A 72,089-nucleotide genomic window follows, 5' to 3' on the forward strand; every position below is an offset into this window, starting at 1 on the left:
TGAAACCCTGCATTTCTTAAGAGCTTAGAAGTTCAAGTTGAGATTTGTTTAACATTCTGAAGTAAACAGCATTTTACATGGATTCATAGTAAATAGCTTTTTAGATGTTTTGAGGTTATTTTTTAAATTACTTTCTTATAATTGACAATGTTACAAATAAACAAAAGTAATTTTCTGAATTTTGCATTATGGTAAAAATGTAATGCACTATGCAGAAAATTCTGACTTGGAACCAACTTGTCTGGCCATTCCCCCCCCCCCCCCCCCACGACAAGGGGCACAATTTTTTGCGGCATGCAGAATCAGCCGTGCAAGAAATTTTATCACTTACATATCCTTCTTTTATAGTCTAAATAATAATTATTTATTTCTGAATGAGGCGATTTTTTGGATTTGGATTATGAATTTATTGGCACATTAGCAGCCAAATGCAATGTCATAACCATAGCTGCAATGTTTAAGAGCCCAAGATTGTGTGCCACTGAATCAAAGGCAAAAGATGCTGAGGAGTTGTTAGCCCTGAGGCTGTTTCAAGACTTTTTGAAGCTGCATAATGATGAAAATTGGAAACATAGCTCTATCAGTTGAGAAATTTGTAACAAGGAAGTCCCAGTCCTCCAGATACCTTTTCACCAGTTCTTCAAAAAGCTGCACAAAACAGTGCAATTTTTCAGAGACTAATCCTTGTTTTCACCCAAAGAAACTCCTTGTTTCTGCTTGCTAAATAAGATTGAAGAAATTTCAATATTTGGATTTTGTTCTCCAATGTTGCTAATTAAAAGAAGACCAACTGTCATATTACTGAAAAGTTAATTTTTTATAGCTAAGATATTTTAACTTATGGTAAAATAAACAGGTATGTTACTTGTACCTTAGTATTTTTTAAAAACCATTGCATGATTACATAAACGTGGTGCTCAAAATGAAAGTTTTTTCCATTTGAAGTTCACATAAATTTTTTTTCCCCCCTTTAAATAGGCATCTTCCTTGATTTTGAATGGTTTTGGCCTTCTTATGGCCACAAATTTCATTTCATTTCATTTTCAATTAGTTGTATGTTACTTCAATTTATAATATTACATCTACATGGTTAAGTAAAGGCGGTTTCCTGTACTCTTTTTTTTTTTTTTTTAATTTTAAATAAAATCCTTACACACACACGCATGGACATGCACACATACCAGCAGGTCTTCCATGAAACAAGTTGGCACCAAAGAAAACATCATTATTGAGACACTGTAAACTTATCAAATTTCATATACTAAATTAAGCAATGTGCATATTGCTTCACAAAAATAAACTACAAATTAGTTTCTTTAATTTCAATAAAGCAACTATACAAAAATCTGTGTACAAATAGCAGAATGTAGCAGTTTTTACATGGAAGATAGAAAATACAAAAAATATTTTTATTATAGCATATGATTAAAATCGAATAAAATTCATCTTTATGTTCGTGAAACTGCTACAACTACTAACTAATCAAGTTTTTCGCAATTCGCTCAAACTTACATAAATATTTTCACTAGTGTTGAAGTCTCTGATAAATATATATCACGGAACGTTAATGTCTGATGTCGAGTTGTTGTGAACTAATGAAGAACTGGAGAAGACCAAATTCCAGAGCTTGTTCTCTGTTGAAATCTCTTTTTCTTGATTGGAAAAATTTCATCTAAATTGGGAAGTTTCATTTGTCCAAATATGTTCACTGGATCTATAGCTTCATAATACTGAGATATCAAAGCTTCTCTTAGATTAAAACCTATGAAAAATAGAATGAATGTAGTAAAATTATAAACAATTAATCAATTTTTTTTTTAATATTATAAATAAAAGCACATTCAGCTGACTGCAGTTTTTATTCTAAAAAAAAAAAAAAAAAAAAATCCAAAGAACTACAGAGGAATCTCTTATACAAGATGCAAAATATTGAGCTATTCATGAAAATTCTAGAAGGTAAACTAGAGCAACCATTCGAAATGCATTTATACAAAGAGCAAAATGGCAACTGAATCTATTTACATTTATAATGATTAACTTGTCCTTTCATCTGTTTTTGTAGGATTTACTACACTGAGTATACTGCACAGTTGATGTTACTCTGGGATTGCTAATATCCATATAGAGGTTCTTGCATTTGTCAATGTCTCCAACTGCCATTTCTCAGCTCATTGACCCAATTTTCCTAGATCTTGTTGCAGTAGCCTACCCTAATTATTGTTGTTAACCACCCTTCCAACATTTGTATCATATCATTTGACTGAACCCTGGGAAACTCCACTGATAAGATTAGTTTGTTTGTTATTTGGTTTTTAGGAGCATTAGCAACTAAGGCCATATTCTCCGGGATATGCGGTGGTCATTCCCTGACCTTTCCACATCCTCCGTATTTGGTGGTGATGGGCTCGAACCCACTGCTGCTCCTTCCCACCTGGCTACAGAGGCACCGATAACATTAGTCCGCAAAGAGCAGTGACAATTGATAACCACTCGGTCTTCTTACACTAAACCATTCCTTTATCCATAACAGTAAATTGCCCTTTATGCCACATTGCTCCAGTTTATACAGCAGTCTTTTATGTGCAACAGTATCAAAAGCCTTCCTGAAATTAGTATATGACAGAATTATTTTTTGCATCCAGTTCCTTGGTCACTGCATCACTCACAGTAATCTATCAGATTGCTAGTGTGTGAGTGACCAACCCACAAATTGCAGCCAACATCTGGAAAGTTAAAATCTCCAATTATAAGACATTCTGTTTTACTGGCCTACTCTATTTCTCTGTATAGCTGTTTGGTATACTTATCACAGTCATTAGGCTTATAACACACCAGACTGACTGTACATTGCACCTGGTCACCCATGTCGACTGGATGCACTTTTATTTAATATGCTTCTTAACCAAGAACATAACCCCTCCTGTCCTGTCTGTCCTTCCTGCATACATTGTAACCCCCTACATATAAATTCAGCATCACTTATGTCTGAGTAATACCATGTCTCTGCTATCTCTACAATGTCTGCATTTGATGATTTAATCAGTACTTCATATTCATCAAGTTTATTTACAATGCTCCTGGCATTAGTGTACATGAAAGTATACATGCATATGTTCTTATTCTTAGTTACCCTTACACAGCCCATGCTTTCATTTGTTCCACGATAACCCATAGCAGGGCCTGAAATCTTTGACAACTTGCTTTTCAGGCTGCTGCAGTTTCTAAACTAACCCCAGGGGCTCACATCTGGTGAGTATGGGTTTGGCACACCCAGGGTCCTGAGATGGATATCATCATTCTTCTCTCTCTTGGTGATTCCCTTCTCTCTCTCTCTCTGGGTAATTCAGAATTTTTTTTTTTTTTTTTGGTGCAGCATAAGCCTCAGGCTTCCTTGCACCATATGGCAAATAATAATAATAATAGAAGCAGTGCAAGAATCACCTTTACCATTGTGGCCGTGGTTAATCTATTAGTCTGTGTATCCCCCAAGCCAGTTTTCCAACCCACCTCCTTCTTCTCTCCAGCCTTCGGTCGGCAACACCCTCATACCAATTGTGTCCAGCCATCGTGATCTGGGCGTTGTATTCGACCCAAAACTTTGATTCAACGCCTACATGGATATGCTCCTCACACGTGCTTCAAGACTCCGGTGGATAGCAAAACAACATCTCCTTCATATCACAGATAAAAAGATAACCGTGAGGTACATAAGAACAGTTATCTTTCCACCTTTACTCTATGCTGCTGAAATTTGGGCGTCAGCGGCACTGTCAATAAAGAAACCACTCTTTGCCACAGAATTCTGGCTCCTAAAGTGGGCCAACAGGAAGCACAACCTTCCAGCTCTGATTTGTACCACACAGCTTGCCAACTCTCTCGGAATTCCACGGCTTCCCACCTTAGTTGACAACCAACGCCTCCTAGCAACAGTCAAGATGATAACAGGCATAATGGCAACACCTTCATTCTGGGATACCTGTGGCCGGAGGATCCCCCCCTGCTGCCCTTAGGGCCAATCCCGAGCTCTACTCGCATTCAGCACGACTCCATCTCTCGGACAGGTTCCTTCCTCAGCAGATGCTCAAGCAAACCCAGGCACTGGACGCCGACCTGAACAAATTCGCTGCTGACTGGACTTACCGGAAAAAAATTATGATGAGTAGGACTAATCAGCAATGACTGATGTATACCTTGCATCTGTTCCTGTCTGATTGAGCTGGTGCTCTTATCTCGATGTTAAGCCAGCTCAATCAGACTTAACTCTCGTAAGGAGTTCTCTCCTTTGTATTATGATATGTTTTCTTTGTAAAATTACCTTTTTGTAAATAATTGTTCAATTTTCCGGAAAGTTTGGGAAACTGTAAGCCCCTGGCTTTATGGCCGTGAAGGGTAATAAAGATTATCTCTCTATCTCTCTCTCACCTATCACTGCTTCGATAGTATCAGCAAATATTCTTGCACTCCTTCTATTTAAGTATATCCCATCCCCGTAAAAACAGTACTCCTGTTAACAATCACAGACCATGCTGTGAAAAATTCTACCACATGATCTTTGCACAATCTTTCCAGGGCCAGATTGATTGACAAGACTCTCAACGTGTATTCCCTCCTATCGTGTTTGGGCAGAATTGCAGACACCTTAAAATTCAATCCTAACTCGTGACTTTTTCCCAACACTGCCCTGTACTCTTAAATGAGTAGGACTAATCAGCAATGACTGAAGTATACCTTGCATCTGTTCCTGTCTGATTGAGCTGGTGCTCTTATCTCGATGTTAAGCCAGCTCAATCAGACTTAACTCTCGTAAGGGGTTCTCTCCTTTGTATTATGATATGTTTTCTTTGTAAAATTACCTTTTTGTAAATAATTGTTCAATTTTCCGGAAAGTTTGGGAAACTGTAAGCCCCTGGCTTTATGGCCGTGAAGGGTAATAAAGATTATCTCTCTATCTCTCTCTCACCTATCACTGCTTCGATAGTATCAGCAAATATTCTTGCACTCCTTCTATTTAAGTATATCCCATCCCCGTAAAAACAGTACTCCTGTTAACAATCACAGACCATGCTGTGAAAAATTCTACCACATGATCTTTGCACAATCTTTCCAGGGCCAGATTGATTGACAAGACTCTCAACGTGTATTCCCTCCTATCGTGTTTGGGCAGAATTGCAGACACCTTAAAATTCAATCCTAACTCGTGACTTTTCCCAACACTACCCTGTACTCTTAAATAAGTAACACATCCTAATACCATAATAGTGTCAATGTGTACAACAATATCACCTTTTGTGCCCTTAAAAGATGATATCTGCTCTGTAACATTTACTTTTGCCCCTGGCAGTAATACTCTGGTCCTATTCCACCTATCCTTCTGGCACAATATATTTCCCGTTTCTCTGACAATAACCTCCACCTGTGGGACTGCCTCAGATTGCTACTATGTTACCTGATCACAAGTGTGAGTTCTGATGTTGAGAGCTTGATGGGCCCCTCATTTTAATTGCTTTAATTGCTTCTACCTTAGTCTTCAAACTTTCATAAATGCTCATTAGAATGCTGAGTTTGTGCCTAATTTCTTCACACTCTCTGCACTGAACAGACAAAGATATATCTCTTGGTTGCATCATGTACTGTTAGAGAAAGATTGGCGAATATTACACAAGTTGCACCTTATGTTAGGCCACAATTTGTAGGAGAATGGCTCCCTTCAGTTCTCCCCCAAGACATAGCACTCCCACTAATTTATGCCTGTTACTTGGCTGCTCTAATCTGAGGCATGATTTCTCTTTAAATACAATTTACTTGATCAACAAAGAAAATTATCGATTTAATTGACAATACTACACAAACTAATAAATTCTCAAATGCAGTGATATGTATTATGCCACCAAGTTTTACATTATACCTAATGCTATCAAGTTCAAGATATACGTTACATGCTAGTGTTACAATTTCAGTTTTAAATCACTCATATCCTTACTAAAAAGTAAAATTTCTTAGCTAAAAAAAACCAAAAAAAACAAGTGATTAGACTCTTCAAGATATATATTTATCACAATTGAACCATATTATTCCACAGTTTATGTATATAAAGTGCTTAGCATCATAATACACAGCCATTTCTGAATAAATAGAAAATTTTTAGGGTGGCATCGTTTTAGGTTATATCTCATATTGTGAATACCTTCACAACGAGTTGCCATGATATTGCACTACTTCGAATAAGTAACGCTTCACCTAGGGAGAAGACTAATGTTACTTATTCTCAGATAGGTACCACCACCCAGACAGCACTGTTTCAGGGCTATTTGGCCCTTCTTCAGTGAGTGGGTAGGTACCCAAGTGATGCAATGATGGCAAAAACAGTTATGAAGTATAACTCCACAATATGAGAGATGCCTGATGGTGTATGATGTATTTAGACTAAGGCGCATTTAGAGCTAGAGCCTCAAGCTGCGAACAAATTTAGACTATGTATATAAAGTGCTTAGAATCATAATACACAGCCATTTCTGAATAAACAGAAAATTTTTAGGGTGGCATCGTTTTAGGTTATATCTCATATTGTGAATACCTTCACAACTCTCATATTGTGGAGTTATACTTCATAACTGTTTTTGCCATCATTGCATCACTTGGGTACCTACCCACTCACTGAAGAAGGGCCAAATAGCCCTGAAACAGTGCTGTCTGGGTGGTGGTACCTATCTGAGAATAAGTAACATTAGTCTTCTCCCTAGGTGAAGCGTTACTTATTCGAAGTAGTGCAATATCATGGCAACTCGTTGTGAAGGTATTCACAATATGAGATATAACCTAAAACGATGCCACCCTAAAAATTTTCTGTTTATTCAGAAATGGCTGTGTATTATGATGCTAAGCACTTTATATACATAGTCTAAATTTGTTCGCAGCTTGAGGCTCTAGCCCTAAATGCGCCTTAGCCTTATTCCACAGTTTTTAACTGTGCTTAAATTATTTTGGTGATCAATAATTATTTATCATTATGGTGGTACAAGTCAGCTTTTCAAGTACTATTTCTTCCACACTACTTATTTTCTGTTAAATTTTTAGTTAGAAATTCAAAAACTTATATACATATCAAATTTCAGAAAATATTCTAAATCCGACAAAATTTCTGGAATGCTGCTTCTTCTAAATTAGTCATATAATGCAATAAACTGTATTTCAATTATTTGTTGCCCTGTTTATTAGATTAGTAGAGGCATATGATGCAAGAAGCAAGCTTATACAGCATCAGCCAAAAAAAAAAAAAAAAACCCCTTCCATTTCACCCATCCATTCATTCTAAATGTTTGTCTAGTTCTGCTTTGAATTTATTTAAGCTGCGAACATCCACAATGACAGATGGAAGTTTGTCCAGCAATCAACCACCCGCTGGCTAAATGCAAATTTCCGCATATCTATTCTACAAATGTCTTTCCTCAATTTGAATTTATGTTCCCCACAGGCGATTAATCTAGGCAAGAGGATGAATTCCATCGGCATTGAGCTTTCTCAAACCATTCAAGGCCTTATACACCTCAATCAGATCTCCTCACAGGTGCCTAGTCCCCAGACACTGCAATTTGCAGAGCTTAAGTCTTTCTTCGTAAGAGCAACCTTTTGTTCCATTCACCAATTTCATTGCCCTTCCCTGTACTCATTCCAGCAGCTCTACATCCTTTCTAAAATGATGCCTCCAGACCTGTATACAGTGCTCAAGATGTGGCCTGACCATTGCCTTATACAAGAGGATCACCTCCTTATCCCTGCTAGAAAAATTCCTGTATATCATTAACAACACCATGAGCTACTCTTACTGTCATTAGTGTCATTAACATCCCTGCCAACCTTTGTATTCCTGATATGATGGACATTTAATGCAAAGTTGAGAGAGAGAGAGGGAGAGAGCACACCCCAAGTTCACATATTTTGCCGCTGATTCACATTTTGTTCCTTCCATCAAAATGTGACTTAGAATTAAAGGTATGGTCCTCTCAATGGAAGACTCCATCTTCTCCAAGGCTTAAGAAAGCAAGACAATCTTGATCAAATTTGAGATTATGCTTATTGTATTTTCTAACTCATGGGGCATTGTGCATTATGAATTTATTCCTACACTCAAACTGTGAACCAGGAATACTATAAAACAATTCATGATACTGTTCAGAGAAATGGCTGGAAAAGTGGGCTTCAATAAGTTGGCAATTTCATCTATGACAATGCTTTTGCATGCTCAGCACTTTCCATTCAACAATCCATCACCATGATCCTCATATTCAATGGATCTAGCTTTAGCTCCCTGTGATTTTTTTTTCTCCCTTATGTTTAATGCTCTCTTGAAAGACCACAAATCTACAATAACTGAGGAAGTTAATTAGAATATGGCAAGGAACTATTGGTAATTCCGAAATCATTGGTGTGCATTTCAAGTAAATTATTTTGAAGGAGAAAATAAAAAAAAAAAATCTTGCAGCTGGAGATGTTATTTAGAGTATTTCTTGATAAACAAGATCAATAAAATTGTTTAGCTGAATTTACAGGACACTCAAATAACATGTATAAATTTATACTTTTTTAAAAGTTGCTCCTGAACACTTCTTTGAATCTTCCTTTCCACTTGCCATTGTCCTTTGACTCAGGGTCCGTAAGTTTCCACTGACCAAGGAGGATCACAGCTGACAACAGAAAAGCTAGTCAGCTGTGTGACTCCCACTTCAGGAGCCCCATACCCATATAATGCAGTCACCACACAAACCAATCAGGAGATTTAATTTTATAAAGTGGTCTAATGGTGATTTTTTTTACATCCCAACTTTTAGAAACATAAATAAATGCATACATACAACTACATTGCCAAAAGTATCCAGACACCTCTGGGATTTGAAGTAAAAAAAAAAAAATAAATAATAAAAAATAAATAAATAAAAAATAATAATCATACTTGCTATCCATGTGTCATGAAAATGTATATAAACAGATCAACTATATACAGTAGATAGGTTATGACAATGAACTTAGCAACTTCAACAGAAATTCATCACAGGATGCCATTTTATCAATCGATCTGTCAGTCCATTGCAGCACCTTATATCAGAAGTGTGGAAATTACAGACCACGGCCTTAGATCTGGCCCATAAAATAGTTTTTAAAATTACCACTAGTTAAATTAAAGGCAAAATATTGAACTATAGCATTGCATGCTCTTGATCAGGTTCAAGCTGTTCAGATATAAGCATGCAACCCCAATGGTTTGATAATACAGGGTGATTCAAAAAGAACTTTACAACTTCATAAGTGTATAGAAATTCATTCAGGAGACATAATTTATTGAACTGTCATATTGTAGCAAAAACATCAAGTTTTAGTACCGAATTCTTTCAGTAATGACAGCTACTATTACTTGGGAGTCTAAAATGCTGATATCAAGATCCCACTTATGAATTAAGTGGGCCAGCTTCTGGCAGAGTCTGGTCATTCTGTGACAACCACATTCTCTTTGAAAATCTTCATTTTCAAAGTCAAAAATGCTGCACCTAGTACAATGGAGGTGACCACCATGGTATGAACTATTGAAATTCTGTGGTGCAGAATCTACATTACATTACACAGAATTGCTGATGTGCTGGGTCACTAGGCAATACTATGTGGCAGATGACTTTCATCACCTAGTGCAATATTACCACTTTGTTTGTTGCAAAGTTGAAGTGGCAAAAACCATGTCTTGCATCCAAAGCAAATCTCTAGCATGTCTCCATCTCCTTTATCATATCTTTTGAGTTAAAATTATGAAAGACATTATAGTGAGGTATCTTTCATAATCTTTGAGATCCAATATTTTGATATCGAGGCAACAGCCCTAAAATAGTTTTTGAATGTTGGCTGCTAGACAATCCACTGGGCTGAACCTATTAGGACTTCTCTAGGAGGCATCTGGATCAACTAGTAGATAATTTCACCGATTCTTATTTGCCAGCTCATGGCTAGAGGGATTCCAAGTAGTAAATCGCAGGGACAAACCTCAGAGTATATATTTTGTCAAGGAGCTTGGTTTATTCTTACCATGTGATGAAATATCCAAAAATTTCATTGGTATATACAACATATTCCTACTAAACTTTTAACTCATCTATATTTTACCTCATCTATTCCTGCTGTGTGGCCATGGACAGCAAGAATATTTATGTTTGTTCCAAAAATAATTATTCTCAAGAACTAAAATATTTATAATTTGTAAAGGTTAAATATTGACTTTAAATATAGTCAATGTTTCTTTTATCAAATGTGCATTGTAGTGTTATCAGTTTTTCCCATTTCCAGTGTGGCTTCCAATAGATGAATTTCCTTGATTTTGTGTTAGTAGATGCAATACATATTGAAGAAAGTATGATCCTTTTGTTTTACAAAAACAATTCATTGCAATTCTTTTTGGTTATGTTTCTTATGCCAAGAAGCAGTAGCATGAATTTTTTGTTTTCCCTCCTGTATCAGGCTTGCAACAGTGCTGTACATTGTGGCTTACTGCTTCCTTTTCATTACTTTCACTATACTTTTCAAAAAAAAAAAAAAAAAAAAAAGAAGAGAAGAGAGATGTTATAAAATTATTTCAGATACAGAGAGACACAGAAATTATGTTTGAAATGAAAAGTTCAAATTCATTTTGTAACAAGAAAGAGACAACACATGATTCTTTTATGTTATGCCGGCATTAGTCCTACTGTTGCAGTGGATATTCTTCAGCAGTTTTCTGATTAGAGTTTTGATCTTATTTAATAATAAGATCTTTATTAACTTAAATTATATACATTTATAATTCTGCATACAGATAACCAGAGGAATCTAACAATGAATTGTCTATACAAGTGAGCAAACTTGTATTTCATTAATAATGAAACAGTACTAAAATAGAAGTGATATTTACAATAAATAATAAGGCTCAGAACTTAACTTTCTGATTCTTCTCATCATTACATAGTTCATCCCAATTTGGAAAGATTTCTTTTCCAATTTCTATCCAACACTGCTTTTATTTCTTTGTTTGAATAGTCTTTTAATGACATGTTGTACAAAGGAGGCCTCCTTTCCATCTCACAAATAAAATTCTCTGTGTCAAACGTTGTCCTCCCCAAAACATAACAACCAAACTAATGAAGGCTCATGGGAAGAATTTCTCTGCAGGAGATAAAAACGTCCGTGTAGTTTGCATAGCTTTTCCCTCTGTTTCTTGTAAAAACAAGCATTCAAAGGCACTTCCAACAACATGTTTTTGTCTAGCACAGCTCTTAATCATAACAGTTAATCCATCAGTGGGCATCTGTAATTGAATTGTTATAACCCACAGATCTTAAACTAGTAGAATCCTAATATAAGGTTTCTTGATCTAAGATTTTCCTACATTTTGCACAGATCACAACTTGGTAATGGTTTTGCTTCTTCTCCAGTGGAGCTTCTCTTCCATGGTTCTCAGCCTCATGTAGTTTGGGACTATCAGAAGTAAAATTGGGATATCTTTCTGATTTCTAATCATCTTTTTCCTGATTGAATTACTTTTCTAAATGTTATAGCCATTAGCCTTGGAGCTAACTGTGCAAAGGCAAATGGCTGGAACAAAGAATGAATGCAAATTGTGGGAAAATCTTAGATCAAGAAACCCCATATTAGAATTCTGCTAGTTTAAGATCTATGGGTTAACTGTTACAATTACAACGAGTTAGCTATTATGATTAAGTCATACCAGTCCCAAAGACAAGAGTCTAAAACTAGCCACACTTCAGAAATTATTATTATAATTTTTTTATTTATTGATTAATGTCTACTCTGAGTAATAATTTTTGGCAGAATTCAGTTTAAATGAGGAATCAATCTGGTCTATTATTAAAGGCTGAAATTTAAATAGGTAAGGGGATGGAGACATCCTCAAAAACAAGTACACAAATGAAACTGTATAAATAGATTTATGCCATATTATCCAAATGTGAAAAACTATTTTTGATATAATCCTCACATAGTACACACCTTGTGCCCAGAGTGGAATAGGTTTTCTTGGTGCATTTTCTTCATCAGTATCATCACTTGACTTAAGATCTGATATATCATAATTGGCATATGACGAACGCTCAGGTGTCATTTCATAACTGCAAAAAAAAAATAAAAATAAAATAATAATAATAAAATAAAATAAATTACAATAGCAAAATAACTAAAAAGTAGTTTTAAATATTCATTAAAATCAATGAAAAGAAATTTTTAACAATTTTAAAAATCTTGGTTTTCGAAAATGGATGATAGATATTCAAGTCTCTCTTTACAAAGTGTCTTCCCATTTATTGGTGCATTCACATGTTCCCTGCTCTTTTTTTTTTTTTTTTTTTTTTAAATTCAACACGAAATCAATAAATTTCATTAATTGAAAAATGTATATTATCTACTAATAATTGATGAAAAATAGTCTCCAAAAAATTTGTGTGGGGTGGGGTTTTCCTGCTTATAGTGCTTTTTGTGGTTGGTCTCTTCAAAATTACTAACAGGAGTTTATATATATATATATATTCCCGGGTTTAAGAGGTTTTTTTTTTTTAAGTATCAACAAAATCAAAAATATGAACATTAATTGCAAAAAATGAACGTTAAACATTCATAAATACCACATTTCAATTTTATATAGCTATGCACGTGCATAGCTATACAATACAGTATACACCACTTTACGATATTAATCCATTCCAGAGACACCATCGTTGCATCGTGAAAATTTCGTAATGTGAACCCAATAACACATTGGTTTTTTTTCTTAATTCATTCCAAGACCTCGAAAGTTGAAATTTTCTCTATGTAACTAAGCTATTTATCTCTCTAAAAGGTCATTTTATAATGTAAATTGTATTAGTTACCAATTCAAATCATTAAAATGCACTATGCTTTCACCATTATCATATTATGTTCTGTTATAAAAATCAATTTTGAATGTGTTTGTGATATTTTTCTAAAGCACATTTCTGGAGGTAACTACCATAAAACAATAAAAACAATTTGCACTTTCTGGTTTATTGGGCTTTTCTGTTAGTACAAGTAATTATAAACGAGTAGTAAACTCCATGCTATTGCATTTGCGAAAATACCGATAGCTGGAATTTTGTGGTTTTTTATGTTATTATGGTGAAATGTGTTTCCCCTTCACTGCAATCTTCAATCATATAAAAAACAAATACATTTTCAGAATCTTCTCTTCATTCCTTTTTTTTTTTCAAGCTTCATAAACATGTTACTCCATGCGTATCATGTTAGTTACAGTTTGTGCATGCCATTAAAAAATGCTTATTGCATGCTATCGTGAAATTTATAAAGAAAAGACAACATTATCTTGGAAACAAATGCCTCAAAGCATTTCTGAAGAAGACGACTCCTTGTGCAACAAACTGAGTGCTGAGCCAATAATGAGTGATCAACGAGTGTGCATTTAGTCGATGATGGTGAAGAATAAACATTCTTTAACATTTGTAAGTCATAAATAATTTCTTTATTATTATAATTTGCTTGATTTTACAGGCTATGTTTTCATTTCTTTGGATAAATCAATCATTGTTTAAACATAAACTAATTAGCTAACTAATCTCATTGTTGAGAACGTAACTGCTGTTTTTAACATTGTCTATGGGAAACGAATTCCCGCTTTACGAGCATGCACTAGGAACAAATTAACTCGTAAAGTCAGGAACTACCTGTATATACATATGGTTTAAATATGCACTTTTTAATTAAAGTTTCCTAATCAAAACAAAAAACCTTGCTAATCAGCCAAGGATCAATCTACTTGAACAATTTTTAAATTTCATTATATTTAAAATGAGTTTCAGATTTCCATTCAAAAATTATTAGAAATACTAGTCTTTAAACAGCAAACACTGGTTTGTCATTTTTCTGCAGCTTTCAGCTTAATGAACTTTACCATTCACAATTTAAAAATCAACTTACCTCCCCTTCCCATCCACATGATAAGACTTATCCTTTTTCAGTTTTACAACTTAGGAGGAAAACCATGTATTTTGTGACTATTTCTAGTGAAAGCATTGCAGTTTTGAGAATAGCTTCAGGTATTCAACTGTTTCTCAAAACGAGATGGATTCTTTTGTTACATTTAAAATATGCTATTTCATTAGCAAAACAGTTTATATCATGATCATGATGTTTTGTGCATTTGAAGATGTACTAGTGATTTTGATTAGGCTAAATTTAAAACCTGAAGCATTAAGAGGAATTAATTGTATAAGGAAATCCTCATACATAAATCTGAAACCCGTGCTTAATGCTCAGGTTTTAGATTTAGGGCAAATATTGATAAAATCATAACACTTTATGACACTTGCTTCTCAGATACTACAAATAAACATACAGAACTTTCAAAAATTTTAAAAATTAAACACTTTATTAGAAGTTATTTATGTAAATTTTAAATGATTTATCAAGTGAAACAGACTCTGAAGTAGATATTAGCCAAATGATTTACCAGTCCAGAAGAATTACCAGCTCATTCTGAAGTGTAATGACTAGTTCATTACACTTTTGAATTTTTTAAATTAATTAATATAATGTCTTCTACTCTTTGACTAATCAATTTCAAAGCCAGAAATCAGCCCAAATGAGAAATCAATCAGTCTGATAAACCTATTTCCTACCAAAGGACAAGCCCAATACACTAAATAATACTGCATTCTTGTAGATATTTCAGGCCAACTTTGGATATCTGTTATCAAGACAAAGTTGAGCAAGTAATAGGTCTCCAAAGTTTGGTTAAAAAATTAGGCTTGCATTTTTGTAGGAAAACAGGTTTGTCTTTTCTACTCTCTATTTCACAAACTCAATAAACTATTTAAAATTGCATAAAATAATGGGGCCAAGTGTTTAATTTTTTAAATGTTTGGGTATTCACCCTATGTAATGCCTTTTACACGGTATATAGAACTTTGTGATTTATTTCCAATTTTGTTGCCTTGGCAAAATGAGACTTTTTTTTTTTTAACCATTACAAAAGAATGATAAACTGATAATTATATAATATAATAGATAATTGTAATATGCTGAAAGACTAAGTTGTTAGCAATGTAGGCATAAACAGTTTACCAGGTGAGATAGGCTAGTATCATTAGAGGGTTTTGTCTCAGTTATGTTATAGGAGGTGAAATATAGTGGGTTGCAGGAAGGCAGATGACCTCCATCTCCCTTGAAAATATAATTGTTCAAGAGGTGGAAAGGAACAAGAAACATATCACCGATTTAATTTAACTTACAAAAACCTGGATGAAACTGCACATATTTAATTAATAAAACTACCTAATTAGAATAATTTTATATGAATGGATTCATGCCTGGCAATTATGCTATGAAAGTTGGAAGATAATGGTTTATAGAAAAGCAGAACCCTTCATTTTCCTGAAAAACTATTTGTTCAAGAGGCAAAGATATAAAACTAAATAACTCTGCTTTACAGGGCTCATCTGTACTGTCCCAGTAGCTAACCCCTGAATAGGGGTTATTTACAAGACATTACACATGCTACTCATCTGTACTGGGATAGTACAGATGAGTAGCATGTGTAATGTCTTGTAAATAAAATGGATTGTAACTGAATACACACTGACCAACAATATTTTTGAAATAACTAAAATTTAATATACATATCCTTTAAGAAGATGGCATTTTGCCTTGCATTTATGGTATTTATAATTCTAGTTTTCCATTGTCCAAAAATGTTTATTTTAAATTAAAATTAATTGAAGTAGTAATTGATGAAAAGAAGCTTATGAAAGAAGATATTTAGGACTGCATAAATCAGAAATGTTCACTATTACAAAAGAGTGGCAATTTGTAATTGGAAAGAACTATGGAAATTAGAATCCGTATAATAATAATGTATACATAGTGAAAGCAGATGATATAAAGGCAACTACTAACCTACATTAATCACTGAGGAGTAATTAATATTAGCATTAGTAGTGGCATATGATGCAAGAAATCGAGCATCATATAGCATCAGCCAAAAAAAAAAAAAAAAAAAAACACAAACCTTCCTGTTTCACCTATCCATTCCCTCCAATAGTTTGTCTAGTCCTTCCTTGAATTTATTTAAGCCATCAACTTCCACAACACATGGAAGTTTGTTCCAACCAGCAATCAACTACCTGCTGGCTAAAGGCAAATTTCTGTACATCCGTTCTGCAATGATCCTTCCTCAATTTGAATTTATGCCCCTCGTGAAAGAAGCATTAGCATTAATAAAGGCACACAATGCAAGAAAGCAAGCTTATACAGAATAACGAACAAGCATTGAGCTTGTTCAATCCATTCAAAGCCTTAAACACCTCAGTCAGATCACCTTCAGGTGCCTAGTCTACAGATGCTGCAATTTGCAGAACTGAAGCCTTTCATGGTAAGAGCACCCCTTTGTTCCCCTCACCAATCTTGTTGCCCTTCCTGTACTTGCTCCAGCAAGCTCTACATTCTTCCTAAAATGCAGTACGCAAGTGGCCTGACCATTGCCTTATACAATGGGATAATCACCTTATCCATGCTAGATTCCTGTATATCACTGACAAAACCCCATGAACTGTCCTGGGAGCCTTTCTGCATTGCTCAGAGAAATATGTGACTGCACAATTACCCTCTGATCTTTTATATCTTTCATGTTGAAATTGATTAAGGATTTTTGTTACAGGAGATAATATGAGGTACATTCAAAAAGTTCCCATTTACTATAAATGTTTATTGAGTGAACAGTTGGACTTGACCTAATTACCTTCAAAGTACCTTCCTTCTACACACAGACTTGCTCCATTGGTCTTCCCAAACTTTGAAACATTCTTTAAAATGTGTTTTTTTAGCACATGTAGGGCCACTTTGGTGTTTTCTTTGATGCTATCCACTGTAGCAAAATGACAGCCCAGAAGCCCCATTTTCAGTTTAGGGGACAGTCAGTAGCCACATGGTGCAAGGGTGGGGAGTAGAGAGGTTGCAGCAGGATTGATCACATTGTCATGCTGCAGGATCCAGCCATCCTTCCATTTTTGAGGTTGTCTTCAGCTCACATTCTCACACAAACATCAAAAGGTCAATGTAGTAAGTAGCAGTAATGCTTCTCCCCCTTTCACAGATTTTGTGGTGCACTATACCTTCCCTGTTGAAAAAAATGATCAGCATGATTTTGATTTTGGATTTTGTTGTATAAGATTTTTTGGGCCCTGGGAGATATTTTTGTGTGCCATTCAGAACCCACCCTGGTCTCGGGTATATAGACAAACACCCAACTCTTATCTTCAGTGACCACTTTTCCTAGGAAGTGTGAATCCTATGCAAATTTTTCAAACAAATCACCTGCAATGGCTTTCTGCAGTCCATTTGATTGTCCAACTTTTTCAAGTCGAGTAATACATTTACATTGGCTTTCACAACAATATGCTGTATGTTAGCATATTGTTGATTTTTAGCACAGAAATAACATATTAGCAGCATGTGATCTCAGGACACCTAATCTAAAAGTATGCATATTTATATGTTTATGTCACTTGTTAAAAGGAAAGTTATTGAAAAGTGTACTTTATAAAGACCGAGTCGCATGAAACTTTCTTTCATATGCTTCAATTTTTCACGGTTGTTGTTGTTATAGTAGAGTTTTAGAAGCATCAGCAACTAAGGCCATATTGTTCCATGTATACTGTCTTGTAAATTTTTTGTGTGTGTGTGTGTGTTCCATTGTCGATTTTCTGTTTGCTGGACAAAAAATCCGAGATTCTGGGAGATAAAACCATGCTACCCTCATCTGGGTAGCATGGTTTTATAACTTAGCCACATTGTTTAAAAGGCCCATAAAAATTTCTCACGTCATCGACAGGATTTGAAATCAGGTCTCTTCTACTCAGTGTGGTGAGGACAGCAATTCTACTAATTGTGCAACCCACGAGGGCCAATTTTTCATTATAACGATAGTAAGACTAATAAACTTTCTGTAGACATTAACAGAAACAAGGTTTTTAAGTTAATAAAGTATTGAGTTTTATCAATTACATTTCAGCAGGTCTGCATGTTATTTTTATGCTGGCTGGAAAAAGGTATGTGTCAATTTTTATTTTTTTGATGAAAATTTAAGAGGCAAATGCATAGATTGATTTTTAGACTGTTAGACATAAAGGTATATGATGACCCAAAAGACAAGCACCGAATTCAGTTAAGGATAAGCTGAAAGTGGAATGTGAAAATTGCTTTGATTATTCTGGAAATGGTAATTAATGGTTAGTGAAATAATTAGCACTTCAACATGTGTGGAGTGTAATCTGCCTTTAATTTCTTAAAGAAACTATTCTTAGATGTTTAATGGTACTTCCTCTACCACTTTTTCTGTGACTATAAAGGCAGCAGAACTGGTAAATTATGGTGGCTTCATTTACATACAGTTGTTAATTTTATTACATATTCTTTAATGTTAATATTTAGCTTTTATAAGTATACACATAATAGATCCTGAATTAGTCAACCAACAGCTATGAATAATTCAAGATCTATAATGCATATAATTACTAAAAGCTAAATATTAACAAGAAAGAAATTTGTATTTAAATTAACAACTCTATATAAATGAAGTCACCATAAATTATAGTCACTGAAAAAGTGGTATAAGAAGTACCATGAAACATCTGAGAATAATCTGTAATTCTTTAAGAAATTAAATTCAGATTAAACTCCATACACGTTGAGGTATATCAAGAAATGATTGGTATCATTTCTTGATATACCTGCACACCATGCTGCTAAAAGAAAATTTTAAATGTTAATTAATCCCTTCCCGGAACATTTTTTTCCTGAAAATGTGCCATAACGGATCGACTTTTTTTATTTTACAGATTAAAAGTATGCATCATGCAAATACTCACTGTATAATTTTTTATACATTTTTTAGTAGAAAATACATGGGAGTAATTAAACCCATTTGGGCTATCCTGAGTTATCTCGTGCATGCCAAAAAAGTATGCAAATTATACAGATTTTTTTAAAAATAAATTTGTGCTTGAGCTAAAAGAAAGGAACAGAAAAACACTCTTCACTACTCATTATATAAATAAATTTTAAAAAATCAAGTGGAATGCACAAGCAGTATCCTCCCGCCACAAGCGATAATCGAACTAACTACACTCTGACGCACGGCTGCCACAAGTGAATAGTCGAAGTAAGTGTAGCTTATGGGTGCAGTTCAAGACAGTGCTGAAATATTTTTCAATATTGTTTTCTAATTGGTTAACGCTTTTCAGTATTCAGCATTTAGGATAGCAAATTTTATTTTGCTTACTGGCAGCACATAGGAATGGCACGATGTCAGAACACTACTGTTCTGACATTGCTGTACAATAAGTAAATATAAGTAAAATGAAAGCCAGTCGTCTGCTGCCAGCCGTAAGAAAATCCCAAGAAATCTCGGGATTCGTCTGGTTAATGCAAAATTAGCCAGATAAATGTCCGAGAAAATATGTTTCAATCGTAAATTTGGAGGTATTATTGTATCCTGAGATATTTCGTGTAGTTCCAAATAACTTTTAAAACTAAAAACGAGATATCTCGGGATAATCCACGAAGGAGTTAAAAGGCAGAGATTTTAACATGACTGATTTCATATATCAGCATAGAAATAAATATAGATGGATTGAAGCCTGAATCGGCTGTTGATTTCATAAATGGAGATAAAATGAATCTAAATACAAATTTTATATGCACTAAAAGTTTTATACGTGAATAGATAAATTTAGTGATATGAAGTTTGAAGAGGCAACTAAATCCTATGCAAGATGGGAACCCAGGCTTTTGTTTTCTTCGTTTTTGTGAGAAAGGAACCCCATACACAATGGCTTCAGATTTCCAAACTTTCTAGAGGCTACCGATTGTGTTAATCTAAAGTGTTATATAATTTTAAGATTTTTGCAAAAGAATTCAAGATTTCAGCATGCACTCCAGAAGGAATAGCTGTAACAACTATATTGCTGAGGGATCTAACTGAACTGTTTAAGGAATTAAAAGGGTTCAGAAAGCATTATATGTTTGGGCTTATTTTTTCATTTCTAGGATGACATAAAGACAGGAACAGATTTAAATTAAGGAAAGACAGTTGTAGGCTGCACACAAGGAAATTTGTTTTCAGACAAATGGTAACCTACTGGAACAAGTTGTCACCTGGCCATGTGGAGTTAGAAGGCTTATTAGGTTTAAAGAGGAACTGGACAAATACTTGGAGAGAGTAGATAAAACATGATGAAATAGTTCTTTGTATTGTTCTGCCATTTTTATGTTTATACTTGGTGGGGGGGGGGAAGAGCACACAAAGCTACCATTTAAAATTATAAAAGATAAGCATTTTAACTAAATTTTACAGATAAATTGCAAAAGTTGGCAGGCACTTCCCTGATCTGTCATCCAAAAAATATTTTGGTCTATATTTTGATTTAATAAAATTATGTAAAATACTAACCTGTTTTTAGTAAATGTACTGTTTCCAGGATTAGAAGTAGTAGGTTCTGAATCTGAAGTGGGTTTATATAGACTAACATCTTTTTCCTTTTCTTTACTTGCCATGCTATTCAGTATGGCTTTTTGCTGTAGAGTATTATTATGACTTAATATAAGAGCCTGGAAGGACATAAACAGAGATATAAATTGGATACTCATTATTAAAACTACAATTGTGAAGTTGAAAAGAAACTAAGTTCTTTCTCTCTTTTATATATATATATATATATATATATCGGTCGATAAATTCGATAAAGTGGAATTCTGATACGTACATGATTGAATATAGGTCGATTAATTCAATTAAGTGGTATTTTACTATAGGTATTAGTGTGTATATGGATCAGGTAATCAAGCTAGCATATATGGGCTATCTTAATTCTGTTTGACCTATAAACGTTAAGTTAAGCATATTAAAATTACTATGAAGCAATCAATACAAAATGATAATGAAAATGTCATTACTAACTGATAATGAAAAATTATCAATACTAACTGATAATGAAAAAATATCAATACTAAGTGATTATGAAAATATCAATACTAAATGATAATGTACAATGCAATTTTTGAAAATATCAATATTAAATGATAATGTGCTGCAATTTTTGAAAAAACATTCCATCACATGGCCATCAATCCACTACTTCATCGGGGGCTTTGAATGGATCGATAGCCCGTCTGAAGGAATGTCCCATACCTACCCGTTTCTGTTGTCCCCATTCCAGTTTTGCCATTCATTATTTCGCTAATATATATATATAAGCAATATTTTTTATTTAGATAAGTATAATGATTTTAGGTTTAATTTAAGAATCATTTTATAGTTTTTGGTTTGAATTTAAATTTTAAATTTTGTAAGCAACTGTAGCAGCAAACTGGGATAGGTGACACAAAGCCCAATGGGTATGTATCTGAATAAATGAGAAGGTTCTTACTGCAACTTGTCCTGTGGTGATCGTTGGTCAGAAAGGGGTAAGTTCCCACCTTCTTTTTGTTTTATATGTAGTAAAGTTATTACTGTGCAGTCGCACTAATTGTATATAGTGGTGTGATGTTGAATTAGCTTCAGGGCCTGATATCCTATGTCAATGCGTGTAGAGGGGGGGGGGGGTTGGAGTCGGGAGAAACCTTCCGAAAAGAAACAATGGCAGAAGTGATGTTTAATATACATGAAATATGTTTATGAAAATGGAAGAAAATTACTTTTACAAATGTTATATATATATATATATAGCTGTAGTAACATCACAGTGTGCCAAAGACACAAAACTGTACTGTCTTTTACCTTTGACAGACTGTGATGCATACTCTGATTCCTGGAATCATCCTGGAGTATGAACAGAATTTATTTATTCATGAGATTCGGAGCTAAGCCTTTTGCATTCAGTACCATTTCAGCAATCACAAGCACATTTCTACTGTGGTTACACATTCTCAGTTTTCATAGTTTTACTGGAACAATAAATGTGTAGAAGTGCATTTTAACGTGTGGTTCAGATAAGTGAAAAGAGAAAAAGTGAGGGTATCCCTGGCGGGATGAAAAAGAAAGGTCTATGGATCAAGGAATCATTTTCAGCTTTAATTAAAAAAACATTGCTCAGATTATTTCTGGTACCAATGTGGGGAAAGCAACACCTTTGATGCTGTTTTGGAGGGGTATAAAATCCTTATGGTAGTGAGGAACATTTCTGCAAGCTGGAAAGATATCAAGTAATCCAGTTTGAAGGGTGAAAACTTTGCCTGCAGTTTGTGACTGTAAAGATTTCAAAAAGACACAAGAAAATGTCATAAGGGAAATTTTATACATGGTGAAATGCCTTAACCTGGAAATTAAATACTGAAGATGCAAAAGAGTTGCTTGTGTCTCATAGAGAAGACCTCACAATCAACAAAATGAGGAGTTGTAGGCACAAATGCAAACTGAAGAAAGGACTCATAGAGATGATGAAATTTCCAGTACCTTATCAAAGAGCCTGAACCTCAAAAGTTTAAGAGAAATCATGATGTATGTGGAAAAGACAATAGGAGTCAGAGGATTCTGAAAGAAGCAATAATGTTGTCAGTGGCCTATATTGATTGCTATGATACTTTATTTTGAAATAAAAAGACAGCAACTTATCAGCTTTCTTTGAATAACTTTTTCAAACAAGGTTAGTTTATCAGGTATGTATGGTACTTGTATTTATTCATATTTAAAAAAAAAAATTCATAAAACTTCAGGAATATACCTCGGCAATTACATGACTTTATAAGGTAAATTAGCATCTGTTAGTGTACACTCAGTTAACATAAGGTTTCCCACTGCATACGTTAACAAAGTATTAGGTATATTTAATTGATGCTATATGCAAACTTTTCATCTTTGGTCATGACTCAATCATGAGAATCTTACTACTCAAAGGAACGTAATTTTCTGCTGATAATCATTTATTTTTGGGTTTCCATATGAAATTTACGAAATATTACACCTGTAATGTTCATGCTGTCATGAATTTTATAGGTACTCAAAGTATCTGAGAAATTTTTAAGTGAAAGCTTTTAATGAAAAAGTACAGTGCAAAAATTTGCCTTTTAATTAAAAAGCAAGTAATAAAAGAAAAGTTACACATAATGAATACAGTAAACCCCCGCTATTCGCGGTATCTGTATTCGCGGTTTCGCGATCGCTGATTTAATATAAAATGAAACTTTAAAAAATGTGAATTTTAAAGCACCGTGAATATTTTCCGCCATAAAAAAACACGGGCGTGGCTAAAATTATCTTTCCCGGTCAAAACAGCGCTCAGTAGTGGGGGGAGAGGGGTGACAAAATCACGAGCGTGGATGTTTCTCGCTAATCCTTGTTCAGTATGTGTTATGCGCTTGTCATGGAAGGTTTGGTCGTTTGCGTTTAATTTATATGCTTATAAATTGAATACATTTATCAATTTATAAATTGATATGCTTACAAAAGTGATAAATCTACTGTTTTGTAGTGAAAAACAGACTTTTTCAAGTGTGTTAACGGAAGAAAGTGACTTTATTGTGGACAAGTTCTTTTTTACCCGTACAAAAATATGGCTACGAATAACAAGGGAAATGTGAAAATATCAAAGAAAGTGATGACATTAGAGAATAAAATTGAGTTATTAGACAAAATTTCTAATGGTGAAAGTGTCTCCTCAGTGGCAAAACATTATAAAATCAATGAGTCAACGGTATGATCAATCAAAAAATCGGAAGAAAAAATCCGCCGTAGTGTCCGTGAAAACACGCCAATTGCTTCAAAAATTTGCTCTGTAACTCGTGATGTTAAATTAGAAAAAAAATGGAAAAAGCTTTAAATCTGTGGATAGAAGACCGAACTCAAAATAAAATTCCGTTAAGTTCACTCATCATTCGCGAAAAGGCAAAACTCCTTTATCAACACTTTAGCGAAACTGGTGATTGGTGGGATAAGTTTTTTTAGCTAGCAAAGGCGCTGGTTTGAAAGATTTGTTTGAAATTTCTAATAAATATTACATTTAATATTAAATTGTTTCTTATTTTCATTTCGATACCTTATGCTTGCATTTCACTATGTACTGTCTATGTACATAGTCATATTATGAAGGTACATATAATACATACATAGACAAAATTATAGACTAGTTTTTCTTATATATTTCATACTTTGGAACGGAACCCCTTTATTACTATGGGAGCCATAACTCAGTATTCGTGTTTTCGGTATTCGCGACATTTCTCAGGAACGTAACCCCCGAGAATAGCGGGGGTTTACTGTATTGCAAAAGTTTATTATCCATGGGAGTGGCCTTCAAAGCCAGCTCCTACTTAGCACTTCAAGAATCTTGAGGGGGGGGGGGAGGGATAGGACTCTGAATATAAAGAGATAATACACAAGGGATAGTAAGTAGCTTTCTTCAGTGGAAAGGGACTAGTTATTCCTGAAAACTTTGACATAGTGTCAATCTGTGATTTTTTCCAACTTGCTTCTGGTATATCATCTTTAGCAAAAGATTTACCATTCAGATCAAAGATATGGAAATCAATGAATGCTAATAATTGTGAATGTGTGGGGAAGGGGGATTTCAGGATTTCATCTACAGCTCATTGCAAAGCCACACAAACACACACAGCTTATCATGCAAAGTGCACGATGAAATGTCACAAAACTACAGGTGGGAAATCTTGGAGTGTCATGTATATCACCCATTTGAGTTAAAAATTGCAGTGAGTTATGAAAGGTCTGTTAAGTGGGTTAAGCTAGGCTTGTGAGGAACTAAATGGGGTCCAATGGGGTCGCGTTTTCGGTATTCGCGACATTTCTCAGGAACGTCACGAATACCGCACATTTCTTAGTACCATATGTCCAACCTTCACTTACTTGCGGTGAAACCTCTTAGCAGGGAGCTAGCTGTATAGCTTTTGAACAAATGAGGGACTATATGGTACTAAGATGACCAGGATAATTTGTAAGCCAAAACTACAGTATGAGAAAGCAGTTATAGTCCAGGAGGACTGATTTATATTAACATAGAGACCTGTAGCTTTCCTCAGCATAAGAAAATTGCAACAATGCTACATCTTCTGATTTGTAAGTGAAACACTGGAATTTAAGAAATAATTTAATAGGAAAAAAAAAAAAATAAATAAATAATAAAAATAAACAAATAAATAAAAACAAAAGGTTATTCATTCTAGACACGCTATTCGAAACCTTTGGGCAGTCAAGGAATATCTACTTCAGTTATAAAAATTTTTTTTACATTAATCTGTATAAATGTTCTTTGTAAATAAATTAAAATTACTAAAAAAATACTAAAACAAGTATGGAAACACTGATGAATATCACTTACTTTGAGACGTTCACTTTCTTTTTTCTGTTCTTCTGCCATCATCAATTTCATTCTTTCAAATTCTTCCTGTTTAAAAAAAAAAAAAAAAAAAAAAAAGTTTTATAATACAAACCTTGGAAAAAACTTTGGCACTGCCAGATTCTACGTGAAGAAAATATCCCAACCCATCTCCGGAAAGCGATGCAAAGCCTATATAAAAACTCAAAAGTCTGTATAAAATATTCTAATGGCCAACTATCAGACCCAATTAACATCAATAAAGGAGTCAAATAAGGATGTGGACTATCACCAAATTTATTTAATATCTACATCAATCAAATTCTTAAAGAATGGAAACAAACAATTAACAACGGAATACAGTTGAAGAAACGGAATAAAATCCAAACTATATTATATGCTGATGATCAAGTTATAATTGCAAAATCCGAAGATGAAAATCTCCACCTCAAAAACAAAATCAGTGGGATTATGTGGAAAAAACATACAAAGAGTCAAAATTGTTATTGATGATAAAATAATAGAACAAATATCTGACTTCACATATTTGGGAAATTTAATATCAAATGAAGGGAAAGACATCCACACTAAACTACAAAAATATAATAAAATGAATGGAACAATTAAACGCCACTTTGGAAAACAAATGACAGCTGAAACAAAATTACGACTGCACAACACTTCAAAACCAGCCCTCTTCTACAGCTGTGAGACTTGGGTAATAAATAAAAAAGATGCACACAAACTAGAAGAAGCACAAATGAGATTTTTAGGACCATTATTAAGACTAGACAACCAAAGAAATTTAGATATCCACGAGAAATTAAAAGTAGATAACATATAGTAAATGACATAAAACGGTATCAGGAAAAATGGATCAGCCACACAGAAAGAATGAACCCAGATCGGATCCCAAAATTAGCCTTTAACTACAAACCTACTGGCAAGAGAGATGTTGGTCGACCAAGACAATGATGGCGAGATCAAGACCACCTCCAAGAGCTACAACGGAACAGGTCTTAAAAGACCTAAGTCGGACGAAGTTCATGGTGATGATGACAATAGAAACCTCTAAGAACATAAAAGATTATATACTGAAGCTCAAGTGAACTACCAACTGTTCATTAAAATGGCTCAGAATTGTTATACATTGCTTGAATACTATAATAGAGCCACAATAGCATGTGACTGCTTTTGGCATGAGTCCCTGCTTTAATATGACTTGTGGCATGAAGTCAACAGGGTGCTGAAAAGTGACACGAGGAATACTGGACAGTTCAGGTAACACATCCTCAATTCTGTTCCACTGATGATCCTTCTCAGATAGCTGACAAACCGAACAAGTATTTTGCATCTACATTCACACATGAGGAATTCTATAGAGAAGTGGAGGATAGCAGCTTATTAAACTCTAACAGGGAGCTTAATGATTTTGAAATAACTGAGAGCAAAGTGGAGGAGAAATTGTTGAAGTTAAACATAAGGAAGACACCTGGGGTGGATGGGATCTCTCCAGTTATATTAAAGGAGGTGGTAAAGGACATAAGCAAACCCTTAGCCATAATTATGAGAGCATTCTTGGACTCTGGGAAGATCCACGCGCACTGGAGATGTGCAATTGTATCCCCAATTCACAAAGGGAGATCAAAGGATGACATGAGTAATTACAGAACTGTTAGTTTAACTTCTGTTTCAGGGAAAATAATGGAGTCACTGGTTAAAGAAGCATTGCAGGAACATCTAGACAAGACTGCAGTAATAATTCAGACACAACATGGGTTGTTAAGGGGAAGTCGTGTCTGGCCAATTTGATTGGATACTATGATGTGGTCACAAAGGAACTGGATGCAAAAAATAATTTTGATGTCATATACTTGGATTTCAGGAAGGCTTTTGATATTGTTGCACATGGAAGACTACTGTACAAATTGGAGCAGTATGACATTAAGGGCAAGTTGCTACACTGGTGAAAGGGTGGTTGAGTGGGAGAAGACAGAGAGCAGTAATCAATGGACATTGCTCTTCATGGATTAATGTTATTAGTGCAGTCCCCCAGGGTTTGGTGTTGGGCCCACTGTTGTTTTGTACATTTAGCAATGGTACTGATGAAGGTATATCAGGCTTAATGTCCAAGTTTGCAGATGATACAAAGGTTGGCATAGTTGTTAACGACAGTATGCTACTCCAACTGGATCTAGAAAAGCTGGGGAGATGGGCTGAGAAGTGGCAACTAAAGTTTAACACTGAAAATGCAAAGTATTGTATATGGGTAGAAGTAACTCCAGAGAAACGTACCAACTGTGCGGTTCTACACTCAGATATGAAGTTTTCTGAGCGGTGCAGACAGGCTGCCAGAGCAAGTCATGGAGTCTTGTCAGTGATATACAGGAATTTTACTAGTAGGTATAAGGAGGTGTTATCACTTTGTATAAGGCAATGGTCAGGCCGTGCCTTGAGTACTGTGTACAGGTCTGGAGGCCTCATTTTAGAAAGGATGTAGAGTTCCTAGAACAAGTACAGAGAAGGGCAACAAAGGAGTCCTCTTACCAAGTTTAAGTTCTGCAAAGTGCAGCATCTGGAGACTAGGCACCTGTGAGGTGATCTGACTGAGGTGTATAAGGCCTTGAATGGGTTGAGCAGGCTCAATGCTGGTGGGATTCTTCCTCTTGCTCAGATTACACACCTGAGGGTACATAAATTCAAATTGAGGAAAGACAGTTGTAGAATAGATGTGTAGAAAATTGCCTTTAGCCAGCGGGTAGTTGATTGCTGGAACAAACTTCCATCTGTTGTTGTGGAAGTTGATAGCTTAAATAAATTCAAGGAACAACTGGACAAACTTTTAAATCAAATGAATGTGTAAATTTGGATTTTTTTTTTTTTTTTGGTTGTTGCTTTTTAAGTTTGCTTTTTTGTAGATATGCCTCTTCTAATGTTGATGTGGGCACAGGATCATGCTGATGAATATGCCTTTCCAGTTCACCCCACAGAAGCTTGAAATCTTGTTCACTGTATTGTCATCTTGACAAGTACCTTTGTTCATAGGGGTAATTTTCTCTCATTAATTTTGTTTTATTGGTTTCCTTTTGTATTTATATATAGTGCATTTAGAATTTATCTGAAAAAAAAAAAAAAAAAAAAAAACACGACTATCCAAAATACCCTTCGTCCCAATTTTTTCAGATACTGGAATTCTGTAGTTCTGACAAATTTTCTGTGGAACATGAATCATATGCATGTCCCTGCTGTAACAGACATAATTTATTTTGGAACCTTACTAAGAGTCAATTTTCTGGAATAAGAAATGGACTTTGAATTATTTCATGTAAATATAACCCAAAAAGTAAATTGTACACACAGAAATATCACACTACATTACAAGTGATCAAACGTTTTATACATTATTCCCTGAAACATCAGAAAATATTAAAATTTCCAATGGAGAAATTACCTGTTCTTTTAGTTTTGCAAGTCGGGCTTCCTCCTCTAGCTTTCTTCTTTCTTCAACTTCAGCTTCTTTCTTCTTCCTCCTACATTTATAAAGATAATGTAATATAAGTAATTGCACAATTAAAAGAAAGTCAGTGATAGCAATAATTCTCATGCAATATATAACTAGCACTGAATAAAAGATGACTAATCAAGTTCAGAGTAAATCCTTCCCAAAGATGTTATTAAACTGACCTAAAGTTTATAATGTTCTAAACATAGTATGGTAGAACAATATTTAAAAGTTTTCTAAAGCATAAAATAGTATCCATGGTCTTTCTGCTACTGGGGATGGGTCATACAAACTCAGAACATCCAAGTAAAACTGTTTCTTCTTTTCACATTCTGCTTAATAAATTCAACTTTTTACTTTCTGCCTTCCCTTGTGATCTATCAGGATATTCAAGGTTGACAAAAGGCATTTCTACTATCTGTCCCCCATTTCTTGTTTTGCTTTTCCTATCCCCTCTCTACAATCCTCTGCAGCATAATGAATCTTCCTTAGTAACATAAGGATTTATTTATTCCAGATGCTTTCTAATGAGAGAAACGTCCAGAAAGATCCCAGTACCCAATTTTCAGGATCCTGTAATTTTGACCAAAAGAAGTCCAGCCTTGAGGGTGTATACGTTCATTTTAGTATATGTCTAGTGGAGATTTTACTGGGCTACATCTTGCATTCATTAGGATTTAATTTTCTTTTCTTTTCTTTCTTTTTTTTTTTTTTTTTAAGCACGCATCTTAGGTGACTATTTTAGCTCTTTACACAGTCTTAATAAATAAATCAGCAACTGATAAATAGTATAAAGGGACTACATCTTTTTTTTAATTAATGGTTGTGAATGCTGAAACTGAAACCTATCTGCTTGAAGGTTAGCAAGAGGCTGATGTACCAAGCTCGGTTTATAATAGAAATACACTTATAATGGTGCTTGTCATTGGACTATAAACTTTTAACTCTCTGAAAAAGAAACAATGGCAAAATTAATAGTAAAATAATGCCATATGGTAACATATGTAATGGTATGTGGAATTTTGTAGACAATATATGTAAGTATTAGTAGTGACAAATGATTCAAGGAAGTAACCTCATACAGCATCGTGCATGCACACACATACCTCATCATCTCATCTGTAGATCTCCATTAACAATCTATCTAGTCTGTCCTTAAATTTATTCAAAATTCTCCCTTCCATAACACCAGATAAAAGTCTGTTCCAAATCAATTACTCTCTGGCTGAAAGCAAAATTTTGTACTTCTATCCTACAGCCACCCTCTTTCAATTTAAATTTATGCCCCCTTCTTTGTGTCACCTGAAAAAGACCAGATTAGTCTGGCAGGATGCCATCAGCATTTAGTTTACACAATGCTCAGGTTCCTCAGTGAGGGCTCTTTGCAGAATTGAAGTATTTCTTAGTAAGAGTACCCTCAAAAGGGTACTCTGCCACCATCCCCAAAGATTCACATCACTCCTAAAACAAGACTTCCAGAGCTGCACGTAGTATTCAAGATGCACCTGATCATTGCCTAATACAATGCCTAGTACTATCGATATATCTAATTAATATGAGTTTCACATTTTTGCAGCAGTCCAGAGCATGTTCTATACAAACAGGTGAAGAATATGAATCCACCTCCACCACAGCTAGAAGCAAATTCTATACACATCTGTGGCAGTAGTGTGGGGATCACATAGGATTAGTTGCTGCAACTTGTTTTTTTAGCACTTTCCAATCAGTTTGCAATTCTGATATTAGAATTCCTTTTAAAGTATGAAAAGGAATTCTAATACAAGAGTGATGTCAACATAATAAAATGCATGCAACAAAACACTTACCATAATTGTTTCTGTAATCTTTCTTGCCTTAACCGTTGAAGTTCTTGTTCCTTTTGAGCCAACCGCTCATCTTTATGTTGTTCTAGTAATTTTTTTCTATCATCCTTTTCCCGCTCCAGCTGTCGGCGGGCTTCAATAACTCTCTGCATTCTTTCTTCCCTTTTCCTTAAATATGTATAAATAAACTGATAAAGTAATCATTAGTATTCATGCAAACAACACTGTTATTATCAAGTAGAGCAATCAAAGTATTTCAAAATTGAGTTCTAATGGTAAAAAGAGATGCTCCACTTCACCACCTGCATTATTAATCATTCTTTATTTATAAGATCTATTCAGAAATTAGTCAATTTTTATTATGGCACACAATTTCACAGGAAGTTATTAGTATTACTATTGGCAACACGATGCAAGGAAGCAAAAAGACCATTTCTCCATTCATTCCCATGATTTGCTCAAAACCTCCTTAAATTTATTCAAACCCCACCTTCCCAAAAGAAGGAAACTGATTTCAATAACTGATTACTCTTCGGATGAATGTGAATTTCTGCACTCTTTTCTGCAAATATCCTTTTCCAATTTAAATTTATGATCCTTGTGTTTCATCTGAGAAAAGATAAACATCCTATCAACATTTAGTTTATTTATCCTTTTTAAAGCATTACATATTTCAATTAGGTCACCACACAGGTGTCTAGTTTTTAGAGACTGCAATTTACAGAACACCCAGAATATTCTTGATCTTGACAAGGATATCACAATGCCCCCAACTAATCTTGTTGTTCTCTTCAACAACCCCATGGGCTCTTCCAGAAGCAGTCTGTGCCTCTCCCTAGACCTCTTTCATGAATTTTTCACTAACCTGAATTTAGTAAAACCCAGATGGTATGTTATTCTGAGATTACTGCTACCCAAAGGCAGTACCTTGCATTTATCATTGTTAAACCTCAGTTGCCATTTTCCAGCCCACGTGCTGAGTTTATATCCTCTTGAAGTACCATACCCTAATTACTGTTATTAACCACTTTGTCTACCTGTTATCATCGGCAAACTTAGAACACTAAACCTGAAATACCTACATCAATATTGTTAATATATATATCAAAAACAGTACGGGACCAAGACCAATCCATGTGGAACCCCACTTATTATATTAGCTAAAGGTTGCAATAATTATTATAATCATTGCAACTTGCAATATGTATTGATCTGAGATTTACTTAAAGATGTAACTAACATCATGGGTAAAGGGTGTAAAGGCAACTACAGTGGTCTCAGATAGTTTTTAAATTCTATAGTGTGACCAACTGATGATGTTACCATCAGCAAATTCTAAATGGGAATTAATCAAAGAAGTTACTAGGCATTTTATACCAACTAAGAAATACTCTTCAAGGTATAGGCCTAAATGGATGTCAGATGAACTGATGAAACTCATGACAGAGAAGAAAAGCACATGGGATGCATTAAATTATTGAGCGACATAGAAGCCTATGGTAGAGATGAACTAGTCTTAATCAAGTAACAAAGGCTGATTATGAGATATCTATGACTAAGGATGCAAAGAAAAACAGCAAAGACTATTTTACTTATGTAAACACTAGAAGGAAGGGGTTGAATCAAATTAGTCCAATCGATATAAGTAGTTTGATCCTGCTCAAAATGCTGAAAAACTGAATGAGTATTTTGCATCTACATTCACGCATGAGAAATTCTCTAGGGAGTGGAGGCCAGAAGTTTATTAAACCTCTAACAGGAAGCTAAATGATTTAATAATAACTGAGAGGAAAGTGTAAGAGAAATTGTTGAAGTTAAACATAAAAAAGGCACCTGTGGTGGATGGGATCTATGCAGTTATGTTAAGGAAGGCAGTGAAGGAAGTAAGCAAATCTTTAGCCACAATTAGGAGAATATCCTTGGATTCGTGGAAAGTAGATGTGGACCATGGACCGTAGTAGATTCGTGGAAAGTAGATGTCGACCATGGACCGTAGACGTGCAAATGTATCCCCAGTTCACAAAGGGGGATCAAAGGATGACATGAGTAATTACAGACCTGTTAGTTTAACTACTGTTCCAGGGAAATAATGGAGTCACTGGTAAAAAAGGAGTAATACAGGATCATCTATACTTCAATTATACTTCAAACACAGCATGGACTTGTTAAGGGAAATCTTTGACCAATCTGAATGGTTACTATGATGTGGTCACATAGGAATTGGATGCAAACAATAACAATTTTGATATCATATATTTGGATTTCAGGAAAGTTTTTTTTTTTTTTTTTTTTAATGTAAACCCGCCCTGTCATGGAATATTGTTCCCACATCTGGGGTGGTGCCCCCAAAACCTCTCAGGCTTCTTGATTCCATTCAGAAGAGGGCAGTTAGGTTAATTAATGATTTATCTCTAACAGAGTCTCTCCACTCGCTTTCTCATAGACGCACTGTTTCTGCTGCATGCCTCTTCTTCTACAATTCCTGCTCTCTCTTTCAAAACAGTCCGAACACGTGCCGCCACTAGCCAACATCCATTTACTGTCAAACTTAAAACCCACAGAACCAACTTTTCATCTTCCTCGTTTATTCATTCAACTGCCGTTTTCTGGAACAACCTTCCTTCATACGTATTTCCCGAAAATTACAATCTACAGAAGTTCAAGTCCAATGTCAACAAATATCTTCTTTCGTCTTCTTAACCTCAAACCCAAGCACGGTACTAAGTACTATAGGTTCTAATACCTCTCGTGTTTGGGGTTCACATAAAAAAAAAAAAAAAAAAAAAAAAAAAAACACGAGAGGTATTAGAACCTATAGTACTTAGTACCGTGCTTGGGTTGGAGGTTGAGAAGACAAAAGAAGATATTTGTTAACATTGGACTTGAACTTCTGTAGACTGTAATTTTCAGGAAATACATATGAATTTCTGTAACTTTCCAGAAAAAACGGCAGTTGAATGAATAAACGAGGAAGACGAAAAGTAGGTTCTGTGAGTTTGAAGTTCGACAGTAAATGGATGTTGGCTGGTGGCGGCACATGTTCGGACCGTTTTCAAAGAGAGAGCGGGAATTATAGAAGCCAATTCAGAAGAACAGTGCCTAAGTATCTGTAGAAGAGGCATGCAGCAGAAACAGTACGTCTATGAGAGAGCGAGTGGAGAGCCTCTGTTAGAGATGAATCATTAATTAACCTAACTGCCCTCTTCTGAATGGAATAAAGAAGCCTGAGAGAGGTTTTGGGGGCACCACCCGAGATGTGGGAACAATATTCCATGGTAGGGCGGATTTGCGATTTATACAGAGTGAGCAGCTGTTTGGAAGAAAAGTAACACCAAGAGTGAAAGAGAAAACCAAGTTTTTTAGATGCAGAGGAAGCAATATTTGTAATATGCTTGAGATTTGAAGTCAGTGTAATCCCCAAAAGAGATATATCATTTTTCTTAGAAATCGGAATGTCACTAAAGATAAGCATAGGAGCAGAAGAATCCTTTTTGCAAGATATAAGACAAGACTGAGTTTTAGAAGGGTTGAAATCAACTAAGTTGTCTTTGCCCCACTGGAGAATTACCTGAAGATTGGCATTTAAGGAATTGGTAGCAGATTTGAGAAATTGAAGCTGATTGAGCAGGACAAGGTTTCTCAAAATGGAAAATGGAATGCAATGTGCTATCATCGGCAAAACTATGGATAGGATTTCCAGTCAATGGAAGAAAGTCATTAATATACAAGAGGAAAAGAGTGGGGGACACCAGCATTAGTGGAGAAGTTAGACGACAGAGAGCCATCAACCCTCAGTGAGCGATCACAGAGAAAACTGGATAACCAATTACTAAAAACAGTTGGCAAACCATAAGATGGAAGCTTGTTTAGAAGACCTTTATGCCAAACACGATCAAAAGCCAAGAGCAACTACTTGTGTTTCCCCGAACCTTTCCATTGAATTAGTCCATAAATGGGTAACATAAGCAAGAATATCACCAGTGGATCGACACTGACAGAATCCATACCGGCGATCGTTGATCAGACGGAAGGTTTCTAGGTAGTTTAAGAGTTGGTGGTTAATTGATTTCTCCATTACTTTAGAAAGAGTAGAAGTAATTGCAATGGGACAATAATTGGATGGGAGGGATTTGTCACCCTTTTTAGGAACTGGCTGGATATGAGCAAATTTCCAAGCAGAAGGAAAAACAGCTTTGGAATAAGAAAGTGAAAAAAGGCAGCAAAGAATAGGAGTAAGTTCAGGAGCACAGGTTTTGAGAACAAGTGGAGAAATACCATCAGCACCTGGAGCTTTCTTAGCATCAAGATTCGTCAAAATCCTTCTGACATCCTTTTGACAGAAGACCACAGGAGGCATTGAATGGAGTGTGTTGGGAATGGTGGGAGGTGTTTTACCAAGATCATTAATACACGAGTTGGAAGAAAAATGGGATGCTAGCAGGTCAGCTCTATCCTTGGCTGAAGTGGCAACAGAACCGTTTGGTTTGGACAGAGGTGGGACCAGAGAGATGGGAAAAAGTTTCGGCCAATAGCTTTGGCAAGAGACCAGAATGCTCGGCTACCATTAGGGCAAGAAGCAAGTTTTCTACTCTTAGCCTGTTCAAACTCTAGTTGTAAAGCAGTTATTAATCAGTCCAAACTCTAGTTTGGACTGATTAATAACTGCTTTACAATTGTTGCGAGCTTTGGTGTAGGCAGAAAATGAAACTGGAGAATTAGAAACAAGCCAATTACGATATGCAATATTCTTCTCTTGAACAGCCTTAGCACATTTATTGGAAAACCAAGGTTTAGAGATAAAGGACAAGATTTTAAAGTGGAGTGTGGGATAAAGGATTCCATTCCTGCAAGAATAATTTCACTGATACGATCTGAGCAAACGTTGACATCAGAAGTTTTGAAACAGTAATCATACTTTTGTTGCACATAAAAGACTGCTGTACAATTTGGAGCAGTGTGGCATTAAGGGCAAGTTGCTGCAATGGATAAAGGGATGGTTGAGTGGGAGAAGATAGAGAGTGGTAATCAATGGACATTGCGCTTCATGGATTAATGTTATTAATGGAGCAGCCCCCTCCAAGGATTCGGTGGTGGCCTATTGCTGTTTTCTATATTTATCAATGATATTGATGACAGCATATCTGGCTTAATGTCCAGTTTCGCAAATGATTCAAAGGTTGGCAGGATAGTTAATGACATTATGCTACTGCAGCATCATCTAGAAAAGTTGGGCAGATGGACTGAGAAATGGCAGTTGAAGTTTAACACTGATAAATGCAAAGTACTTCATATTGGTAGCAGTAACAGCAGAGTAACAAATCAAATTTTTATTCTTAAAAGAGTAAAGTCATTAACATTGTTTTATTATGTAATGACTCTATAAGGTAACAGAAAACAAGGTAGTTCAAGGACAAGTGTAGACAACTAGTCATTTATTCTATTTAACAAAATACTCTTCACCGATATTTGGGATTACATAAAATAATCAGTGAATATAAGAAATATATACATTCACAAAGTTGATAAATGATTATGAAAAATTGCCACCAAATTAAGTAACTTTCAGAATTAATGTGAGCAGATCCCATTAATAAAAACAATTCTCATTTCACATCATACCAAACTATATCTTATATCACAAACACTGTGCGGGGAAGTTTTAATTTGGTTGTGTACAGTTAGAATATAGTGTTAGAAGGGTTTCTGCAGTATGAGAAATTTTACACCTTTAACAGTTTATGCCAGTATTCCCAAACACGGACTAAAGGGCCACATGCACATCTTTAAATATTTTTGTGAAGTCCTAAGATAGCACAAGTTATTGCATGATTAAGTACTTATTAATAGAACTAACAAATTTAATTTTACATTACAGTTACTGCCTACAGAATGTTTTAATAAATTCTTCTTTCAGGAAATTAAAAAGACACCACCTTTAAAAAAAAAAAAAAAAAAAAAAAAAAAGAGAGGCCATCTTCAAAGCAGCAAAAAAAAAAAAAAAAAAAAAAAAACAAAAAAAAAAAACATGTAGAAAATTCACTGATAGACTGACAAATCGCTATTTTTTCATTTATGTCATGAAATTTGCTTCTTGTGTCATTATTACAAAACTGTAATTTATATTAATAGCCTTCAGACTAGAGATCCACAGCTATTTAAAGTTGAGTCACAGATAGTGGTTGTTTCTCCCTTGCTTGGCAGTCCTGTCTGCAGAGCACAGGGGAGGATTAAATGCCAAAGGATTAGCTGTTTGGATAAACAAATTCAGCAGACTAATTTTTGCTTTATTTTTTAATATACTGTAAATTTAATTTATAAAAGTTACTTTACTGTGATAGTTTGTAAATTTAACAATGGTTGCTAGAAGCTTGACACTGAATATTTTGTCCAAGGATATTTGACTCAGATGGAAATGCCTGTAGAGAATTCCTGAGTGAATCACGAGTTCATTCCTTGCACCTGTGCTTAATGCCTGTAGCACATATTTAAAAGTTTAACTAGCTGCTAATTATAGCTCAACTGATGATTCTTTTCTTATTCCTGATTTAAGGAGACCTAGTTCTATTGGGAAAACCATTGTCAAGGAAACAGGTAACATTTTTTGTAATAAGGATAGGTGGACTAGAACCATTGTGTGTGTGTTCACCAGGATCAATGTGCTCTGGCAGACACACCCTGATGATGTCACCAACAGTGTCAGATTTTAAGGTGATAAAGAGAGCATTATTATTTATGTGGAGACTAATAACATTAAGCACAGGTGAATGACGACCTGTTAGATAAATGTAGGATTGTGCTAAAAAAATGCTGCAAGTTAGGCCAGAATGTTTCAGTGTTTGCAATTCTGCACAGGCACAATAGGAGGATTAAATACTGAGTTTTGTAGATTAACACAACACTTGAGGTATTCTGCAAGGCTTTTGGGGATGATTTTTTTTTAAATCAGTGTCGCCAGCACTTGTAGGTATAAAGGATCATCTTGTAGAGATGGGATACATTTACTACAGATACTGTAAGGATCCATGGGTAATACAGATAAGCATTTATCTGGTGATAAGGATCAAATTAATGCTTGCACACATCTCAAGAGTTCTTGTTTGTTGCCACAACAGCTAATATCGACAAGGTAGCAATGTTTCAAATGAGTGGGAAACTAACGTTAAGAAAACAAGCTTAAATAACTTCAAGAGTTATGGCAGGGTTGTGTATATAGTAATGTCAGGTAGGTAGTGAATAAAATGGGTAAATTCGAACTCATGGTTAGGAAAATTAATGCTGTTATAATAAGCTAATAGAAACATTCCACTCAGAAATAGGAGGCGTTGAGTTTCACTATACTATGTACAATGTATTTAGGAAGGACAGGGAATAGAAGTAGTGGGATCATGTTTCTTATTAAAAGCAGCCTGAGCATGACAAAAGCCATTCCCACATTCAGATGTTACAGATGCTAGTAGGGTAGGTTTTTTTTTTTTTTTTTTTTTGTTATTTGTTGCCGCATCGGCTTCTGTGGCCGTATTGCACCTTCTAAGAATTTTGCATTTTCTACTCTGATCCAAGCCCGAGGTGGGATTCGAACCCACGACCTTTGGGTTGCCAGGCAGGCACTTTACCCACCTGGCTAGCCTGGTCGGCTAGTAGGGTAGTTACACATGCCATCAGGGTAGTGTGAGTTACTTGGAAACAAAGACATAATGAGAATGGGAGTGATCAGAAGATTATGACAGCTCCTATTTGCAAATGGAATGGTAAAGAAGTGTGAATTTCTGATATGGGTGATTTCAATTTTACCCTAACTGATTGGAGCAAGTGGGAGGGAAACACCATTTGGAACAAAAATTTTAAATCAATGAGATGTTTGTTATTTGTATCAGAATGTCAGGGAAAGTACTAGGGACAAGAATATTCTAGACCTAATCATCACTAATGAACTAGATGACAGAAACCATTACCAGTGAGTGATAATGGAGTTCTAAGTTGGATGACGAGGGGAGCAATAGCAATTGTTAAAGGCAAAGGAATGGATTTCAATTTCAGGAAAGAATATCATGATGAGCTTAAGGTGCTGCATGGTCTATCAGCTGGGGTGATTGTAATGTATTCACAGTAGTGTAAAGTATTGTATTGATAAAAAAAAAAAAGTGGTAGCTATGTTTTAATGCAAAAAATGCATAGATGGGAAAATAGCAACTCCAAAATAACTTATACACTTAGTAAGGTTGAGCAAAACACAACAGGACAGGAAAAAAGGGATTTGGGGGTTGTAATAAAGGCAGATATGAAGTTATTTGAGCAGTGTAGGGAGGCAGCTAGGAAAGCTCATGGTGTCTTATTAATGATTTATTAAACAATAGCCTGTAGAGATAGGGAGATAACAATCCCACTGTAGGCAATTGTAATATCCCACTTGGAGTACTGCAACCAAGTATGGAGACATCACCTAAAAAAAAAAAAAAAAAAAAAAAAAAGACATTAAGCTTCTTGAAAAGGTCCAAAGATGGGCTACTTTCCTGGTGAGACCGCAAAAGGGTGGCCATGTCAGAAAAGACTTTGAATATATGGGCTACAATAATTTCAAAACTAGGCAACTTATACACACCTCAATCAAGATTGAGGTGTATAAGGGCTCTGAGGGATGAAAGTAAAATTTTAACTGTTATGATTCCAGTCAAATATAAATTTCAGGAGAAAATTTTTAAACTGGATTGCAGGAAGTTTTATTTTAGCCAGCAAGCTATCAAACCAACCTCCATGGTTGGTTGATGCTGATAGCTTGGGGAAGTTCAAAGGTCAGCTGGATAGACACCCACATGAGGAGGGAGTGAAATATGTAGTTCATTTTATTTTATTATTTATTTAATATTATTTTTTAACTAATTAGTTTTTTTGGCTGGTGTCACAAAAGCCTAATAATAATATTAATAATTACCTAATCTGCAACAAATGTGGGAAGACACTGAGTTAACGTGGACCAGCAATCTTGTGGCAGGATTTTAACACCATGTCGAGTCCATGCCATTGTAAATCCATGCTGTTTTGAGGGCTAAAGGGGATCCTACTTTAGCCCTTAGGTAGTAGGTATACTTAATAGCATGGTTACTCTGATATACGGGTTTTGGGACTGAAACGAAAGTTGGGGGGACTAAAAAAAAAAAAAAACCAAGAAAATTTGAACAAATGGCAGTAAATCACGTGTAATGAGGAGGACACTTCCACAATAGATATTTCCATATTTATTCAGAGCCAGTCATTGTTTCACTTGCATATTTCTGGCAGCAAGAAAAAAGAAAAAGAAATACCCCAGAAAAATTGGTTCACTTCTCCCATTGTTCAAAATTTTTTCCTTATGTTTATCAAAAACTCAATAACCCATATGTCATGTCTCATAACCTATATAGGACAGTTGATGCCTTACTTCATTTTATTTTTATTTTTTAATTTATATTAACCTTTTCCTGTAAAAACTGCATTGAACAAGTTATTAAAAAAGGTTTTCTAAATCTTTAAGCACTATTTCTGTATGCCAGCCTTGCTGTCATACGTTTCAGTCATTTCCGAGCAGCTACTTAAAGGAAAAGCAGAACAAAATTCAATCCTTAGCCAAAAGGCAGACAGAATACCTTCAAATAACATTAGATGATGAAGTTACAAATTAACAAAATTAAAATAAAAATTAGTATACAACAAACCTTTTGTGCTCCAAAGTTTTCAGTTCAAGCATTTTACTTCGTTTCTTTACAACAGCTTCCTCTTTTTCTTGCATTTTACGTATTTCTTCTTCCTTATTCTTTCCTTTCTTTTTTACATGTGAAGGGGAAATGATTGGTTTAATAAAAGATGTATTTGAAATGCTTGAAGCTGGACGAAATTTTGTATGATAGGTTTTTTTCCTATTAATGGTAGCTGATTTAGACACATTGTTCTGGCAAAAACTTGGAAGAGTATGGCTTTTCTGGAATAACACAATAACAGATATTACAAAAACTTCAGTTTATTTAAATGTCACAAAAGACTTGAACGTCAGGATTATGATTCATGACAAAATTCTTCCAGACAAAATATATGAATAAAAGCTAATGTACAAGTTAGTGCATTTGCATCATTTCTGTACATAGCCAACTACATAAGTAGTTATAAATTGGCATCATTAAGTATATCTCATATTGTGAATACCTTCACGAGTTGCCATGATATTGCACCACCTTGAATAAGTAATGCTTCACCATAGGAGAAGACTATTGTTACTTATTTTCAGCGGATACCATCACCCATACGGCACCGTTTCGGAGCTTATTAGCTCCTCATCAGTGGATGGACAGGTACCCAGATGTTGCAATGATGACAACCCAGTTGCAAAGTATAAATCCTCACCATCATCATTGCAACACCAGGGTACCTGCCCACCCACTGATGAGGAGCCAATAAGCTCTGAAACGGTGCCATATGGGTGATGGTATCCGCTGAGAATAAGTAATAATAGTCTTCTCCTATGGTGAAGCGTTACTTATTTGAGGTAGTGCAATGTCGTGGAGGTATTCACAATATGAGATATACTTGATGCAAATGCACTAACTTGTACATTAGTTAAATTATTTACATAGCCCGGGGGCTTTAGCCCTAAACTATACCACAATGAATAACAACTTTAATATGGTACAAAAATCACTAGGAATGTAAATTTAAAAAAAAATTAAACATAAGAGTATAATATTACAAAATTATGTAAAAATAAGATAAAACACAAGATAATGTAAAAGAGAAAACACTACATTTATATAATAGTCTAATGCAGATAAAGATTAAAGAGTTATAATACACTAACTGTAGGGGAAGGGACGTATACTGAACTTTTGTGGGCCTTCAACATATAGTGGATAATAGGCAAACTATCTTCAACGGATAGTTTGCCCATTCTTTCTAATAATTTCTCCAATCCTCCTTTAAATTTATATTTAGACTACTAACTCTTAATATGTTTATTGAGGGAAAGAAAATAGAAGTGGCTAGTTTCAGATATTTATGGATTATGGTAGAAAAAGAAAGGTGAATTGATAAGGAAGGGCAGATTGAGGAAGAATGTTTTATAACTGTGTAAAAGATCTAGTTTGGAAAAAGGAAGTATTGAGAAGTACAAAATGGTACTTCATAGATCACATTATGTACTGTTAATAACCTATGGGTCAGAATCACGGGTAATGTGGGAGACAGATATCACCAGCATGCAAGTAATGGAAATGGAGTTCCTGGAGAGGTTTGTAGAAATACTAGGAGAGATAGAATAAGAAATGTGGCCATTTAGGGAGAAAATAGAAGGATTACAAGAAAAGATTGAGAAAAGTAAATAGTGTGTGTCTGTACACATACATGAAACCTCTCTAAGTCAGACACCCTTGGATCAGAAGAGTGTCTACTATAAGGAGGTGTCTGCTTTGCAGAGGTGCATGTAACCAGTTTCAATAATTCGGAAATTTGATTTTATTAATTGATTATCATTGTACCCACATTTCAATTAATTAAATTTTAGTAAAAATGATTATAAAATCAAAAAAGTAATCACTCCCAGAGTCTTCTGACAATCTCAGTGGCATTCTAAATGGCATGGTGCACTCATTCACACCAGGAGCCTTACCCTCTCTCTCTCTTGGTCTCTGTATTTATTATTATTATTTTTTTTTTTCATAGGTACTCTCCAGAGAAAATTCACTAACCTTAAAGTATGACTCTCATTTTTTTTTTGCCCTGGTTAAAATATGCCTTTCAGTTGTAAAAATGGATACAAAATACCTTTAACTCATCTGCAATTCTGACAGAAAATGTCGATGATTTTGTTAATTCAGACTCTGATGGGGACCTACATAATTTAACAACTTTTTTTTTTGTATTCACACAAGAAATATCCTTTACTTGATAATCTGACTATTATCATGCATCCTTCTTTAGCTGTATAAGATCTGTCAACTGAAAAAATATTCCTGTTGATAGAGCCTAAGAAGTCCCTCAACCCACTATGGTCTTTCCCTCTTCCTTCATAAATTTGAAACCACTATACTTTGCCTTTTTACTATATAAATTTTATCAGATATTATCCATTTTGTAATATTGTGGTTGCTACCAGGTAATGGTTCTTGCACTGTTACATCCTCGATGATACTTTGATCATCATTGAGAACCAAGTAAAGGATATGTGGGCTCCTGTTCACTCTGACATAAAATATGTAGCTGTTGCCCAGATGGCTCATTCCACAGATGGTTCATAAAACTGATTCAATCAGTTTTATGAACCATCTGGGAAATGCTTTAAGGTATGCTTAAAGTCGTCCACAATGAGGCATTCACCTTTCCTTGCTGATTCAACTTTCCTAAACAGATTGTTTTCATATTACTCACAATGATCAGGCCTGTAGCTTAACATGACTATGAACTTTACCACCAGACAACTCACACAAAATACTGATTCTACATCCATCAAACCTTGACCAGACTGTGGTAACAATCTAACTGTTTTCAACCCAATTTTGATAAGAAGTGTATAAACCCACCCACATCCTGCCACCCCTACAACCCTCTCTGTCCTCTCCTGAACACCTTTTAATAGCATAACAAAATTCCTCTCATTGCCAATCTCAGTATAACACGTGTATCTCAATCAGCCCACTCGATGGGATTCAAATGAACATAATATATGCTCTGAAGTGAATTCTAAAAGAGGAATTCCAAAAATGTTTTGGACAAGGGAAGTATCAATGAAATAACTGTATAACCTCCAAATGTGACTACTTGGTGATACTAATACTCATCTGAATATATAAGTTTGGATATATATATAAGTGTTATAAATGAAAGTAAAATAAAATAAAAATAAATATAAATATAGATGGAGAAGTTATTAAACACAAAATGCCAAGCTAGTTGAAGAGAAAAAAAAGAGAGAAAGAATGTTAAGAACCTATATAAAAAAAAAATAATAAAAAAAAAATAAAAAAATCATTAAGTAGAATTAAGTCTGAATTAAACCCTACGGCCTCCGTAGCCGAGTGGGCAGGAGCGGGAGTGCAGTAGCACACGCTCTTTGAGTAGACCGGGGTTCAAGCCCCTGACTGCTGAATACGGTCGATCTGCCAACCCGCACTGGACCAGCGTGGCAGATTATGGTCCATTTCCCTCAACATGAATTGTTGAGGAGGCTTCCATCCTGCAGTGGGTTGATAATGGCTGCACTTTACTTTTTTAAGTCTGAATTAATGCCGAATTAACAGGCTAATCATATGTACAAAAGCTGAAAGAAAAAGAGGGGAGGGTAAATAGAGTTAAAAATTATAAAATTAAATTCAAAAATAAAAATTAAATTTCGTACATAGATCAGGTATTTACCTGATCTATGTACCAAACACTGTGTTTCTATGCAAACTCATGCTGATGGAGAAGCTATTAAAATGAAATAGATAAAAAAAAAAAAAATTTCTTTAATCTCCAGAAACATGAGTAAGGTAGCCCCAATACAGTGTATTTAGATTAATAAATTGAGTCGATAGTATGTAAGAACGCAGTGTGTTTAAGTCGAAAGTATGTAAATTAAAAAAATAAAAATAATAATCATAATAAATAACAAGATAGCGGTATAGAAAAAGGAAGCAATGCAAGGTAAGGGAGGGAAAAGAAGTTAAAAATATAGAGGTGAAGATAGTGAGAATAAGAAAAGTGAGAATGTCCGAACCACTCTCGTATTACACTAATAGTTCAACAGACGGAAAAATGAAGAGCAGAAAGTAGAAAGATCTAAAGAGAAGGAAAAGAGTTTAAAGGATACTAGGCAAGCCGGGTGTGTAAGTACTCAACCTCATAGAGAAGGCCTTGGCTGTGAGAGTGTTAGTAGAAGTGGAAATTAATACCGCTAGCTTGTAGTGTATATTTTGGGTGATAGATACATGAAATATGATATAAAATATGAAAAGGAGAAAAATTTCCTATGATATTTGGCAGAAACAAATTGAGTGGAATATAATCAAGAAACGAAGATACAAAAATGCGATTATGATTAACATTTCGATTAAGGTTCATAAAAATATAATCTACACACAAATTATCCGTTTGGCTAATATTAGCAGCAATCAATCACTTTTTGCTGGTGCTTTAAATGATCTCTATACCAAACTTCGCAATAATGACATTCCTATTAATTTCTTAAATTTTATTATAAAAAATCACTCTGATTTCATTAAAGAAAAATTCGGTTTCACCACATTCCACCTTGATTAATTTGATACCTGTATAGTTGTACAGTGTACATTTGAATGGTGGTATTTCCACTGCTTGGAAAGTGATCACACATAATGACTTCTATTAGAACGATGTTCGTGTTCTTTTACTTTCTAAGTTTTTCTTTTCATTTTTTAATTTAATATTACCAGTAATTACTTATGATCAATCTTATTTTCTCTATTTTATTTTGGCCACAGAGGGCTCCCACAGTTCTTCTCTTCTGAGCAACTCCACCATCGTTGTCATAGGTCTCCCTCTGTTTGCATTCCATTCTTATTAATCATATTCGCATAATTGTACCTTATTAATCATGATCGCATTTTTGTATCTTCATTTCTTGATTATATTCCGCTCAACTTGTTTCTGCCAAATATCATAGGAAATTTTTCTCCTTTTCATATTTTATATCATATTTCATATATCTATCACCCAAAATATACACTACAAGCTAGCGGTATTAATTTCCACTTCTACTAACACTCTCACAGCCAAGGCCCTCTCTATGAGGTTGGGTACTTACACACCCGGCTTGCCTAGTATCCTTTAAACTCTTTTCCTTCTCTTTAGATCTTTCTACTTTCTGCTCTTCGTTTTTCCGTTCGTTGAACTATTAGTGTAATATGAGGGTGATTCGGACATTCTCACTTTTCTTATTCTCACTATCTTCGCCTCTATATTTTTAACTTCTTTTCCCTCCTTTACATTGCATTGCTTCCTTTTTCTATACCGCTACCTTGTTGGCACCTCCGTAGCCAGGTGGGAAGGAGCAGCAGTGCATAACACACGCTTCTTGATTAGACCGGGGTTCGATCCCGTCACCACCAAATACGGAGGATGCGTAAAGGACAGGGAATGACCACCGCATATTTCCGGAGCAATATGGCCTTAGTTGCTAATGCTCCTAAAAACCAAACAACAAACAAACAAAACAGCTACCTTGTTATTTATTATTATTATTTTTATTTTTTTTAATTTACATACTTTAAAAAAATTTCGACTTAAACACACTGCGTTTGCGTTCTTACATACTATCGACTCAATTTATTAATCTAAATACACTTCGTTGGGGCTACCTTATTCATGTTTCTGGAGATTAAAAAAATATATATATATATTTTTTTTATCTATTTCATTTTAATAGCTTCTCCACAGCATGAGTTTGCATAGAAACACAGTATTTGGTACATGATCAGGTGTAGCCCCCTGATGAAATACCTGATCTATGTACCAATTTTTAATTAAAAAATTTTTTTTTAAATAATTTTTTAAATTTTTAATTCTTTAATTTTTATTTTTGAATTTAATTTTATAATTTTTATCTCCATTACCCTCCCCTCTTTTTCTTTCAGCTTTTGTACATATGATTAGCCTGTTAATTTGGCATTAATTCAGACTTAATTCTACTTAATGATTTTTTTTTTTTAATTTTTTATATAGGTTCTTAACATTCTTTCTCTCTTTTTTTCTCTTCAACTAGCTTGGCATTTTGTGTTTAATAACTTCTCCATCACTCAAGGTCCAGTTTCGATGTTCGCGTGCCCATTGTAGGCGCTGTCGCCGGTGAGCCACGGTTAGCATGGGCACTCAGAGTGGCCTGTGGCTACGCAGGCCCATTTTCAGCAGGGTTCGATGTACTGTGTGTTGTGACACATTACTCCCATCACCAGCATTCAAATTACCGGAGAGAGTTGCACCACAGTTGCCCTTCTGTTGCCACGGACCACCCAGGAGAGCCTTCGCTTACCTCGAGCATCGATGAGCTGTGGTCATCCAACACCTTGCCGACAGTTTGTGGGTTCCCCCTCCTTGGACCACTTTTGGTAGGTACTAACTACGGCTGACTGTGAGCACCCCACTAGCCGTGCCGTTTTGAATATGCTCTGACCCCAGTCGTCCGGCCATTACAATTTGGTCTTTGTCAAACTCGCTTAAGTCCGCTGCCTTTCCCATCTGAAGAACAAGAGTAACACTGATTAACAGAGCTCAGTATCAGATGTTTTTTATACTGTGTCCTGACCCATGCCGTAGTTCATCTGCAGTTGCTTCGATTTGCATAACGACTCGCTGGTCATAATGTTTTGGCTCATCAGTGTGTGTGTGATATTCATATATATAAATGGGTATTCAATGTAACCCTATAAAGGAAATGTCTAAACAGCTGCATAAGAAAAGAGGTATACACTTTATGAAATGATTTCAGTGAATGTAAAATGAATAAATAGGTATGACAGATGCACCTAAAAGCACAAAGCAGCATTAAAGGATGCAAGAGTATATATAAGTTGTATTAACATATTGAATTAAATATCCATAAATGGATGTGAAAGTTACACAAAGTGCCAGCAACTAGAAGTGTGAGGAAAGTAGAACAAGTGTAGCAGATTTGTGAAAGGTGAAAAAAATGTTAAAATCCTAGAGGTTACGATAAATTAAGAAAATTATGGGCTGAATTACCAAGCCAATATAAAGTGGGGGAAACTGTAAAGTAAAATTAGTACATCAAAATAATAATAAAATGCAAATAAAATGGCAATAAAAATAAAATGAAATTGGTATAGCTGTACAAGTTGCAATATTATGAGTGTGTAATTTGAGGAAATAAATGCATGACAGTGATTATTAATATCATACACAATAATAATAAAAATAATTATGTGTGAATTTATAATTACACTTTAACAAGTGTGCATTTATGAACCTGAGGGAGCATAAACTTAAATCGAGGAAAGATAGTTGTAGAATAGATGTGGCGAAGTTTGTCTTTAGCCAGTGGGTAGTTGATTGCTGGAAGAGACTTTCATCTGTCGTTGTGGAAGTTGATAGCTTAAACAAATTCAAGGAGGAACTGGACAAACTTTTGGAGCAAATAGATGGGTAAAATGGGAATTGCTTTTTTTTTTTTTTTTTTTTTTGGCTGATTAGTATTAGCATTAGTAGAAGCAAAGAGCTTATAGAAATATATATGGGAAATACATACAGTAGAAACTGAGAATTTGTAAGACATGTGTCATTAATTAATCTATTTGTGGTCTTTTCAATAGAGTCAAGAAGCTTGCGAGATTTTGGGAATGCCATCCCAGATATGGGGGCATATTCTGTTGAAGAAAAGTAACGTCGACAGTTTAGCATTAGTAGAGACATATGATGCAAGAAAGCAAGCTTATGCAGCATCAGCCAGAAAAAAAAAAAAAAAAAAAAAAACCTTCCACTTCACCCCTCCATTCGTTCGAAATACCTGTCCAGCTGAGCCTTAAATTTATTTAGGCTATCAACTTCCATAACAAGGGATGGAAGTCTGTTCCACCAACCAACTACCCGCTGGCTAAAGGCAAATTTAAGCACATCATCTATCCTACATCTGTCTTTCCTCAATTTGAATTTATGCCCTCTCAGGTGATTATTCTGAGCAAGAGGCAGAATTCCATCAGCATTGAGCATGCTCAAACCATTCAAGGCTTTATACACCTCTATCAGATCACCTCGCTGACGCTGTATAAGCTTGCTTTCTTGCATCACATGCTTCTGCTAATGCTAATCCTTGCTTGGATATAAATGAAGATAAGTCAACTTCACCTTCAGGGTCCTTTGGTACTGAACCTTTACAAAAGGTTCCCAAGAGTGCTTGAGCAACACAGCATACAAGTTTGACTGCTGTGGAAGAAAAAATTACAGAATCATAGTCCATAATTTTGTAGAGATGATACAGTTGATATTATAAGAGAATCACAACACAGTTTTGTTAAGAAAAGACCTTGCTTGACTAATCTGCTGTGATAGTCATAAGTCTGTTGCAGGGTGTGGCACTTAGGGTAGGGTGCTACAGTGGATAAAACAATTAACTCATAAGAACAGAGTACAACAGAGCATCAAAAATCCAAACGGCGATAATTCGAACGAGCCAGCATTTTTTTTTTTATGCTGGTGACATAAAATAATTGCAGTAAGCGCTGGTAATTGTGATCACATTTGCGAATTGAATTTTGATTCTGTTAAATGGCAATTGTAATAAGCAAAAATTGGAGGAATATTATCTATCCACAGGCTATAAAAATGAAGGTATAAAGCACAAATTTATACTTTTATTTTATCTTACCAATGAACAAAATTAAATTATACGCGAAAATCAGAAGAATATTATCCACAGGCTAGCAAAATAAAAATAAATTTACCCTTATGTACATAGCTTAATCATGCATGCAGTACTAACTAAACATAACACTTTGTAATCTGATATTTCTGTTCACTCTTTTTTCTTTTGGGTTGTAAAATCTAAAACAGTAAAAAAAGATAAGTGTCAGTCAATGAAACAAAGCACATGTTATGCAGAAATTGCAATAACATGATACGTGCAAGTGAGATACGGAGTAAAATGTTTACAAAGTTTAGATATAGGAATAAAGAGATTCTGAATATTTACAGAATTTATTTTACCATACTGAAGTTATGGTCTTTTTCTTCTTCTTTTAAAAGGAAGCAGAAATTTTTAACAATTATATTGAAGATTGAGATTTTAAACAGACTTTCAAAGGGTCTTTGTTAGTAAGATTTTACGAGGTTGGAAAGTCAACCATAACAGAAATTAAAAACAACAAGGAAAAAATTTTAAAGTTCGCATTGAAATTTGATGGTGCAAAAAAAAAAAAAAAAAAAAAAACCCTATGAGAACAGCTAATGACCCATCCCTTGAATATGCTGTTATAGTTGGGTCCTGGGAGCATCGTTGACTAAGGCTATATTGCTCCATGTATATACTGTCTGTAAATTGTGTGTTCTGTGGTTTATTTTCTGTTTGCTGGATGAAAAACCCACATTTTGGGGAGAGAAACCATGCTACCCCCACCTGAGACTGACTAACTCAGCCACCGTGAAAAGGCCCAAAAAAGTTCCTCCCATCATTGACAGGACTTGAACTCGGGTCTTTTACACACCCAGGGTGAGGATGATGGTGATTCTACCAATATGCTACCCACGAGGACTAGGTACGAGAATATTGAATACTGTCCAACTCAGCTACTCTTGCTGAAAAGAGTGAGAGATCTGGAAAGATCTCGCAGCAAAGAAAGGAAGTTCGAAAAATGGTGCAGCAAAAAAATAAGTTATTATTTTTGTTAAAGGCCTATGACTGTGTTATTGCGACTGAAAGTTCCATCTGTTTTGCTACCTATGAATAAAAACACATAAGTAAAACTTTTATTTTTTTTATTTATAAACTTACTAAACCTTTTTCTTTTTAGTCTCCAGAACTGTATTTTTGATAAGTTCAAAAATTTGAACAAATTGGAAGTCCAAACTACCCTTAGTACTAATTAGTTCAGATTATTGACACTCTACTGTACTTAAATGGGAAATGCTCTGAGAAGACCAGTGTACCATGTGCCCCTAGGGTTCTACACTAGGACCTTTGTTTTTAAATTTCATTAATGATATTAGTTATGGCATCATAAGTTCCACGTCAAAATCTGCTCCTGATATTAAGTTGGGTTGGGTTGTTAAAATGAGAACCAGGAAATGTTTCTGAAACAGAATGGACAAATTGTACATATGAGCTGAAAATACAAATATCCATTAAGCTTAAATGCTGTTTGTTGTTGTTTGGTTTTTTTTAGGAGCATTAGCAACTAAGGCCATATTGCTCCGGGAATATGCGGTGGTCATTCCCTGACCTTTCCGCATCCTCCGTATTTGGTCGTGATGGGCTTGAACCCCGGTCTAATCAAAAAGCGTGTGCTACACACTGCTGCTCCTTCCCACCTGGCTACGGAGGCGCCAAGCTTAAATGCAAAGTTCTGCATGTGCCTTACTGGGAGTAGCACATTCAACAATGTTCGAAATGTAAAGCACCTTAGGGTTGTAATACGGTCCACAATAAAGTTCACTCAATAGTATACTACAGTTGCAAGGATGGAGAACAGAGTACTTAATAATATACAGGAATTTTTTCAAGTGGATATAGAGGTAATTATCTACTCTACATAAATCAATGGTCAAAACATCTTGAATAATATATACAGGTATTACTTAAAAGAGGGGAATTTACGTGACTGTTCATTAATTTAATGAATTAATAGATACTACACTATTATATCATGTGGTAGATTAAGTAATTTATTATTGAAATGATAACAATTTTAAAAGAATTGAACCACCTCACCAAAAACACTTACTATTCATGGCTACATTTCGGGAACTCATACTCCAGCAAACTAGGCATTTTCATGTGACAGGTATTTATAGCCCATAAAAGAATTGGGCAACCATACAGCCCATAAAAGAATTGGGCAACCATACATCCCCTAAAAGAGCTGAGCAAAAGTTGAGTGAGTATTGAAGGTATTTATTTTCTTTCTTTCTAGTATGACTCAAACAAGGGAAGAGATTTAAATTAAAGAAAGTAGACTGAATGACCTAACCTTGCAGAGGATAAGAGCTTACATAGATTTAAAGAGGGATTCAGTAAATATTTTTAAGTACACAAAGTACATAACTGGGAAGAATTTTTGATAGTAGATGCTATGTAACCATTTGTTACATCATTATGCCATTGCAATACTAATGTTACATAACTGATATATATATATATATATATATATATTATGTGAGGTAAAAGTTAGGCAAAAGTGATAAAAATAAATAAATATGTCTATGTAGCTATCATTTTGTCCTACTACCGCTACTTTCCCTTCCCTGTTTGTTTATTTTATATTATTTTACGTTTCGTTTCGCTCTGCATTATTGCCGTACTACTGGCTGATGTTTTTATTTTAAATATCATATTTATTTTAATTATCAGATATATATATATATATATATATATATATATATATATATATATCCAATTTTTTGAATTAAATAAAATAAAACAAAACATAAGCCAGTAGTATGGCAAAAACTGTAGAGCGAAAATTAACATAAAAATAACCCAAATAAACAATCGAACGAAAAAAGGAATAGATATAATTAGTAGCCCAGAAACCCTTATAATTTCGATCTTTAAATCCAATTAACAAAAACTATATAAAATTTAGGATAATGCCAATTATTTATTAATTTAGCGGTACCCCCCCCCTGAAAGGTACCAGTTCCAAAAGACGTGAAATATCACCAAAAGAGGGTTAAAGGAACTACCAAACGATAACAAAATCAAAATAAATTAAAATAAGATAGACTGACCATTATGCCCCATCTCGACAGAGGACCACGAGGCCAATAATGGTCATGGAATCGCTGCATTTCAATCGCTATACAAATCATCGCCTTGGTGAAAAGATCGAAGTACCAATTCACCCTCCCTCCTCCGATCGATCCACCAATGCAGAGGATTTGCACGGCGGTGGTCCTTATGCAGCGAAAAATAAAATATAGAACAGACAGCACTCTAGGGCAGAGCCACACCACTGACATACTGTAAGCTGAATCAGCTTATATAAAAGAAAAAAGGAAAATAGATGGCGACACAGGCGTTCGTCAACACCTAATATAATTCAATAGTAACGGGTCGATATGCTAATTTAGCAACGCCTGTGTCGCCATCTATTTTCCTTTTTTCTTTTATATAAGCTGATTCAGCTTACAGTATGTCAGTGGTGTGGCTCTGCCCTAGAGTGCTGTCTGTTCTATATTTTATTTTTCGCTGCATAAGGACCACCGCCGTGCAAATCCTCTGCATTGGTGGATCGATCGGAGGAGGGAGGGTGAATTGGTACTTCGATCTTTTCACCAAGGCGATGATTTGTATAGCGATTGAAATGCAGCGATTCCATGACCATTATTGGCCTCGTGGTCCTCTGTCGAGATGGGGCATAATGGTCAGTCTATCTTATTTTAATTTATTTTGATTTTGTTATCGTTTGGTAGTTCCTTTAACCCTCATTTGGTGATATTTCACGTCTTTTGGAACTGGTACCTTTCAGGGGGGTACCGCTAAATTAATAAATAATTGGCATTATCCTAAATTTTATATAGTTTTTGTTAATTGGATTTAAAGATCGAAATTATAAGGGTTTCTGGGCTACTAATTATATCTATTCCTTTTTTCGTTCGATTGTTTATTTGGATTATTTTTATGTTAATTTTCACTCTACAGTTTTTGCCATACTACTGGCTTATGTTTTGTTTTATTTTATTTAATTCAAAAAATTGGATGTATTTCAGCTTCATATGGAGGAGTTGCATGTTTGCTGCCTCTAATGAATGCTTAAAGATTTATTTATTTATATATTTCATTATAATTTAACTTTATTTAATATAATTCAATGATAGTATATATATATATATATATATATATATAAAAAAAAACAAAACTGAAAATTATGACATATTTTATAAAACTTTGGGAGCATACTCTGAAACTCATCTTTATTTTATTTGTTTTTAATTAATTGGTTGAGATGAATTTAATGTATATGGAAAAATAAAAGTATACTTTATAATCAAGGAAATAATCTTACTATTAGTGATATTTTAATAATCATATTGAACAAACCAAACCTGTTCTGAAAACTGACGAATGACACGGTTTCTTGCTCCAGAGTTGCTAGCATCACTTCTTGCCCCAGAGCTGCTTGCATCACTTCTTGCTTCAGAATTGCTTGCATCACTTCTTGGTGTAGAGCTGCTCCTACCACGTCTCACTCCAGAGTTGCTTGTTTCATTTTCTTTTGGTTCAGAGATGCTTGAGGCACTCTTTGCTGAAGATGGAAAAGATTTATCTACGTGTTCCTGAGAATTACTGCTTGTTACAAGTTTCCTCTGAAATAACACAATTTCTTATTTATTATTTTTTTTTTAACAGGGCAAATAATTCAAATTTAATCATCAATTTTTAAAATAATTACAAGCATCTGAATCAAAATGTACAAAGTAAAAATATAGTAGACACAAAAACTCAAAGTTGAAGGGAGACTTAAAAAACACTTCGTTATCAAAAATTCAAATGGCACTGATTTTCTATTTACAATAAGTTACTGTATAAAATTGAACAGAAAAATTACAGCAGGCCTTATTGACACACTGTTTTAACTAAAATATTTTAAAATTTGTTTTACAACCATTGAATTTATCTATATTGTACCGTATTAAGGAAAACTTATAAATTCACTTCATTTAAAATATTCCCTTATCTCCTATTTCATTTTATTCCCTACGAGTCATAAGAAGTTTTGGCACATTTTATTCGACAATTCCCATTCCACAATGTCCTTGGTATGATTTACTGCAGAAAAATAATTTTCTCTTGCAGTTGGAAGACAGTCATCAAACGTCTTCAGTAAACCTAGTGTTCTTTATTATTATTATTTTTTTCTTCCTGGCAAGTAGACACATCAATTCCTTCTTTTATATCATCATCTTCCATTATGCTCTGCATAAGTTAAACACAATCCACTAATTTCAATACTTCACTAACTTCAACACTTTAAAATCGTCAAAAGAAACTGCTTCAGTTGCACCCAATGTAGAAATGATAACATTCCAGCTATCACTTGAAATACATTAAAAGATGATTAAAGCAGAATCAAATATAATTCTACTTCTCAGCTTTCAACCTACATCAAATATGTTTTCTTCTAGTTGAAATACAGTTGACTGTGTTTTCAGTAACAGATTGTTTTTGTTTTGCTTGTTATTTTCATACCATGCAATTAAGTTTATTTCAAAAGGATTCCCACCCTCGTTAAATTTCTGTACAGATGCAGCCATAGGGTTTTTGGTGCCACTAGGCAAAAATGTATTTGGCACTCTTGAGATACTTTTATAATACCCTTTCATCCAGAGCTGAAGCATCACGGTGTGTAGTGGAAGAAATTTAACTGAGATAGCAATTAAAATTAATGTTGCAATTACTCTGAGAGCTCTGCAATTACCATAAACAAATTTCCCCTCTATCCACCATGAATCAATCTAATTTGAATAGCCATTTAGAAGAAATTCATCTGTCACCCAAGCCTTATGATTTGCAACATACTGAACAGGAAGGGTCTCTACACCAAAAAATACTGCAGCTTGAAAGCTTTCTAATAATCTCAAAAGGCAATTTCTCTACCAAAATAAGAGTTAAATATTCTTCACTATGCTTATCACCACAAGAATTACCTTTTAAAGTCATTGTTTTATCAATTATTTTCTATAAATACATCACGATTAAGATATTTAGCAAATTGTTCAGTTTTTTCCTGTGTCCCAGAATGCTCTGTTTCCAGCACTGAGAAAACCTACAATTCTCATTCAGTTCCCAATGCTTAGGATTGGGTAAGTTCTGTCCATTTCTAAAATGCATACTTATTGGCTAGAAAAAAAGTTGCATTAGAACGATTTCCAAATTAGGCAGCAATTACACTTTTTTGTTGTCCTTTTCTGTAGCCTGAATTAGTTTAATTTTATCTACAATTGGGAGAGTTGTTTAGTGTTCTTTTGATGCCACCTTGCACAATGCTGCAACTTTCACAAGTGTACATATATGTACTCTGCAAATGAAACTGAAAAAGAGGTAGTCTGGAGTAAGGACCGTTCCAGGTCGGCCTGGAACGGTCCTTACTCCAGACTACCTATAATCATCATGGTAGAGAAACCCAAAATTTGAGGAAAGTTCTACAAATAGATGGCACGAATCTACAATAATAACTGTGAAAATCTTGTTTCGGTTATGCTTTCATGTATCCACGAAAAGAGTTACAAATCTGAATATTTTGCCCCTCATTTCGAAGGAACCAGGATTTCAAAATGAAATGGCCCCAAATCCGATAAAATGCTGGCAGCACTTGTGCCAATTCATGATAAAAGCATGTAGCCCTCTCTTTTATATACATCAGTATGTAAAAAATTGGTATGTAAAGTACCGATTTTTATATAACACTCAAAAAACTGCTGAAAGAGTTCATTCCAAACAAGAAATTATTATAGTTGGAAGTACATTTCATGCCAGACTTATTGGCAGGAGAAGATGTGACTTTGTTGAAGTGATTCAGTGAGCAAGACGACAAGTGAATGTTCTGTGAATTGATGTAATGAAATTAAATTAACACCAAGGCAGGTATTCAATCACTGCTATGTGTCAATTCTGAAATGCTATGTTTTCAAAATCTTTTATTGGCAGGAAATAATTAAAAATTGTTCACATTTTGATGCTACACTATATTTTAAATCTATTACAAACACAGTTGTGAATAATTCATTTTTTATACTGAAAATATTTCTTTAAGATTTATTTTATTATTTTTTTTAATAATGCCAATGGAGTACATGAATTTTTTCTTTGTTTAAACATGTCTCCCTTCTTTGGGTGTGGCATAATTTGTTGCCATGGGAAGAAGCAACCCTGTGCTGCTAATATCAGAGGAGCATAGCACTTGTGAAAATAGAATCTAACACATTCTTTATACCTTGTGCTTCATGGCAAGTGCTCACATTAATTCCTTCTATTATCTTCATTTTCCATTTTACTCTGTATAAGTTAAATACAGTCCACTAATTTCACCATTTATTAACATTTCAAAATTATCAAAAGAAACTGCTTCAGTTGCACCCAATGTAGAAATGACAACATTCTGGTATCACCTGAAATTTAGTAAAAGATGGCTGAATTTTTTTTAACATTGGCAGTCTTCATTTTCACTTGTGAAAATGAAACTTCTGCATTCTTCAGTACTCACACTTGTTTTGTTTACATAAACAAGTGCTCACTAATTTTAAATTTATATTTTAAATGATTGCTTACATTTGTGTTATTTGTTTATAGCCAAATTCTTCATTAAACAATTAATGATGCAGATCAAAAGGAAACATAATAATTGAGGAATAGTAAAATTGTGATTTGGATCTCTCTCTCTCTCTCTCTCTTTTTTTTTTTTTATATTTATAAAAAACATACCCACTATAGTTCTGACACTTGCCATATAGTTAACTCAACATCATTATTGCAAGCATTCATGTCTTTCGGTCTTCATCAATATACAGAGAGAAAGATTATAATTATTTAACAAAAGAAATAATTATAAGAAATGATGTGCCATCACATCATGAAGATAACTCATTTTTATCTTTTGTTAAAAGTGTCACAATTTAATTCAATACTCTCTCTCTCTCTCTCTCTCCCTCCCACCCTACATGTTACTTTTTCATTATCAGCTGTTTCTAAGCAAAACATGATATTCTAGTCTCTTTTAAAATTATTAACCACTAATGCCATCTTCATTTGATATATGATCTCTCATTACAAATCAAAACTATCTGTATTCAGCCACATTACGTCAAGTTATTCTACAATTCAATTTTCAGGAAAATACAACTTATAATTACCTTTTTAGTGTTTACAGAATTTTAATTTCAATAAATATTTAATTTTGCACAACAGGTGTAGACTGATCATAGCATATCATACATTTGACAAATTAATTTTAAGTAACAATGCTGAATTATTGTCCCCCCCTCAAGTTGTGATATCCTATGTTATACTACAGAAAATTGCTGTCCCATTACTGGGTGCAGTAATTTTCCTGTGTGTGTGTGTGTAAAAAATACTTCCACCAAACAGTAGTGTATGTATTTCTACTCTTTCTTTCTGTCATTCTGTTTCATAATAAAAATGAGTGATCACTACTTTCCACATCTTGTTTATTATTTTATATATATATTTTCCTGAAAAGATGTAATATTTTTTTCAGGATATCATGACAAAACAAATATCATAACAGAGATATCCCAAAAGGTTGGTCTGTAAAGACAAAAAATGCAATATACCTGTTTAGGTGGACAAGATGAAAGTGGTGTCTCTAGAGTACGTCTCTTTCTTGATATTGGTGTAATATGCCCATCTGTGCTTAATACACTACAAAAAGAAATAAAAAGTTAAATAATAATACTTAATGGTAATATGAAAATAAAAATCACAGATAATTATTTACTTCACATTTTTTTTTAATTTCTTCAATTACAATTTTTTTTGTAAGAGGAGAATCTGGGAGTAAAGCATACACAACAGTGTATATATAGATCAAGACATTTTTTCTACATAATCATCATTTATATACTTTGTCCTCAATGGCAGCTGAGTGCATAGGTTCTTGCTATGAAGAAAATTTGGCTGAGTGTATTGCAGATTGACTGTGCACGCTGATTGTACATCTGTAAACTGCAAAAGTTCTTCTTCATATATGCAGTTTTCACACCAAAAATGTGTCTATCTGAAAGAAAAGTTAGTTCCACATGGTGGATGAACCAAAATCTATTCATGTTGCTTGAACCACTGCAGAGTCTGTAGGGCTGCATGTGATGTTGTCGTTGAGGAAGATAACATAATTTTGTACATATATTAGTCCATTTCAACAAACGTAACACGTGAGTTTTATCCAGTGTGAGGTAGTAATGGATAGCATTAGCAATCTCTTCTTTCAGAAGAAGATTTATAAGCAGGACACTTTGTATAGTCCAAAAAAGGAGTATATCCACAATTTTGTGGCAAAATTCAGTCACATTTTCCTGTCAGGTTGTGAAGATGACCATTTCCAAATCGAGGAGTCCACTTTTACTCTGGGGTCCAAGTCGTGGAGTACACTTTTACTCACATCATCATTGTGTTTAGACATAGTGATGACGTGATCGAAAAAGCACCTTTGGTAACTTTGTATAAAATTAAATCTTTAAATTGAGCCACATTGTGCATATTTGTGGTCTTTGATGACTGAACGTCTTGATTTAGTTGAACTTGTTGCAATCTGTTGAATTTTAAGGAACCTGTCTTCACAGATATGTATGAAGCAAAGCTTTTAATACTGTTTCACATGGAAGACTGCTGTGCAAATTGGAGTAGTATGGCATTAAGGGCAAGTTCCTGCTATGGATAAAAGGGATCGTTGAGTGGGAGAGCCAGGGTGATAATCAATGGACACTGCTCTTCATAAACTAATGTTATTAGTGGAGTCCCCCAAGTTCTTATCAATAATACTGAAGGTTTGATCCAAGTTTGCAGATGATATGAAGATTGGTAGGGTTGTTAATGATAGTAATGACAGCATACTGCTGCAACTAGTAGCTGTTGACAATAGTAGTCACAAACAACTAGTAGTTGTTAGTAACTATATTGTCAGGGAAACGGGGAACATGCTTTGTAAAAAGGATAGGTGGAACAGGACCAGGGTATGTCTGCCAGGGGCAAAGGTCTATGACGATGTACACGTTGGCACTAATGATATTAAGAGTAGGAGACCAGCAGAATTACTTAACAAGTACAGGTCATTGTTGAATAAAAGCCGTGAATTAGGGTTGAATTTGAAAGTGTCTGCAATTCTGCCCAGACACGATAGGAGGGAGTATATGATGAGAGCCTTGTCGATCAATTTGGCCCTGGAAAGACTGTGCAAGGCTCAAGGGGTAGAATTTTTTCCAGCTTGGTCTGTACTTGTTAACAGAAGGGACTGCTTCTACAGGGATGGGATACACTTAAATAAAAAGGGTGCAAGAATATTTGCTGATGCTATCGAGGCAGTGTTAGGTGGGTTGGAAAACTGCTAGCTTGGGGGGGGGATACAAGATCTAATAGATTAACAGTAGCCATTGGCAGAGGTGATAGAGATTCTTGCACTGCTTCTATTGGAATGAACAGAAGCCTGGAAAACAAGGTGCAGGATATTTCAGAGACTGCTGGGAGTCATTGGGGTACAAGTAAACACAAGGGTTGTGTTAGGGTAGCTAAGAAAAAGAACAGGTGCATGTATATTTGCATGTATACCAATGCTAGGAGTTTGGTAAATAAATTTGATGAATTTGAGGTATTGCTCAAAACATCAAAGCAGATATTGTTGGGATATCAGAGACGTAGTGTCACACAGATATAAGGAATGCAGAACTGGAATTGGGGGAGTACAACGTCTACAGAAAGTAAAGACAGGATAGGAAGGGAGGAGGGGTTATACTATTAGTTAAGAAACATAAAATCCAAGAAAGTGAAGCCAGTCGACATCTCTGGACAGTGCAGTGTCGAGTCAGTTTGGTGTGACAAGCATTGGGAGATCAAAATTGAGAGTAGGCGTGTGTTATACGCCTAGTGACTCTGATGAGTATAATAAGAAACTGTACAGGGAAATAGAGTGGGCCACTAAATCACAGAATGGGGGATTTTAATTTCCCAGATATTGACTGGAATTTGTGGGTTGGTCACTCACACACTAGCAAGGCTTTTGTGGATTTATTGGATGATTGTTTTCTACATCAGCATGTTCGGGAGGCAACTAGAGGGAGTAATACTCTTGATTTGATTATCAGTAGTGATTCTTCATGCATTAAGAATCTGTAGATAGAGGAACAACTAGGTGGCAGTGATCACAGTGTGCTGAAGTGGGATTTACTCAAAGAGGTAACTACCATCAGGGGTAAAGGGAAGGGTTATTGCTTTCGTAAAGGCGACTACGATGGTCTGAGACAGTATTTAAATTCTATACAGTGGGACCAACTGATGATGTCACCAACAGCAAATTCAAAATGGGAAGCATTCAAAAAACTTATCTTGGAAGCTACTAGGCTTTACATACCAACTAAGAAAAATTGTTCAAGGTTTAGGCCTAAATGGATGTCAGATGAATTAATGAGACATATGGCAGAGAAGAAAAATGCTTGGGATACATATAAATTAACATGTGACACAGAAGCCTATGATAGATATAAGTTGATCTGTAACCAAGTTACAAAGGAGGTTAGGTAGGCGAAGGCAGATTACGAGAAATCTTTGGCAAGGGATGCAAAGAAAAACAGCAAAGAGTTCTTTACTTATGTAAACTCTAGAAGGAAGTGGATAAATCAGATTGGTCCACTTGATATCGATGGTTCAACTGTTGATGATCCTGCTCAGGTAGCTAACAAACTAAATGAATATTTTGCATCGACATTCACACATGAGGAGTTAATCAGGGAGGGGAATGCCAGAGGTGTATTCAACTCTGGCAGTAAGCTAGATAATCTTGTAATAACTGAGAGTAAAGTGGAGGAGAAATTGTTGAAGATAAACATAAGAAAGGCACATGGGGTGGATGGGATCTATCCAGTTATATTAAAGGAGGCAGCAAAGGAAGTAAGCAAACCCTTAGTCATAATTATGAGAGCTTGGACTCAGGGGAGGTACCCATAGACTGGAGATGCGTAAATGTGACTACAATTCACAAAGGAGGATCAAAGGGCGACACAAGTAATTATAGACCTGTTACTTTTTAACTTCTGTTCCTGGAAAATTAATGGAGGCACTGGTTAAAGAAGTACTGCAGGATCATCTAGACAAGACTTCAGTTATAGCTCGGACACAGCATGGTTTTGTTAAGGGGAAGTCTTGCCGGACCAATTTGATTGGATACCGTGATGCAGTCACAAAAGAACTGGATGCAGGGAATAACTTTGATATTATATACTTGGATCTTAGAAAGGCTTTTGATACTGTTGCACATGGAAGACTGCTGCACAAATTGGAGAAGTGTGGCATTGGAGGCAGATTGCTGCTATGGACAAAGGGGTGGTTGAGGGAGAGAAGACAGAGAGTGGTAATCAATGGACACTTCTCACTCTGGACTAATATTATCAGTGGAGTCCCTCAGGGTTCAGTGTTGGGTCCATTATTGTTTTCTGTATTTATAAATAATATTGATGATGGTATATCAAGCTTAATGTCCAAGTTTGCAGACGATACAAAAGTTGGCAGGGTTGTTAAGGACACTACTGATGCTATGCTGCTGCAACAGGATCTGGAAAGGTTGAACAGATGGGCTGAGAGGTGGCAAATGAAGTTTAACACTGACAAATGTAAAGTACTACATATGGGAAACAGCAACCCCAGAGAAACGTATCAACTCTGTGGTACTACACCGACAGTGGTAGAGAATGAAAAGAACCTGGGGGTAATTATGCAGGCAGATATGAAGTTCTCTGAGCAGTGCAGATGGACTGCAAGAGTAGCTCATGGTGTCTTATCAATGATATACAGGAATTTTTTTTGCAGGAATAAGGAGGTGATTATTCCCTTGTATAAGGCAATGGTCAGACCACACCTTGGGTACTGTATACAGGTCTGGAGGCCTCATTTCAAGAAGGATGTAGAGCTGCTGGAACGAGTACAGAGAAGGGCAACAAGGTTAGTGAATGGAGCAAAGGGTTGCTCTTACGAAGAAAGGCTTAAGTTTTGCAAATTACAGTGTCTGGAGACTAGGCACCGGCGAGGTGATCTGATAGAGGTGTATAAAGCCTTGAATGGTTTGAGCATGCTCAATGCTGATGGGATTCAGCCTCTTGCTCAGAATAATCACCTGAGAGGGCATAAATTCAAATTGAGGAAAGACAGATGTTATCTGTCTTTCCTCAATTTGATGTCCGGAAATTTGCCTTTAGCCAGCAGATAGTTGGTTGGTGGAAAAGACTTCCATCCCTTGTTGTGGAAGTTGATAGCCTAAATAAATTTAAGGCTCAGCTGGACAGGTATTTCAAACGAACGGAGGGGTGAAGTGGAAGTTGTTTTTTTTTTTTTTTTTTTTTCTGGCTGATGCTACATAAGCTTGCTTTCTTGCATCAAATGCCTCTACTAATGCTAATGTTAATGCTAACAGGATCTAGAAAAGTTGGGCAGATGGGCTCAGAGGTGGCAACTGAAGTTTAACATTGACAAATGCAAAGTACTGCATATGGGTAGCAGTAACCCCAGAGTAACCTACCAATTGTGTAGTACTACACTCAGTGTATTTGAGAATGAAAGGACCTAGAGGTAATTGTGCAGTCAGATATGAAGTTTTCTGAGAGTGCAGACAGGCTGCCCGAGCAGCTGGGGGTCTTGTCAATGATATACAGAAATTTTGCTAGCAGGGATAAGAAGTGATTAACCCCTTGTATAAGACAATGGTCATACTTTGAGTACTGCATACAAGTCTGGAGGCCTCATTTTAGGAAGAATGTAGAGCTACTGGAACGAGTACAGAGAAGGGCAACAAGATTGGTGAGGGGAACAAAGGGTTGCTCTTAACGAGAACAACTTAAGTTTTTCTCGGTAAGAGCAACCCTTTGCAATTTGCAGCATCTGGAGACTAGGCACCTGTGAGGTGATCTGACTGAGGTGTATAAGGCCTTGAATGGTTTGAGGAAGTTCAATACTGATGGGATTCTTCATCTTGCTCAGATTGCACGCCTGAAGGGCATAAATTCAAGTTGAGGAAAGACAGTTGTAGAATAGGTGTGCAGAAATTTGCCTTCAACCAGGTTGATTGCTGGAACAAACGTCCATCAGTTATTGTGGAAGTTGACAGCTTAAATAAATTCAGGGAATAACTGGAAAAAACCTTTGGAGCAAATGAATGGGTGAAATGGGAAGTTTTTTTTTTTTGATGCTATATAAGTTCGCTTTCTTGCATTATATGCCTCTACTAATGCTAAAGTACTTCATATGGATAATGTTATCATTTATTAAAGACAAACACTGCCTTCTTTTGCACAGCTTATCTCAGTGTGACACAATCCCATCTCTCTCTCTCTCTGAACTCAATGCATCACATCAATACTTATTTTCCGATTATGTGCTCAATATTTAATTTTGTCCAGAAATATCTGATTTAGGGATTTGAAATTTGGGCTTACAATTTTATCCTTCTCTATATCTTCCAGAGCTATACATTTTTCCCCATCTGTTGATAAGCTCTTTCAGGCCTATTAAACAGAACTTCTTACTTTGAGCAGAAAACCAGGCTTTTCCACTTCTTTATCTTTTCATCAGTCTGAAATCTGAGGCCAACATAATGATTTCCATAATTTTCATTTTATGAAAGAGGAAGAAGTTTGAAGGTTAGAGATTAGGAATATAAGGTAGTTGGTGCAGATTTTCAAAGCCAAATCTGATTACAAAGTCCACTGCGAGAGCAGCTGTGTGAGTAGGAGCATTGTCGGCTAGGATACCTTTGATTAGCTTTTGTATCTCTTCAACTTGATAGCCTCTAACTTTCCATAAGGTTTCTGTAGTCCTCAGTGATGCTATTGCCTTTTGGGAGCTAATCTGTAAGGATGATACCTTTAGAACCCCCCAAAAATTGACAACACGATCTGGCTTGCAGGTGGATGAAGGTTGGGTCACAGTGATGTACCCAGCATTCATCCATCATCAAAAAAAAAAAAAAAAAAAGTCATCTGTTTTTCAGTCTCATATAATGGGAAAAAATTCTCTACATATACAGCTTTCATCTATGGATTTACTTTGCTTCTTTACCTTGCAAATGAAATTTTATAACAAATCAACATCAACCTTCTACAGCATACCACCTCTTGTTGTATTCGTGGCTCTACTTCAGTAACCTATGGATCTAGAAATTGCACAAATATTTTCGATTAAAAAAATGTAAACCTTATAAATATAGATTAACTTATAAGACTTAGTAGTATAAATATACATAATATCAAATCCAAAACTCAAATATTTCTAGGTGAGAGTAAATAGTTATTATTCACCATTTGTACAGTGATAAGTTCACAGTGACTCAGACATGCAAAAGCCAAATGATGCCATCCATTTCCAAGTTTGTCCACGTCATATGCACATGAATACACGAAGATTATTCTGCTAGCTATATATTATTACTCTTCTGCCATGCGAGGGAATTATGCTCTTTACCATGTTTATCTATTATCTTACTTTTAAAGGTTGCACTTTACTTCCCAAATACCTTTTGCATACTGTTTTCATCATATTTTTATTCTTCTCTTGTGCAAATCGGTAGATGTTAAGATCCATAAACTCCTCTGAGTACACAGATTGCTAACATATAAATATGTATGTGGCAGATGGTTGGGGGGGGGGAGACCTCATTTGCTTATTTAATAAGACAAAAATTATTAACCTTTTTTCAGCTGCTTCTCTTTCTGATTTATCATCACTTCCACTTTGATTACCTGTAAATAATTAACATTGTATTTAGATATAGCTCAAATCTTCAGCATAATATGGTTATCAATCAGTCTAACAACATATCTGTTAGTCTTGAATAACTGATATTAAAATTTTTTCTAATTTACCACATATACTTTTTAAACAAATATACAATTGATTTAATAAAATAACAGTGGGTTGCTAATTCCTGTATTTTGTTGAACAGAGCAAGAATTTTATAGATCAGAATTCTCAAAACTCTGATACACACTCCATTTTGCAAGGCAAGAGGTTGCACAGGTGGTATACCCAAGTAAAAACTTATGTGATCGTAAACAAATATTTTTGATTAAAAAAAAATGCAAACCTTAAAAGCATGTATTACAATAGATCTCCAACAATTTCTCCTGTAGAGATTCAAAACTGGTTTCATTTTGGAAGGAGTTTTCAGTGTTTGAGAAGTGATTGTACATGAGAGATTTACTACTCAGTAATTTACAACAGGAAAAAGTAATAGTTTGTTTTGCATTGTTAAAGGGGACAGGAGCATGTTTAGACACTTTCTTTGAAATGAGAAGAAATTTTGACACTTGGAAAATTCCTGGTGTGATGAAAGTGTGTGTCAGACCTGTATTACCAACTTGTTTGTTTGTTATTTGGTTTTTAGGAGCATTAGCAACTAAGGCCATATTGCTCCGGAATATATGGTGGTTATTCCCTGACCTTTCCGCATCCTCCGTATTTGGTGGCGACGGGCTCGAACCCCGGTCTAATCAAGAAGCGTGTGCTATGCACTGCTACTCCTTCCCACCTGGCTATGGAGGCGCCTCCTGTATTACCAACTTCTGAACAGTTATTACAGGTTAAATCAGGTATTTATTCTCTTGAATTTGAGTGGAAAGCACCAAACCCTGTGTTAATAAGGCACTCTGCAGGAACACTCGAAAATCAAGTAGAAACTATGGTACTATATCAAATGAGTTGTAAACGATTTTTCTTAGAAATTGTATATTAGTATTAGTAATGGCAGCATGGTGCAAGAAAGCCTATGGCTTATGCTACACCAGCCAAAAAAAAAAAAAAAAAAAAAAAAAACCGAATAAAACAATGATAAAAAAAAAATAATAATTAATAAAAGAAAAGGAAATTAAACCTATCATCCTATGCGCTTCCCTGACCCGAAGGTACTATCCAGATGACCTTTGAATTTCCCCAAACTGTCAGCCTCTACCGCCCATGTAGGCTTGATTTTGATTTGGTAGTTGTTGGTGCATCGGCTTCTGTGGCCATATTGCACCTCCCAAGGTTTTTGCAGTACTTTGATCCAAGCCCGAGGCGGGAATCGAACCCGCGACCTTTGGCTTGCCGGGCAGGTACTTTACCCACTCGGCCCCATGTAGGCAACTTATTCCAGTAATTTATATAACCAATTTCTGAATGGCGCAAATCTCACATACTGCAAAAGATTATAAGGATTCAAATTATATTCATAGTGTTTTCCTTTTTTGCCACCCGACAACCGTTTGGATAACTATTTCTTGTTCTGAAAGTGGTAAGTCCTGAGGAGCCTGAATTATCATAGATTAATTAGGAACCAACCTATAATTTTTTATGCAGCTATAGCCTTCCACATATGAAATTTAATTTTTTTTTTAGCACTGTCATAACCTTAGAATGAGAGTATTCCAGATGGCAGTGCCTCAAAAATAACCTGACTTAATCATTACTATAATCAGGACTATGTATTTGGGCATTTTTTCAGAGGTTTTAAAGAATCAGTCACTTATGAATGGCAGACTTAGTTGTTTCATCTGTGAAGCCAGATGCAACAAAACATTTTAAAGTTTTCTTTTAGTTTAAAAGAAAAATTGTTTTTTTTACCTGCCAAGTGTTTTCAGAATCTCATAACTTTTGTTATATTTTAGCCACTTTCTTGGGGTAATCTCCCTGAATGTAAGTAACAGGTTTAAGAAAAGCATATCTAGAGGACTGCTGTTCAAAAGTAATCATGTCTTATATTTGTTTGTTGACATATGCCAATGTTAGCATATATTATTACATATATAAGACAGAATTAAAAAAATATTTATGAAATTTATTATTATTATTTTTTTATTTTATCTGTTTAGCATAAAGCAAATTATTAGATCATACACCTGCAACACTGCATCCTAACTAGAGTTAAGTCAAACTAAAACACTCTAGGCAATGGTTGTATGAGTGCTATTGATTAATCATTTATGACTTATTATTATTTTTTTTAGTTAGTTGTTGGCGCATCAGCTTCTGTGGCCATAATGCACCTCCCAAGGTTTTTGCAGTACTTTGATCCAAGCTCGAGGCGGGATTCGAACCCGTGACCTTTGGGTTGCCAGGCAGGTACTTTACCGGCCAGCCCGGTCGGCATTTATGACTTATACCTTCTGTCATATGAAGAAACGAGAAGTGTGAGGAATGCAATATCTCACCTAATTACTGGTTATCACAATATTTCTGTTTTGTTTTTCAGGGTATAAAAAATAAGTAGAGATTTTGAATTAAGGTTATTTAAAAAAGTGTGCACACGCATGCACATACACACCATTTGTAGCCACACTTACAACCCTAAAAATTTTCTATCAAAGTAAATCAGACTGGTGCAGAACTAATCCACTGAAAGATTGAGCAAAATATTTTAAGCTAATGAGTTTTAGCTTCATCTACAAAACTTGCATATACACAACAGTTTCTTAGACAAACCAACTGCTTGTAATATATTAAATACACAATTAATTTTAATATTTATTTAGTTAATATAAATATAGTAAATTTTCATCTAGTTATTTCAATTTTGATGTCTTAAGTTTTCCAAAGTTAACTATCAATTGGTTAATGATAGTTATCAGGGTATGCTACTTCAAGATCTAGATAAGCAGATGGGCTAAAAAAAATGGCAATCGAGGTTAACATTAATAAAGCATTTAGGTGGCAGTAATCCCTGATTTACATACCATTTGTGTGGTACAAAAATAAAAGTGGGAGAAAAAAAAAAAAAAACCCAGGGGTAACTGTACAGTCAGGTGAAATTCTCCCATGCAAACAGGATGTTAGGACAGCTCATGGGATTCTGTCAGTGATGTACATGAACTTTTCCAGCTGAGACAAAATTAGGCAATGGTTAAGCCATATCTGAATGTCACATACAGGTTACAAGCATGGAAACTTCACAGATCAACTGGAAAAGTGCAGAAAAGAGCAACAAGATTAGTTGGGGACATAAAAGGTAATTATCTAGAAAGACTGAAGTTTTGTAACAGTGTCTGAAAATTAGACATATAAAATGCATAATAACCTAATTGAAATGTATAAGGCTTTAAAAGTAATATATAACTAAATGCTGATGGCACTTTTACCTTTCTCAGATGGAACATAAATATAAATTTAAACTGATTGCAGAATAGATATGAAATTGGTTGCAGAACAGATATGTGGATATAAGCACACATTGCTGGAATAAACTTTCATTTTGTGTTGGTAGTGTTGTCCCACCCTCCCCATTGCCTATATGTTATTTATGTAAAATGACATAATTTAAAGATAAGATATAACACACATATTTTAACCAATAAATTTTAAAAATATCCCATTCCTTTAACCCTTAATTACAGCCAGGATATGCACTGTAAGTTTGCTAATACCTTCTTCTGAATGTGTTATTTCTGAAGGACTGCATACAGTCTTGTTAGTTTCTGATGGTTCTAGTCTCTGTAACACAACAACTACCTCTTGCAGCAGACTTTCAGAGGTTCGCTGTAGCACTAGTGTTTTGTTAGGCTGCAAAATATAAAAAATTAGGTTATAGGCTTAGTGTCTAACACTCTTCAGTTAAACTTAAGAGGTTAAAACTCTGAAATCAAAACATGTTCAGAGTCAATGATTTCAAATAAGAGCAGTGAAGTTTTAAAAATTGTAATAATTTCAAAAGAAGAAAAATAAAATTTTGAATCACAATCTAAAAACTTAATTGCTTATAATGATTATCTATGAAATTTTTTTTTTAAAATAAATGAATGAAGTTATATTTTGGCACAGGTGTTAAAATAATTTGATAAGCTTTTTTTGTCTCTGGCGATGTTTTGTTCCCCCAGTGATAAGAGGTTTGGGTTTATGGCAACTTTAGAAGTGACATCATTAGCCACAACATTACTAATATTGTTTTTAATTGAAAAAAAAAATTCATTCAATCAGTTAGCTCTCAAACAAATCACCACGCCTTTGAGTTCTTAATGAATAACAGGCCTTTTTTTATGATGTTATTCAGTTAAAAATGCTATTAATAATTTTAGATTGATGCAAGGATAACAATGGTTTTCTAAAGTGAGCTTAAGCCCACGCCGGGTACTGTTACTGGAGGGAACAAAGTGTTAGTAAGACAGAAAATATAATGCAGAGATGAATTATCAAATTATTTCAATATATATGTACATTGCACTGAAATATAACATTGTTCCTTTAATTGCTACAGGCTAATGCAGCTCAGTACTAGGGGTTTAATATGCACATAACTTTCATAATGTTTTCAATTAGAAATTTTTATTCCAAACACTCACTGGCTGCTTATTTACACTCAATATATTATTCCCTTTTGACACAAGGTTGCTAACTGATAATACCTACTATCTGATGAGAAGCCAGTCAATTCTGCCAGTCATAAGCAATGCATGTGCATTTTAATAAATAACAGATTCACCAATTTTGGTGATGTCATTTCTAAAGCATAACCTCAGGCCTGTTGATGTCACTGGAAGGGGGGGGGGGAGAAGTCCCAAGACAGTAAGACAGAAAAATATAATGCAGAGAAACACTCATTAACAAAATAATATTTTTGTTTTTCATTGGTTAGTAATTTTGTTTACTCTAAATATTATAATAATATACATGTTATTATCATTATTTTTACAATACCTTGTCTATATCATTGCACTGTGTAATTTTTACACCCTCTATTTTAAAAATATAATGTGAATATCAGAGTGACTCTCAATAACCAACTGAAATTAAGTGGTCAATGATGATATTGATTTCAGCAAAAATAAAATATCGTATTCATAAAAAATTAAAAAAGTAATAGCACAAGTGAATGCATGGAGCATTTAGCAACAAAGGGTGCAGCAGCATATGAATCCCTCCATCTCCTTTCTGGTTAGCATAAATATAAAATATTCTATTCATGATGGAAATAGGTTGTGAGAATTTTTGTAAAAAATCAAGCAAGGGCTGAACAATTTATTTCAGACCTAGGTCTCATCTGCAAAATAGGCACTGGTATTGTGGGAGGGTCAGGGTAGAAAGTACTACCAGTCAGTGTTCTATAAAATTTATTCAAATTACACTGAAAAAAATGACAAAAAAAAAAAAAAAAAAAACCCAGATTTCCTTCCAGAGTAAAAAGTTGCAGATTCAAAAAGAAATTGATCTGCTGATTTTGAAAATACAAAAATTATATCTCTATCATGTTTTTACTGAAACATATACTGAAATGTTAACTTAATGAATGAAAAAAAGGAATGACCAATTTTAAATATCATACATAATACTATTCTATCTTGAAAATGAGATATATTTGTTTTAAAATAACTTTAATCAAACGTATAATGTACTACATAAGTTCAATTTCCTTAGAAGTGTTTGCTACTCAGAAAATATCTTATAGTCCATTTTGCTTTCCCCTCTTAAGAAACCAACAATAATCTCCCTCATGGCAGTATCTCAACAACCTAGTAGCACTTTTCCATTGTGGATATGTCCCGATGAAAGTGTTCCTCTTACTCATCACTTAGACATATCAAAATTTTGAGGAAAAAAAAAAAAAACTGAATGAGAATAAATTTTCAAAGACATTCAGCAATCCATATGTTTATAACATTTAAATAAAGGTCACCAGAGATTCATAATCATCTTCTTTCCATCTTTGTCAAGTTGTTAGTTTAGCAACCTGTAGCTCTATTGCAAATTCCTTCTTTCATTTTTGCATCTATTATATTTGCAAACACTTCCTTCTATATTCACAGCCTTAACAAAATTCTTCATTAATCCAAGCTTCATATCTAAAGGTTCTCAATAGTTTAATATTGTGCAACATGCTCCTTGAAAACCATTATTACAGAATGTTGAAAGTTTCAAGAAATACTAATGCTAAAATCATATAAATAATTAACATTTAAACTGAATGCTAAAACATGATAAATGTTTTACCATGCAGTTATATGTATATTTTGAGTAGCCATTTTTTTCCAATTTTGGTGCATTTGGAAATGCATCAAAGTGCTTGTGACACAAGCACTTGAGCAAATTGATGAAGGTGCATTGTGAAGACTAAAAATAATTCTGGACCACAAACAGTAAGCTTTCGCTCACTGCCATCATATGTTATTATTAAACAACTTTCACCCTTCAATATTTAAGTAGGAGGGGGTGCTTTTTTTAAGGTGGGTGTCTAATATGAAGTTCTAGCTTCTTAAAAAAAAGTGGAAATTTTAAGAGACCTTAGATCTCATCATTTTGAATATTCTGAATTTCTCATACAAGGTTCGATCAAAATGTTTTATGGATAATCTTATAAATCTCGAACGAATAGTGGTAACTAAAAGATTTTGAGCAGGGCTTGCACTGACATCTCTTTATCCCTTAAGTGCACACTAAGGTTTAGTTTGTTGCCATGCACCAGTCTAGTGGAAAACTGTTTTGGGTGAACACGTGCTTTTCTCATTTGTTGCAGGTGATGAAAATGATAAAATATGAGAGACTGAGATTCAACTCTGGAGAGATTGTGCAAGGTTCATGGGGTAGAATTTTTCTCAGCATGGTCTGTGCTTGTTAACTGGAGAGATTGGTTCTACAAGGATGGGATACATTTAAACAGAAATGGTGCAAGAATATTTGCTGATGCTATTGAGGCAGTGATAGATGGGTTGGAAAACTGCTAGCTTGGGAGAGGGGATTTCACAGACTAATAGATTAACGGTAGCCACAGGCAGAGGTGAAAGCGATTCTTGCACTGCTACTATTGGAATGACCAGCAGCCTGCAAAGCGAGGTACTGGAGATTTCAAGGGCTGCTGGGAGATATGGAACAAGAGTAAGAATAGGTGTATGTATACTTGCACTTACACTAATGCTAGGAGTATAGTAAATAAATTTGATGAATTTAAAGTGCTGGTCAAGACATCAAAAGCAACATTGTTGGGATATCAGAGATGTGGTGCCAAACTGATATAAGCA

The 72,089-nt window shown here is 34.9% G+C and overlaps 1 protein-coding gene and 1 long non-coding RNA gene across 2 annotated transcripts; both read right to left on the minus strand.

Moving 5' to 3' along the window:
* Nucleotides 1-1,579: 1,579 nt before the first annotated feature.
* Nucleotides 1,580-40,481, minus strand: LOC150091956 (uncharacterized). The gene is made up of 7 exons (XM_090386280.1): nucleotides 40,394-40,481; nucleotides 30,708-30,872; nucleotides 28,831-28,909; nucleotides 25,383-25,448; nucleotides 20,504-20,661; nucleotides 12,019-12,137; nucleotides 1,580-1,762 (listed from the first exon to the last, which is right to left on the minus strand). Exons 1-7 carry the CDS (start codon nucleotides 40,465-40,467, stop codon nucleotides 1,593-1,595), a joined length of 831 nt encoding a protein of 276 aa, XP_090242406.1. The 5' UTR covers nucleotides 40,468-40,481; the 3' UTR covers nucleotides 1,580-1,592.
* Nucleotides 40,482-57,695: 17,214 nt separating this feature from the next.
* Nucleotides 57,696-68,604, minus strand: LOC150091957 (uncharacterized). Its single transcript, XR_016547695.1, has 3 exons — nucleotides 68,508-68,604; nucleotides 64,802-64,853; nucleotides 57,696-57,783 (listed from the first exon to the last, which is right to left on the minus strand). It is a non-coding gene; the product is annotated as an uncharacterized LOC150091957 (long non-coding RNA).
* Between the last annotated feature and the right edge of the window lie 3,485 nt (nucleotides 68,605-72,089).

The sequence above is a fragment of the Mastigoproctus giganteus genome, chromosome 1 (genome assembly GCF_048544385.1).
Source record: "Mastigoproctus giganteus isolate SK-2022 chromosome 1, ASM4854438v1, whole genome shotgun sequence".
Classification (NCBI taxonomy): Eukaryota; Metazoa; Arthropoda; class Arachnida; order Uropygi; family Thelyphonidae; genus Mastigoproctus; species Mastigoproctus giganteus.

What these genes read in the sequence shown, in the direction of transcription:
- LOC150091956 (XM_090386280.1), bottom strand. Translation starts at nt 40,467, where the DNA reads ATGCAAGAAAAAGAGGAAGCTGTTGTAAAGAAACGAAGTAAAATGCTT. An exon ending in AAAACTTTGGAGCACAAAAG is followed by an intron (nt 30,873 to 40,393) that starts GTTTGTTGTATA and finishes TACATATTTAAG; the next exon opens with GAAAAGGGAAGAAAGAATGC. An exon ending in AGTACATTTACTAAAAACAG is followed by an intron (nt 12,138 to 20,503) that starts GTTAGTATTTTA and finishes TTTTTTTTGCAG; the next exon opens with TTATGAAATGACACCTGAGC.